At 36.7% G+C, this 58,469-nt stretch overlaps 18 protein-coding genes across 18 annotated transcripts; 5 read left to right on the forward strand and 13 right to left on the reverse strand.

Annotated features, from left to right (window-relative positions):
- Window positions 1–5,601: 5,601 nt before the first annotated feature.
- GCK72_007368 (uncharacterized protein) lies at window positions 5,602–8,877 on the reverse strand (the record flags this gene model as incomplete). The annotated part of the gene is made up of 6 exons (XM_053726140.1): window positions 5,602–5,790; window positions 5,841–6,122; window positions 7,183–7,347; window positions 8,461–8,538; window positions 8,583–8,645; window positions 8,695–8,877. 6 exons carry the CDS (start codon window positions 8,875–8,877, stop codon window positions 5,602–5,604), a joined length of 960 nt encoding a protein of 319 aa, XP_053590334.1.
- An 8,287-nt stretch (window positions 8,878–17,164) lies between these two features.
- On the reverse strand, window positions 17,165–18,786 carry GCK72_007369 (uncharacterized protein; the record flags this gene model as incomplete). Its single annotated transcript, XM_053726141.1, has 7 exons — window positions 17,165–17,290; window positions 17,336–17,487; window positions 17,535–17,673; window positions 17,730–18,001; window positions 18,169–18,286; window positions 18,334–18,636; window positions 18,685–18,786. The coding sequence occupies 7 exons, from the start codon at window positions 18,784–18,786 to the stop codon at window positions 17,165–17,167; spliced, it is 1,212 nt and encodes a 403-aa protein (XP_053590335.1).
- Window positions 18,787–19,059: 273 nt separating this feature from the next.
- On the reverse strand, window positions 19,060–20,674 carry GCK72_007370 (uncharacterized protein; the record flags this gene model as incomplete). Its single annotated transcript, XM_053726142.1, has 7 exons — window positions 19,060–19,185; window positions 19,234–19,385; window positions 19,433–19,571; window positions 19,621–19,825; window positions 20,056–20,174; window positions 20,222–20,524; window positions 20,573–20,674. The coding sequence occupies 7 exons, from the start codon at window positions 20,672–20,674 to the stop codon at window positions 19,060–19,062; spliced, it is 1,146 nt and encodes a 381-aa protein (XP_053590336.1).
- Window positions 20,675–22,349: 1,675 nt separating this feature from the next.
- Window positions 22,350–23,746, reverse strand: GCK72_007371 (uncharacterized protein; the record flags this gene model as incomplete). The annotated part of the gene is made up of 7 exons (XM_053726143.1): window positions 22,350–22,475; window positions 22,524–22,675; window positions 22,723–22,861; window positions 22,915–23,043; window positions 23,091–23,291; window positions 23,341–23,649; window positions 23,699–23,746. The coding sequence occupies 7 exons, from the start codon at window positions 23,744–23,746 to the stop codon at window positions 22,350–22,352; spliced, it is 1,104 nt and encodes a 367-aa protein (XP_053590337.1).
- A 436-nt stretch (window positions 23,747–24,182) lies between these two features.
- GCK72_007372 (uncharacterized protein) lies at window positions 24,183–25,176 on the reverse strand (the record flags this gene model as incomplete). Its single annotated transcript, XM_053726144.1, has 6 exons — window positions 24,183–24,296; window positions 24,344–24,484; window positions 24,532–24,587; window positions 24,633–24,876; window positions 24,929–25,122; window positions 25,167–25,176. 6 exons carry the CDS (start codon window positions 25,174–25,176, stop codon window positions 24,183–24,185), a joined length of 759 nt encoding a protein of 252 aa, XP_053590338.1.
- Window positions 25,177–25,523: 347 nt separating this feature from the next.
- GCK72_007373 (uncharacterized protein) lies at window positions 25,524–26,189 on the reverse strand (the record flags this gene model as incomplete). Its single annotated transcript, XM_053726145.1, has 2 exons — window positions 25,524–25,720; window positions 25,775–26,189. 2 exons carry the CDS (start codon window positions 26,187–26,189, stop codon window positions 25,524–25,526), a joined length of 612 nt encoding a protein of 203 aa, XP_053590339.1.
- A 611-nt stretch (window positions 26,190–26,800) lies between these two features.
- Window positions 26,801–27,905, reverse strand: GCK72_007374 (uncharacterized protein; the record flags this gene model as incomplete). The annotated part of the gene is made up of 5 exons (XM_053726146.1): window positions 26,801–26,923; window positions 26,972–27,123; window positions 27,171–27,318; window positions 27,367–27,742; window positions 27,796–27,905. 5 exons carry the CDS (start codon window positions 27,903–27,905, stop codon window positions 26,801–26,803), a joined length of 909 nt encoding a protein of 302 aa, XP_053590340.1.
- Window positions 27,906–28,156: 251 nt separating this feature from the next.
- On the reverse strand, window positions 28,157–29,818 carry GCK72_007375 (uncharacterized protein; the record flags this gene model as incomplete). The annotated part of the gene is made up of 5 exons (XM_053726147.1): window positions 28,157–28,261; window positions 28,552–29,008; window positions 29,185–29,415; window positions 29,460–29,729; window positions 29,784–29,818. 5 exons carry the CDS (start codon window positions 29,816–29,818, stop codon window positions 28,157–28,159), a joined length of 1,098 nt encoding a protein of 365 aa, XP_053590341.1.
- Window positions 29,819–30,279: 461 nt separating this feature from the next.
- GCK72_007376 (uncharacterized protein) lies at window positions 30,280–31,278 on the forward strand (the record flags this gene model as incomplete). Its single annotated transcript, XM_053726148.1, has 3 exons — window positions 30,280–30,395; window positions 30,445–31,108; window positions 31,153–31,278. The coding sequence occupies 3 exons, from the start codon at window positions 30,280–30,282 to the stop codon at window positions 31,276–31,278; spliced, it is 906 nt and encodes a 301-aa protein (XP_053590342.1).
- Window positions 31,279–31,601: 323 nt separating this feature from the next.
- On the forward strand, window positions 31,602–32,662 carry GCK72_007377 (uncharacterized protein; the record flags this gene model as incomplete). Its single annotated transcript, XM_053726149.1, has 4 exons — window positions 31,602–32,093; window positions 32,148–32,295; window positions 32,339–32,490; window positions 32,537–32,662. The coding sequence occupies 4 exons, from the start codon at window positions 31,602–31,604 to the stop codon at window positions 32,660–32,662; spliced, it is 918 nt and encodes a 305-aa protein (XP_053590343.1).
- A 141-nt stretch (window positions 32,663–32,803) lies between these two features.
- On the reverse strand, window positions 32,804–33,914 carry GCK72_007378 (uncharacterized protein; the record flags this gene model as incomplete). Its single annotated transcript, XM_003100044.2, has 5 exons — window positions 32,804–32,929; window positions 32,976–33,127; window positions 33,177–33,324; window positions 33,370–33,751; window positions 33,802–33,914. 5 exons carry the CDS (start codon window positions 33,912–33,914, stop codon window positions 32,804–32,806), a joined length of 921 nt encoding a protein of 306 aa, XP_003100092.2.
- Window positions 33,915–34,090: 176 nt separating this feature from the next.
- On the reverse strand, window positions 34,091–35,235 carry GCK72_007379 (uncharacterized protein; the record flags this gene model as incomplete). The annotated part of the gene is made up of 5 exons (XM_053726150.1): window positions 34,091–34,216; window positions 34,261–34,412; window positions 34,456–34,603; window positions 34,657–35,038; window positions 35,123–35,235. 5 exons carry the CDS (start codon window positions 35,233–35,235, stop codon window positions 34,091–34,093), a joined length of 921 nt encoding a protein of 306 aa, XP_053590344.1.
- Window positions 35,236–35,503: 268 nt separating this feature from the next.
- Window positions 35,504–37,758, reverse strand: GCK72_007380 (uncharacterized protein; the record flags this gene model as incomplete). Its single annotated transcript, XM_053726151.1, has 9 exons — window positions 35,504–35,673; window positions 35,723–35,837; window positions 35,884–35,986; window positions 36,035–36,344; window positions 36,763–36,933; window positions 37,087–37,125; window positions 37,175–37,289; window positions 37,336–37,414; window positions 37,463–37,758. 9 exons carry the CDS (start codon window positions 37,756–37,758, stop codon window positions 35,504–35,506), a joined length of 1,398 nt encoding a protein of 465 aa, XP_053590345.1.
- A 475-nt stretch (window positions 37,759–38,233) lies between these two features.
- GCK72_007381 (uncharacterized protein) lies at window positions 38,234–39,410 on the reverse strand (the record flags this gene model as incomplete). Its single annotated transcript, XM_053726152.1, has 5 exons — window positions 38,234–38,359; window positions 38,406–38,557; window positions 38,609–38,756; window positions 38,802–39,183; window positions 39,298–39,410. The coding sequence occupies 5 exons, from the start codon at window positions 39,408–39,410 to the stop codon at window positions 38,234–38,236; spliced, it is 921 nt and encodes a 306-aa protein (XP_053590346.1).
- Window positions 39,411–39,731: 321 nt separating this feature from the next.
- GCK72_007382 (uncharacterized protein) lies at window positions 39,732–40,914 on the reverse strand (the record flags this gene model as incomplete). Its single annotated transcript, XM_053726153.1, has 4 exons — window positions 39,732–39,854; window positions 39,901–40,200; window positions 40,391–40,757; window positions 40,805–40,914. The coding sequence occupies 4 exons, from the start codon at window positions 40,912–40,914 to the stop codon at window positions 39,732–39,734; spliced, it is 900 nt and encodes a 299-aa protein (XP_053590347.1).
- An 8,962-nt stretch (window positions 40,915–49,876) lies between these two features.
- Window positions 49,877–51,222, forward strand: GCK72_007383 (uncharacterized protein; the record flags this gene model as incomplete). The annotated part of the gene is made up of 2 exons (XM_053726154.1): window positions 49,877–50,044; window positions 51,169–51,222. The coding sequence occupies 2 exons, from the start codon at window positions 49,877–49,879 to the stop codon at window positions 51,220–51,222; spliced, it is 222 nt and encodes a 73-aa protein (XP_053590348.1).
- Window positions 51,223–52,414: 1,192 nt separating this feature from the next.
- GCK72_007384 (uncharacterized protein) lies at window positions 52,415–52,692 on the forward strand (the record flags this gene model as incomplete). The annotated part of the gene is made up of 2 exons (XM_053726155.1): window positions 52,415–52,484; window positions 52,535–52,692. 2 exons carry the CDS (start codon window positions 52,415–52,417, stop codon window positions 52,690–52,692), a joined length of 228 nt encoding a protein of 75 aa, XP_053590349.1.
- Window positions 52,693–52,996: 304 nt separating this feature from the next.
- Window positions 52,997–56,427, forward strand: GCK72_007385 (uncharacterized protein; the record flags this gene model as incomplete). The annotated part of the gene is made up of 6 exons (XM_053726156.1): window positions 52,997–53,135; window positions 53,185–53,327; window positions 53,373–53,575; window positions 53,620–53,687; window positions 54,205–54,347; window positions 56,221–56,427. 6 exons carry the CDS (start codon window positions 52,997–52,999, stop codon window positions 56,425–56,427), a joined length of 903 nt encoding a protein of 300 aa, XP_053590350.1.
- Between the last annotated feature and the right edge of the window lie 2,042 nt (window positions 56,428–58,469).

Consider the following 58,469-nt stretch of genomic DNA (forward strand, 5'->3'; position numbering starts at 1 on the left):
ACAATGGGTCTTTCTCCCGATCTAGAATACAACAGAAATTCAACAAAAAAAAATTTAAAAAACAGAAATCTTTCTTTTCTTTATGACTTCCAACACCATTTTTTCTTGTGTCGGATCCTGTAAGACTCGGTCAGTTACGCTGCGAGTAGTCTTACCTATGGGCTGTGTTTACTCACGGTAGACGCGGGATTGAATCCACCCGGGATAGAATATTTTAGAAATTTCATAAAAAGTATCAAAAAACAGAAATCTTTCTTTTCTTTATGACTTCCAACACCACTCTTTCTTGTGTCGGATCCTGTAAGACTCGGTCAGTTACGCTGCGAGTAGTCTTACCTATGGGCTGTGTTTACTCACGGTAGACGCGGGATTGAATCCACCCGGGATAGAATATTTTAGAAATTACATAAAAAGTATCAAAAAACAGTATAATTTCGTTTCTTTATGACTTCCAACACCATTCTTTCTTGTGTCGGATCCTGTAAGACTCGGTCAGTTACGCTGCGAGTAGTCTTACCTATGGGCTGTGTTTACTCACGGTAGACGCGAGATTGAATCCTCCCGGGATAGAATATTTTAGAAATTTCATAAAAAGTATCAAAAAACAGTATAATTTCGTTTCTTTATGACTTCCAACACCATTCTTTCTTGTGTCGGATCCTGTAAGACTCGGTCAGTTACGCTGCGAGTAGTCTTACCTATGGGCTGTGTTTACTCACGGTAGACGCGGGATTGAATCCACCCGGGATATTTTAGAAATTACATAAAAAGTATCAAAAAACAGTATAATTTCGTTTCTTTATGACTTCCAACACCATTCTTTCTTGTGTCGGATCCTGTAAGACTCGGTCAGTTACGCTGCGAGTAGTCTTACCTATGGGCTGTGTTTACTCACGGTAGACGCGAGATTGAATCCTCCCGGGATAGAATATTTTAGAAATTTCATAAAAAGTATCAAAAAACAGTATAATTTCGTTTCTTTATGACTTCCAACACCATTCTTTCTTGTGTCGGATCCTGTAAGACTCGGTCAGTTACGCTGCGAGTAGTCTTACCTATGGGCTGTGTTTACTCACGGTAGACGCGGGATTGAATCCACCCGGGATAGAATATTTTAGAAATTTCATAAAAAGTATCAAAAAACAGAAATCTTTCTTTACTTTATGACTTCCAACACCACTCTTTCTTGTGTCGGATCCTGTAAGACTCGGTCAGTTACGCTGCGAGTAGTCTTACCTATGGGCTGTGTTTACTCACGGTAGACGCGGGATTGAATCCACCCGGGATAGAATATTTTAGAAATTACATAAAAAGTATCAAAAAACAGTATAATTTCGTTTCTTTATGACTTCCAACACCATTCTTTCTTGTGTCGGATCCTGTAAGACTCGGTCAGTTACGCTGCGAGTAGTCTTACCTATGGGCTGTGTTTACTCACGGTAGACGCGAGATTGAATCCTCCCGGGATAGAATATTTTAGAAATTTCATAAAAAGTATCAAAAAACAGAAATCTTTCTTTTCTTTATGACTTCCAACACCACTCTTTCTTGTGTCGGATCCTGTAAGACTCGGTCAGTTACGCTGCGAGTAGTCTTACCTATGGGCTGTGTTTACTCACGGTAGACGCGGGATTGAATCCACCCGGGATAGAATATTTTAGAAATTACATAAAAAGTATCAAAAAACAGTATAATTTCGTTTCTTTATGACTTCCAACACCATTCTTTCTTGTGTCGGATCCTGTAAGACTCGGTCAGTTACGCTGCGAGTAGTCTTACCTATGGGCTGTGTTTACTCACGGTAGACGCGAGATTGAATCCTCCCGGGATAGAATATTTTAGAAATTTCATAAAAAGTATCAAAAAACAGAAATCTTTCTTTTCTTTATGACTTCCAACACCACTCTTTCTTGTGTCGGATCCTGTAAGACTCGGTCAGTTACGCTGCGAGTAGTCTTACCTATGGGCTGTGTTTACTCACGGTAGACGCGGGATTGAATCCACCCGGGATAGAATATTTTAGAAATTACATAAAAAGTATCAAAAAACAATATAATTTCGTTTCTTTATGACTTCCAACACCATTCTTTCTTGTGTCGGATCCTGTAAGACTCGGTCAGTTACGCTGCGAGTAGTCTTACCTATGGGCTGTGTTTACTCACGGTAGACGCGAGATTGAATCCTCCCGGGATAGAATATTTTAGAAATTTCATAAAAAGTATCAAAAAACAGAAATCTTTCTTTTCTTTATGACTTCCAACACCACTCTTTCTTGTGTCGGATCCTGTAAGACTCGGTCAGTTACGCTGCGAGTAGTCTTACCTATGGGCTGTGTTTACTCACGGTAGACGCGGGATTGAATCCACCCGGGATAGAATATGTTAGAAATTTCATAAAAAGTATCAAAAAACAGAAATCTTTCTTTACTTTATGACTTCCAACACCACTCTTTCTTGTGTCGGATCCTGTAAGACTCGGTCAGTTACGCTGCGAGTAGTCTTACCTATGGGCTGTGTTTACTCACGGTAGACGCGGGATTGAATCCACCCGGGATAGAATATGTTAGAAATTTCATAAAAAGTATCAAAAAACAGAAATCTTTCTTTACTTTATGACTTCCAACACCACTCTTTCTTGTGTCGGATCCTGTAAGACTCGGTCAGTTACGCTGCGAGTAGTCTTACCTATGGGCTGTGTTTACTCACGGTAGACGCGGGATTGAATCCACCCGGGATAGAATATGTTAGAAATTTCATAAAAAGTATCAAAAAACAGAAATCTTTCTTTTCTTTATGACTTCCAACACCACTCTTTCTTGTGTCGGATCCTGTAAGACTCGGTCAGTTACGCTGCGAGTAGTCTTACCTATGGGCTGTGTTTACTCACGGTAGACGCGGGATTGAATCCTCCCGGGATAGAATATTTTAGAAATTTCATAAAAAGTATCAAAAAACAGAAATCTTTCTTTTCTTTATGACTTCCAACACCACTCTTTCTTGTGTCGGATCCTGTAAGACTCGGTCAGTTACGCTGCGAGTAGTCTTACCTATGGGCTGTGTTTACTCACGGTAGACGCGGGATTGAATCCACCCGGGATAGAATATTTTAGAAATTACATAAAAAGTATCAAAAAACAGTATAATTTCGTTTCTTTATGACTTCCAACACCATTCTTTCTTGTGTCGGATCCTGTAAGACTCGGTCAGTTACGCTGCGAGTAGTCTTACCTATGGGCTGTGTTTACTCACGGTAGACGCGAGATTGAATCCTCCCGGGATAGAATATTTTAGAAATTTCATAAAAAGTATCAAAAAACAGAAATCTTTCTTTTCTTTATGACTTCCAACACCACTCTTTCTTGTGTCGGATCCTGTAAGACTCGGTCAGTTACGCTGCGAGTAGTCTTACCTATGGGCTGTGTTTACTCACGGTAGACGCGGGATTGAATCCACCCGGGATAGAATATTTTAGAAATTACATAAAAAGTATCAAAAAACAGTATAATTTCGTTTCTTTATGACTTCCAACACCATTCTTTCTTGTGTCGGATCCTGTAAGACTCGGTCAGTTACGCTGCGAGTAGTCTTACCTATGGGCTGTGTTTACTCACGGTAGACGCGAGATTGAATCCTCCCGGGATAGAATATTTTAGAAATTTCATAAAAAGTATCAAAAAACAGAAATCTTTCTTTTCTTTATGACTTCCAACACCACTCTTTCTTGTGTCGGATCCTGTAAGACTCGGTCAGTTACGCTGCGAGTAGTCTTACCTATGGGCTGTGTTTACTCACGGTAGACGCGGGATTGAATCCACCCGGGATAGAATATGTTAGAAATTTCATAAAAAGTATCAAAAAACAGAAATCTTTCTTTACTTTATGACTTCCAACACCACTCTTTCTTGTGTCGGATCCTGTAAGACTCGGTCAGTTACGCTGCGAGTAGTCTTACCTATGGGCTGTGTTTACTCACGGTAGACGCGGGATTGAATCCACCCGGGATAGAATATTTTAGAAATTACATAAAAAGTATCAAAAAACAGTATAATTTCGTTTCTTTATGACTTCCCCCACCACTCTTTCTTGTGTCGGATCCTGTAAGACTCGGTCAGTTACGCTGCGAGTAGTCTTACCTATGGGCTGTGTTTACTCACGGTAGACGCGGGATTGAATCCACCCGGGATAGAATATTTTAGAAATTTCATAAAAAGTATCAAAAAACAGAAATCTTTCGTTTCTTTATGACTTCCAACACCACTCTTTCTTGTGTCGGATCCTGTAAGACTCGGTCAGTTACGCTGCGAGTAGTCTTACCTATGGGCTGTGTTTACTCACGGTAGACGCGAGATTGAATCCTCCCGGGATAGAATATTTTAGAAATTTCATAAAAAGTATCAAAAAACAGTATAATTTCGTTTCTTTATGACTTCCAACACCATTCTTTCTTGTGTCGGATCCTGTAAGACTCGGTCAGTTACGCTGCGAGTAGTCTTACCTATGGGCTGTGTTTACTCACGGTAGACGTGGGATTGAATCCTCCCGGGCTAAAATATATCATAAATTTCATAAAAAGTATCAAAAAACGGAATTATTTCTTTTTCAAAACTTTCCATCTCGAAACTCCTTCTTCACGGGCTATCATCAAAGTGCGGATTCGACTCTCCCAAGGGTAATTCTGGATAGACTCAATTAATTTTTTTGAAGAACATTATCGATTTTTATCAAATTCAAACCACTCTTCTCCTTCTCGCGCCAGAAGTAAGTTCCACCTTAGTTATCAGCGATGAGCGAAAGTTGAGGAAAATGGGCAGTACCGGGTAAAGGATGCAGATGAGGGGTGTTGAATAGGAATAGTTTCTGAATGAGTTGAATAAGATGAGATGACTACCCTTTCCTCCCCTTGTATACAGTCTGCCAGATGGGATTGTTCGAATAAGCGCGTTGTAAAACGCGGAGCTCTGGGAAACTTGGTATCGATCGAGCAGTGACTCATTTGGTTAGGTGAGGGAATCAAGGTTGCACGGTATTCCGACTTCTAATTTCCTTTTCGGAAAATCGGATATCTGAAATTTTTTCCGAATTTTTTTTCGGAAAAACCGGAAAATTTCGGAAAATGACAAAAACGACTTATTCGGGCCTGAAATCAAGGGATATAATTAAAATATCAATGATATTATTGAGGGTAAGCAATAAAAACAACATAATAATTGTCAGGCCCGCTATTCTGATGGTTAAACCCATCAACCGAATGTTTTGTTTTTTTTTCAGTACCTCAAAAAATCAAATTTTCCGACTTTATTCGGAAAATTTCGGAAAATCGGAAAAATCGGAAATTCCGATTTCCGGTTTTGAACAAGCCTGCTCTACATGGCTGAAAAGTACGATACTCATGATGTTACGTAGAAATATGAAGAATTCCTTCGATGAATCGGAGAAGAAGTTGAAGAAGGATTTGCAATTAAAAATCAAATGTAAACTGGATAAACTGAAAGCATCCATTTGATAATTTTCTGAAAACTTTTAATAAAGATTTCAGAGATATTACAATGAAATAGAAAACACGATTTACTAGAAAAATATTTACATAAGAAAAAAGAAAAATTCAACACGAGATGTTATTACTTAATTTCCCATCGTTGTCCTCGTCGTCTACAGTAAGAAATCTTCTCCAATTTTGTACGTTGACTTTAGTCAAATATCTTATATCTGGACAATTCACGTCTTGGAGTAGAAGCCACGTGTGAGTTCGAACCTTGGGCGATCCAATTGACACAACGTGGTAACAACGCATCTGAAATATCAATTTTATTGAAACCCCTTTTTTCTTTGAAAGAGACTCACTTTTGGCCACCCCTCTGATTCGAACTCCACGGGGTAAGGTTCTCCTGCCAGATCACGAAAGTTTCGATAAGAGAAGACAGCTGATTCTCCTGAAGTTGTGTGCAAATGCACCATGTCCGGAGTCAGTCGCTCCTTTCTATGAGATTCGCATAGTTCCATCTGCCGGCCAGCTTCTTCTTTCGAATTCCGATCGGTTTTATGAATCCATTTTTCCGGAAATGAGCATTGATTTCTGATTCCTTGGTCCGAGTCTGGAGTACTCGAGTCAGATAGATCATCCGTCTGTAAAATTTCATCTGAACCATAGTTGTCAAGGCCCGGTAGAATATTTTCAAGGCCCGGCTTCAAAAAATGATCCTTTTTTTTCCAATTTTTTTCCAATTTTTTTCAATTTTTCAAAACTGTGAACATTTTCGATAATTTTTCAGAATTTCTTTCAGTTCTGATTGATAGTCGAAAATTTGACTTTTTCGAGAAAAAATTCAAAAAATTTGAAAAAATTTGAAAACTTGACTTTCGCGCCAATTTGCCCGGGCCTTCGGGCCGGGCCTTGACAACTATGAACTGATCGACAAAGTGAATTCTTACTCAAATCGTCACTTTTTAGTGCAAAATAGAGTGATTTTTGAGCTATTCCCTTAAATGACCATAACTCTCTAGGGAGTGTCGGTACAAAAACTTTGTCAACTACAAAACTGAAGTTCTACTTTTGATCAGTATGGTTTGTACATAATTTATTTTGTGGGACAATCAGTAATACCGCAGCACCCTTTAAAAGTTGATCATTTTCAACTGAAAAAGGCCAAATTGGATATCTTACTGCGCGGTACTGTATCTAAATGACGTCTTCAACTGGAGATATTCTCGAAAGTCCACCTTTTTTGTCAAAAAATTCGTAGAAAAGTCAGATTTCGAGATCTCAAAGCTTTTGGTTTTTTGGGATAAAAGAGCAAATCATAGTAGACTAGTAGGGAAATTCAAAATTCAAATAAGAATTTCAATGTTCAAAATTTAAGCTCAATATTATTGAGAAGTGGCCGAAAACGCTGGTGCCAAAAAGACTATTCTAAAAAAGATTTGAGACTTCATCGAATTTTCTGGGTGTTGTCCAACATTCTAATAACTTTTTAGAAATGATTCAAACAAAAAAGTTGTCAACTAATAAAGTGAAGCTCTAGGTTTGATCTACACTTTTAATATCTATCGGCACTATGCTAAAAGTTGTTACATCGAGACTCATATACTTAAATGTAATCATTTCCCTAGTTCTCTGCTCATTTCATGACTTCCTACATTAAATTGAAAAGATGCTCGCTCTCTATTTTTTATAAACATTTCATACGCTATCTCTTCGATTCATGATGACACTTGTGTTCCGAGAAGATTGTTCGTCTCTGGGACGCTCTTGAGAGTGGTCGTCGGCGTACGAGAGCTCTCTTTCTTGAATCTGGTCGTCATTTGGTCCTTCGATGGCATGCTGTCCGTTGTTGTCGTCCCTTTGTGTACTCTGGAAAAATAATTGTTAAGAAAATATCAAAGAAAGGAATCTCCCTCCGAATGAAAATTACGTTTTTTTGCGAACTTTAAATATCTCTAAATTTTGGTGGATTCTTATTATTGATTAAATTTTTTTTGTGCAAGAGAAGTTCGCGCCGCACATACACGGCGGCCACGCCCATTTTTTGCGATAGTGTTCAAAAATAGAACGCAGCGTTAAAATGGGAGTGGGCGTGGTCGCCGCGAACTTCTCTTGCACAGAAAAAATTGAATTCATAATAAATTTGAGAAATTCGGGGCTTGTTAAAATCTGGGCCTTGAATAAGAAGGAAGTATTTTTATTGATAATGGGAACGTTCAAAGTCGGAATTGTTCCTCTACTCTCAAAGTTTGGGGATTACAGTACCGGTCAAAGAGTTATGGAATATGGCCATTTTCAGTTGAAGTTGTCTTCCTTTGAGAGTGTGTTACGGTATCACTGAATATCTCATCTAGTAGAATTTTGATGAATCATACAGATCAAAAGTAGAACTTCATATTTGTAGTTGATAACTTTTTTGTACAATCTCTCCCTAGAAAGTTATGTATCGACAAAGTAATTTATTCCTCAAATCGTCTAATTTTAGTGCGGAGTGGAGTGATTTTTGAGCTGTCCACTAAAAATGGCTAAAAATGTAGCTCCACGTTTGTTCTGTATGATTCGTTAAAAACCTACTGGATGTGACAATCATAATTACCATGACACACTCCCAAAGTTGGACATTTGCAACTGAAAATGGCCAAAGTCTATATATTTTTGGCTTCTGAATCCGTTTCTTTTTTCAAGATTTTTTGTTAGTTTTTCGGAAGATTTAATGGAAACAATTCAAATCCAAAAGGGAGAGAGATAAGAGAATTCGTTGTCTGAAACCTGGTTTATAGGTTTTCAAGGATGCGTTTTCGATAGCTATGGGCCAGCTTTCAAGAGAGTATAACTGCTTAGAAATGTACCCCTGTAGGAGGAAGAAAATTTTTAAATAGAGAATTTTCAATCAAGATCAAGTTAGAAGCGCCAATATTCACAAAAGTTGAAGCCGAATTCAATTCTTCTCATGACTTTCTAAGAGTGAATGAATACACTTACTGTGTAGAGTGGAGGTCCTTGAATCGAATCGTTTGCAGCTGCATCGTTTTGGCTCACGATTTCACGTTGTCTCATGTTCTGAGACTGGTACTTTTAGTGGAATACGACAATATCAATCTCACCCGTTTTCTTGTCATCTGCTGTCTCTTCCGTTCCTTTTCACGCTCCATGTTGTATGGAGATGTCTAAAATTGATGATGTAATCAGTAATAAAGAAAATTAACAAATTCTCACTCTTTTAGACTTTTCCTGCATCGAAGACACCGTTGATCCATTTGCATTTATCGACACATTCCCAGATGATGATATTTTGTATAGTACACCGGTGAAGTTATTCACACCGGCGTATTTCTCTTTTCCATCCTCTGCCAGTTTTGCTTCATGCGAATCCTCAGATTTTGAGTTTCTGGAGCCCATAGTTCTCGTTGATTCTAAAAAAATGGAGATGTCGGTTGGATGAAGTTTTTACTGCTAATTTCTAGGCTGGCTATCTTTTTAACCAAAGAAGTCAATGTCTACTTTTGACCGTATTCCGTTTTGTATTCAAAATGTTTATTTTGCTATAATTTAACCGTCGTCGCCAAAAAGTTCAGAAATGACTTTCATCGTTCTTTCGACATGTTACGTATTATCTGCATGTGAGTTTTTCTATATATTTTCAGAGTAGCGTGTCGTCTCACGAGAATCTTTTTTCTACTCAACCGAGATATAATCAGACTTGACACGAGACTTGTCACGAGCACGGGGCAAAAGTTTTGAAATTGCGAATTTTTTGAAAAAGTACAGTTCTCGACAAAAAATTTAAAATGCAATCATGAGTATGTATGATAAAATAAGCACTTTTACTCTACATTTTCGGTAAATTCTAAAAAAAAAAACCATTTTATAATGAGTACCCAATTTTGAATCGTGGCCGAACGGTCCGGCCCGGCCCGATTTTTGACAAGTCTGGATATAATTATTAGCACGACACGCGTATTACAACCGCGCTCTACCGAAATTGATGAATCAAAGGGGTAATTTCTCAAGGTAATTTCGGTGGAGCGCAGTTGTAAGAAATGTGCTAGCTGCTGTAGAAATGTGTTAGTTGAAAATGACAAACTTTGAGATGTCTCTCTGAACAACTTTTTCTCTGCGAATCATTTCAAGAGATGTCTGGGGGTGTACTCATGAACCTTCAATTTTTGGACCCCGGGTACCAGATTAGTGTAGGATTACTGTAGCTACCGTAACCCAAAAAATGAAACTGAAAATACGGGGCCCAAAAAACCGTCCATAACATTCCAGTCTTTCCCAGAGCCTTCCAGAATTCGGAAGTTTATAGATTTTTTCAGAATTTTCTAGAATCTTGCAAGAACTAGGTTTTAATTTCTCAAGTACTTCAAAATGTTGGCTCCTGTATCCCGTACTTTTTTCTTGAAACAATTTTTCCACTACCGTACCTCCTTGAGAGGTACTGTAGCTACAGTTACCAAAAAAACCGGAAAACACCTCAAACTGAAAGCATATACTCAAATTTCAAAAAAAAAATGTTTTCCATAGCTGAGGGGGATTTAAGTCTTGAATTTTGATGAAAACTTCCAGGAGCTTCCAAACCTTTCTAGAACTTTCCAGATACTTTCAGCAATCATTTTGAATTTTAACGGGAATTCAAATGTTGGATTGTGACGAGAATTCAAATATTACGAAAACTTCCAAAAACTCCTTGATACATTTTTGAATTTTGATGAGGAATACAAAACTTTGAGCATGGGAAGGAATTCGAAAAATTGAAATTCGACGGGAACTCAAAATTTTGGATTTCATCATCTCAAAACCTAATTTCGATTCAAAACAATCTTTCCAGCAGTTCCTATTTACAAAATTCAACAAAATCCAGCAAATTTCCTGCTGGTTAACAACTAGACAGAGCATCTAGATCAGTTCTACATAACTTTAAGGTTGAGTTTTATATGATAGCACTATAAACATATAACTACCGTATCCCTATTCTGAAAGTGGAGAGACTAGAAAAGGCGATGGAAAAGTACTGTAAAGATATTCTGCTAAATATGAAGAGGGTCATGGGATGAAGAGATTGAAAAAAGATTGGGAGATGGGCAAGAAAAATATTTCAAGACTCTGAGAGTGACATGGCAACATCTTATTTTTCCCACGTTTCCCACCGATTTCTCTCATTTTCTTACCTGAGTGACAGAACAGAAGAGGACGACAAGTAGACGGTGGATGACGGTAGAGGCAGGGCAGCGGGATGGCAGGGAGACGACGTTTGGTGGGAAGAATGTGGGAAGAATGAAATTGACCTGAAAAAAGCTGTAAATGTATTGAAATGAGTCAGAAACAAGTCATAACCGTAACGATGTAATATCAAGCTTGAAAAGTTGTGCTAATTATTTAGCACTTAAAAAAGTGAGAAAAAGAATCAGAAAAAAAGTTGAAAACTATTTTTTAAAACTAAAAGAAAAAAGTGATTTTCAATTGAAATTTCGAAAGGTATTTTGCCAACTCATGCCACGTGGATGACGTGGAAAAGATGCGAAAACAAAACCGCCCTTGAGTTCACGTGAACGTGGAAAATATTTTTTCTTCTCAAAAATTTTGCAAATTTCGCGTTTTTGCCACGTGTTTTTTCTTTTTTTCCGGTAACCGAAGTATTTTTTAATCCCTTTTTCGACCGATTTCAACTGGACTAGAAGATATTTAAAATTCTAGATTGAGAGGTCTGCAACCAATAAAGTTGAAGATATTATTCTGCAATCAATATTGCAAGCAATACCGCACAATTGCAAGTCATTATGATGACTGGCGGAGTCACAAAATTAAATTTTACCAAGAAAACAACAACCGAATGTGGTAATAATCAACAAAGTAACAGAAAAGAAACATGCGAAAAAAACAAGAAAAAGCAGTTATAAATTATTGAACGTAGACCAATTCTTCATCTTCTTCATCGTCTAACTCCTCATCGTCAAAGTCGTAGTCCTCGTCGTCTGAATCCTCCTCGTTAGAATCATCATCGAAATAATCCGTGTCATCGTCATCGTCATCTTCCATCGACTCATCAAAGTGGGATAAATCGTAGCTCGTGTAGTAGTCATCCTCCTTTTCGACAGTCTCCTGCTCCGACGGAATCACATGACAAGACAACGATTGAGCGTGTTTCTTACACGGTAGACGTCGGATGAGAATGTGTTTCGATGCGTTGTCAGTTCGGATACGAATGTAGTTGTCTTCTGATTCTCTGAAAAAAATATTAATATTTTGAGAAGTTTTTTTTATATTCGAACTAACACAAGACGATCGCCAAAATTCGTGCCAAAGTCGAGGAAGGTTGTGGGATACAAAGTATGGCAAAAGAGTTTTTGTCCTATTTGAACGTCGTGCTTAATCCATCTCTGTAATTATAATATATTTAGCAATCGATTAAAGAAAACGATACCATAATAAAATCGAACACGAGAACTGTATAGAACTGTCTCAGAATCAGAAGACGTTTGACATTGATGACCTGAAAAATTATTAATTTCTAAATTACCCAAACAAAGTATATTTCACCGTTGGTGACTTCAGAAATGCTTCCGTATCCGTATAACCGGTTATATCATTTCGACACAACACTTCAATCGATTCCAGCGTTTCCTTATTGACTTTATTTAGGAAAAACTCTGTCAACTGCTTACTGGTCGATTGGAAAATGAGACGCTTTACACGGATTGTATCGATTTGACTATTTTTCAAATCTTCCACCCATTTATTAACTTTTTCTTTTGGCAAGAAGACATGAAGGCGTTCGATGTTTCCAGTTTTTAGAATATAGGCGAGAAGTTTGCTTCCACACGAGCTTGTACGTTTGTTATGAGCACATTTGTCAGTTTCATGAAGATAATAATTCGTTTCACTTTCCACTTCAATTCCATCATTACACATATTGACATTATCCATTGGATAGAGGCGAGAATCAACGAGAGATCTTTCGGCACGGGCGGTACGTCGGAGGTTTAATCTGAAAGTTTTTTTTTTAATTTCGGAAGAAAAATTGATGAGTTGGATACCTGGTCTCAAAATCCATTCGACTAATACATTCCATTTTGATTTCCGGCGGAAATTCGTTCCATTTCTCCATGATTTTCAAATCAACTGCTTCAGATTTCACTGCCATTTTCTCTAATTTTCCGATTATTTTCTCCATCATTTCTACTTGAAGACTCTGTTTTTTCTTCATTTCTTCCATCTCTTCTGTCAACTTTTTGAAACTTTCTTGGTTTTCCTCTCGAATCGATCGGAGTTCTTCTAGAATCGCCGCGCTGTTTTCCGTCATCTTCTGGAAATTTAAGAAATGCATATTACATTACTGAAGCATGCGGTTAAAAGATTTAATATAAATAAAAATTAAAAGAAGAAGAAAAAAGAAATATTTTTAAAAGAGACCGTACAAATCGGGAAGACGCGAAACGGGAAAAAACGAATCGGGAAGAAGCGAAAAAGAATAGTTTTTCGCAAGTTTTCCTGTCTTTTGCTATAGTAATGACTGCGCACAATGCTCTAAATCGATTTTTTAGTTCCGTAGCTTTATTTTTGACACAAATTTTAGCGCATAACCGATTTCGTTTCTTCCCGATTTGTACGGTCTCTTTTAAAAAATGGAACGAAGAGTACGGTAGACAACTCCGCAAACACGTTGCGGACCTACAGTACACTATCTGTTTTCATATAATTTTGTTTTTCTCGATGACGTCATTACTTTTGTTAGTTTTTGGATTATTATTAGTTAAATTGAACGGAAAACTGTCAAAAATCTCACAAAATAATCAAAAATCATTTAGAAATCCGAAAATAAATCAGTCGCTGTGAAGACTAGCTCTAAAAATCAGCCGAATTTCAGACAAAATGCCGGTTCCCGAAGAGAAGGAATTCGTGATGAGACACTGTTTCAGTAGCTGCTATACTGACGAATTCGGACCGAAGGAGATTCGTTACAACATTCCTTGGTAAACAAATACAAATTTATTTTTTTCGAAAAAATTCAAATTTCAGGAGTATGCAATTATACTGCAAGAGACATTGCCTAGAGGCCTACCTGTTCTGTTGGAAAGAAGATTCTGGATGGTCGATCGACGCCGACTATGAAGTGAAATTCGTGGGAAAAAGAAAGAGTTTCGGAGTGAAAGGAACTGTTCGATTCGATGGATATGAATCATTTGCGAATCACATGCTCCCATTTGCGAAGGCGAATTCGCATTTGGTGAATGACAAGTTGAAAGTCGAATGGCGTATTAAAATTAACAAAATGACTGGATTCGATGACGAGGATTCTTCTGGAAATAAGGAGAATGATGATATCGTTCTGAAAGTGAAAGAAGAGAAGTTCGAAGTGGATAAGAAGGTAAGACAGTAAAATTCGCTCTATTCCGAATCCATCAATTTTCAGTTTCTTGGCGAAAACTCTACCTATTTCAACAATTTATTCTTCAAAAGTTCCGATGAATCTGGAAAAACTGAAATCGAACTCGAAGACGTCGATCCACAAGAATTCAAAAAGTTTCTCAAGGTTCTCCGTGAAGAGGAGCCTATCGATGGTACGGGAAACAAGGAAACACAATTTTAATAGAATTAAAGTCTTTTTATTTTCAGATGAAACGGTCGGAGAAATTCTGAAGTTGGCAGACAAATACGACTCTAAAAATGCATTGAAAAGATGCGAGGAATTTCTCATCGATAAATCCAAGAAGCCGCTGAAAATGAAATTCAATGCAGCGATCCAATACAAGCTGAATAAACTCAAGGTAGCCCTGTACAAAATACCAGGAAATAATCTCAGTTTTTGCAGAAAAAATGCATGTCAAACATGGAATCGTAAGAAGATATTCAAGAGATCGCTGAAGAAGGCGCTCGTCATTTCAATGCTTCGGTTTGGAAGGAGCTGCTTCAGAAGGCTCTTTCTTTGGATTAATTTTGTTTTTGTTAATCAAAATACCCGTTTTATCAATGAAAATAAATATAACCGAGTTTGTTTTGAAATGATATCGTGCTGTTAAAACTTCGGTGTTTGTTTATATATTTTTGAAATTTTTTACAGTGAAAATTTTGAAGTATTTTTGCTATAAAATTTTTTTTTCTCCCAATTTCGCAACAAAAAAAACTGCGCTCTCCTGAAATCTCCTCGAGAAATGCCTCTTTTTCTCTGAGTCTCTCAATTTCGCACACTACTTTCTTCGGTTTCGTTAGAGCGCGGTTGTAAGAAGCGTGTCGCGCTAATAAATACATGCAACACAAGAAGAATTTTCTCGTGAGATGGCACGCTGCTCTAAAAACATAAAAACTCGCGTGTGGATACGTAATACGTTGAGAAAATTACTTTCATCATTTCTGAATAAAACAGCTGACGTGTGCAGTTGCAATCGATAAAAAGTGATAAAGGTAAGGTAACAACTTTAAATACAAAACGGAAAACCGTCAAACGTAGACATTGACTTCTTTGGTTAAAAAGATTGCCAGTCTAGAAATTAGCAGTAAAAACTTCATCCAACCGACATCTCCATTTTTTTAGAAACAAGGAACAACATGGGATCAAAAAGTTCAAAAAGTTCGAATGAGACGAAATCGATTGAGGAAAAGAAAGAGAAAGAAGCTGACAATATAAAACACTTTATTGGCGTGCTTTATCAGGTATCAGCAGGAGGAAACGTATGTATTCATGCAAATGGATCATCGGTGTCTTCGGTTCAAGAACCATGGAGTCCTAAAAGAGTGAGTGTTAGTTATCAAAGAATCATCTTGTTTAGAACTTTTTTGTAATAAAAAAACATTAGAAATTAGTGGGCTCAAAGACGTAGAGCACAAAATCAGGGGCCTAGGAGTATTTTTGTCTTGATTTTACTTCGAAAATTACTTTCATCATTTCTGAATAAAACAGCTGACGTGTGCAGTTGCAATCGATAAAAAGTGATAAAGGTAAGGTAACAACTTTAAATACAAAACGGAAAACCGTCAAACGTAGACATTGACTTCTTTGGTTATAAAGATAGCTGACCTATTTAGAAGTTAACAATAAAAACTTTATCCCACCGATGTCCGATTTTTTAAACAATGGGAAAGTCGTTCGCTAAAAAAATGTTTTCATTATTCTTTTCAATTCTTTTTCGCGAAGGTTTCTGTACCAATATGCCCTTATTTAAAAAAAATGCTTTGTTCTGACAAACGACATTAATTTCAGATGACTTCCACTGGTTACAACGAGTTTATACTAACACACTTCTTCAAAAATGTGTCAAGTCTCAAAGAAGGTGAAAATGATTTCAGTGATGTAGAAGAACATTTCGATGTTCCCTGGTATGTTTCAAAAAAGTCCATAATTTTTCTATTATTTTTATTCAGGAAGTTGTATGCTTCTCGAAGAGGTTCATGCCTTGGTCTCTTTTTGTATTGCGATAAAATGTGTAAGGATGGAAACTGGTCAATCGACACAGATTTCGAAATAAAATTGATGTCTGTAAATGGAAAAATGATGTCGAAAAGCTCATCTCATTGTTTCCAAAGTTCTAAAGATAAACCGAAAGTTGATGGTGTTGGATGGCCCAATTTTATCGAATGGAATTTAATGGAAACTGATTACGCAGTGAATGACAAAATATTTGTGGTGGTTCATGTTAAAATCAAGAAGTTGACTGAAATCAACAAAAATCGATTGCGAAATTTCGACGAGACAGTATCAGAGTTTTCGGATGTTGTGCTGATCGTTGAAGACAAAAAGTTCTTTGTTTCGAAATTGGTAAGCAGTTATATCATAGGCATAGCTCGACTGTAACCGTAGAAAGTCTCAATTCTCGGATTATTTCAGTTCCTCGCTTCACAATCCACCTACTTCAAATCACTACTTTTGGGAAGTTTCGAAGAATCGAAGAAATCGGAAATTTCTCTCACTGACGTCAACTCGAATGATTTTCACAACTTCCTGGAAGTTCTTCACGGCGAACCAGCTATCGATGGTATTTTGAACTAAATTTCGACACAAAACGCTATCAGATTTCCAGACGACAATATCGATGGAATTCTAAAATTGGTTGACATGTATGATGCTCCGACAGCCTTCAAAAGATGTGAAGAATATCTGATCGAGAAGTCTCAAAAGCCATTAAAGACGAAATTGCTGATGTCGATTCGCAATAAGATGAACAAGTTGCAGGTTTTATTCATATTCTTTTGAAAAATAATTTCAAACATTTTCAGAATCACTGCCTCGTTCAAATCAAAACAAAAGAAGATATTCGATCAGTCTTGCCAGGAAGTCTCAACGAATTGGGTGAACCCGTCTCGTCTTATCTTCTCCATTTGTTCGCTTCATTTGAATCACACCCACCCCGTCCACTAAAGCGCAAGAGCAGCTAGAGATTCGATCGTTCTGTCTGTCTTTGTTTCTAATGAATCGTGTCCTTTATTTTATTGTTTCCCTTTTTGAAAGTGTCGGTTGCAAAACTTGAACTTTTTATAGCTAACATAAAAGTGCAATTATCAGAATAAAAAACTTGTCGTTATAAAACATATGCAGTTCTATTTCAGAAGCCGTTTTAAAATTTGTAAAAATAAGAAACTAAAATGAGAAATCTTGAAAAACGTCGGTGACCTACTTAAAACTGAACAATTATCTAGAAGAAAACGTAGCTACTGATATATTTGAACACATTAATATCCGTTACACATCAAATAATCATTCGAGTAGATCCAAGGATTTTTGAAGAAGAGTTTTCATTGTCGATGGATCCAGATCACTGATATCGGATGGGAGAACCGATCGAATCTCGCCAGCAGACACGATATTGTCGAAGCAGTGTTTCTGAAATATTTATTAAAAGAATTCAGAAAACTTTCAAATGAAAACCTTCAATTTTTCCAACTTATATTTGATTGCTAATTCCAACTTCTTCTTCATTTTCTTCCCAGATCCATCGATAAGAAATTCCTCACATTTCTTCGTAACAGCATGTGTATCGTACTTCTCCGCCAAGTAGAGGATGACTTCCACTGTCTTTTCTAGAAGAAATTATGATACTTTAAAGATGATGAAGTGCATTGGCTACCATTAATAGCTGGTTCTCCGTACAAAACTTCCAAAAAGACCTGGAAATCTTCTGGTTCAATTCCACTGAGTTCTACTTCTTCGTTTGGAGATATCCCGGATAGAAGCGACTTGAAGTAGGCAGATTGGGCAACGAGATGCTGAAAAGGGAAAAGGATGTTCAGAAAATTAGTGAAACTCCGGAGAGGTCACTCACCAACTTGAATACATGAAACTTTTTCTCTTTTACTTTTATCACAACATCCGAAAATGCTTTATTTCTTTCATCGAAATTTCTCAATGGTTTTCCGTATAATCCAGTTGTATTGGTGATTTTGACACTAATTTCCACTCGCAATTTTCCATCAACAATGTAATCCTTTTCCAAGTCCTTCCAATCAATGAATTTCGGATATCCATGAGCACGGAACTTTGTGTTACCATTTTTATTACCAAAATCGTGGGAAGATTTTCGAGTCATTCTCGTTCCTTGATTTGAAATGAAACTGCGTTCGATATTTGTCAGCGCCGACCACTCATCCCCTTCTAACGATTTCGGACATTCCAAGTGGAAAGCCATAAAATTTAAATTGCTTGCGATAGACAAACATATTCCTGAAATCGTCATTGGTTTTTTTACTTTTCCAAAGTAATACCATGGAATATTGAAATGTTCTTCTTCTTCGCTGTAAACTCGACCCGATCCGATTTCTGAAGCATTTTCGAAATATGTTTGAGTACGAATTCCTTTCCAGTGACACTTGTAGAGGTATCCTGAATTATAAATGTTTATAATTCAAACTAGAAAAAAATACACTAACATTTTTCACTAAGGTATCTGGAAGTAACGAGGAATCATCTGAATCCGGAACACTCATCAATTTCTTCATTGACTGTATCTCTGATGGATATTGATTTTTCAATTCTTCCAAATCTGATTTTATCGATCGAATCTCTTTCAACACTTGCTCAGATTGAAGTTTCAGTTCTTTATTCTGATCCTTCATCGTCTTCATTAGTTCTTCATTGAACTTATTTTGTTCATTCTCACGATTTATCATTGATTCATATAAATCTTTAAGCATTTTGTTTCCAGAGAGACTTGTCACGTCGAATGAAGATTGCTGAATTTATAAAATATCAGGTGAAAAAACTATCTCGAGCTGGCTTACCTTGGAAAATATCGATTGAATTTCATTGGTTTCAGATTGAAGCTTTAGAAATTTCGACACCAAATTGTTGGGATTGTTAGCGTCATCAGTGGTGTCAGACATATAAAATTATTTAATTAAGAGAAGCGAAATTAATTAACTTTTGATTCAATGAAAACGTTCAAATATATGTTTGCATTTAGATCAAAACAATCAATGAGATATACAAGAGCTTCCGTACTTTATATAAATATGAGGTTTATTTGGCACTCAGCCCTCTTAAAGTAACGGAAAAAGTGTATAAGTTATTACAAAAATGCAGATAAAAGAATGATAAAATGACAAGTGAAGCTTATTAGAATGAATTTAATAGAACTGGTTACAGAATTAACGTAACTATTCAAGAAGAGCCAGGGATTTCTGGAATAGTGATGTCATTGTCGACGGTTCCATATAACTAATTTCTGATGTTATTACCGATCGAATATCTGCGGCAGTATTGATATTGTCCAAGCAGTGTTCCTGGAATTTCTTATTTTAGATATTCTGGAGAGAAACATTTATAAATACCTTCAATTTCTCCAACTTGTACTTGGTCGCTAACTGCAATTTCTTCTTCATTTTCTTCCCAGATCCATCGATAAGAAATTCTTCACATTTCTTAGTAACAGCGTGTGTATCGTACTTCTCAGCCATGTAGAGAACAACTTCCACTGTCTTTTCTAAAAGAAATTATGATACTTTAAAGATAATGAAGTGTATTTGTTACCATTAATCGCAGGTTCTCCGTACAAAACTTCCAAAAAGACTTGAAAATCTTCTGGTTCAATATCGCTGAGTTCTACTTTTCCGTTCGGTGATATCTCTGATAGAAACGACTTGAAGTAGACGGATTGAGCAGCGAGATGCTAAAAAGGATGTTTAGAAAAACAGTGAAACTCCGGAGAAGTAACTCACCAACTTGAATACATAGAATTTCGTCTCTTTGACTACAATCACAACATCCGAAAATGCTTTATTTCTTTCATCGAAATTTCTCAATGATTTCCCATATAATCCAGTTGTTTTAGTAATTTTGACACGAATTTCTGCTCTTAATTTTCCATCCCGTACATAGTCCTTTTCCAAGATTTCCCAGTCAACAAATTTATTCCATCCTGTACTATTGAACTTTGTATTTCCATTTTTAGTACCAAACTTGTGGGAAAATTCTCGAATCATTTTCGTTCCTTCATTTGAAACAAAGCTGTATGCCTTACTTGTCTGAGCCGACCACTCCTCCACTTCTAACGATTTTGAACAATGCAGGCAAAAATTCATAAAATTTCCATTACGATAGATATACATTTTCCTGAAATCGTAAATGACTTTCGTTATTTTCCAAAATCATACCACGGAATATTGAAATGTTCCTCTTCTTCGCTGTAAACTGGGCTCGTGCTGATTTCTGAAACATTTTCGAAAACATGTTTGAACACAAATTCCTTTCCAATGACATTTGCTGATGTATCCTGAATTTTCAATGTTTATAATTCAAATTAGAACAAAATACACTCACATTATTCACTGAAGTATCTGGAAGTAACGATGAATCAACTGAATCCGGAACACTCATCAATTTCTTCATTGACTGTATCTCTGATGGATATTGATTTTTCAATTCTTCCAAATCTGATTTTATCGATCGAATCTCTTTCAACACTTGCTCAGATTGAAGTTTCAGTTCTTTATTCTGATCCTTCATCGTCTTCATTAGTTCTTCATTGAACTTATTTTGTTCATTCTCACGATTTATCATTGATTCATATAAATCTTTAAGCATTTTGTTTCCAGAGAGACTTGTCACGTCGAATGAAGATTGCTGAATTTATAAAATATCAGGTGAAAAAACTATCTCGAGCTGGCTTACCTTGGAAAAAATGGATTGAATTTCATTGGTTTCAGATTGAAGCTTTTGGAATTTCGACATCAAATTGTTGGGATTGTTAGCGTTGTCAGTGGTGTCAGACATCTAACATTATTTAATTAAGGAGAAATCATGATTAATTAACTTTCGATTCATTGAAAACTTTCAAAGTATATGGCTGCATTTAGATAAAAACAATCAATGAGATATACAAGAGGTTCAGTAATTAATCTAAATAAGCGGTTTATTTGGCATTCAACCTTCTTAAAGTAACGGAAAAAGGTGAGAACTCAAAAAAAAAGGTTGGCTCAAAAAAAAGGTTGGCTCAAGTGATTGCTCTGTGGGACCTGAACACATGACCGAACGCGCACACAGGTGAATCGCGACTCATGAATAATCATACGCTTACAAGTAATTGGGATATCACTCACATGTCGCGAAAATGGAAGACTTGTAATACGCGTGATCGCGAAACTATACGCGTCGATGAATAATTGACGAAATATTGGACTATCGCGATAAGTCTGATAAGTTATTGGTTAATCGCGAAAATGTGGGCGTGACATATTTCCAAGACTTCTGTTTCTTATTTTACTTTATTTTCATCTTTTTTTCTTATTTTTTTACAGCTTTCTGTAAAAGAACTTCTCAATGTGACAAACAAAAAAGAATATAAGCTGCTTGGACAATAAACAAGAAGAGGTTTGTCTGCAATCACATTGAGAGTCTAATTGTAAATGGCGACATATTTTCAGATTTGGGTAGGACAGTATAGGACGATAATTCAAACGATTTCGGATGAAAAATCTACGGAAATGGATTCACAATGCGTTCAGAGGATCAAGAAGAGCGACCAATTTTATGGCTTCTTCGGCTTGTTAGCTGAGAATATATGGGAACACCTTTAGGTAATTTTTTTTTTAAGTTGTGTTTTTGTACTAATTTTTATTTTATAGCATCGAAATACCCCTCAACCCCATGAACAACACCATCGACGGCCACGATTCAATGAAGCTGTTTTGAGAGGAGTTCGAAAAGGAGGCGAAGCTCATGACGAAAAATAATTTATTACTGACTTTACCATGTATAATTTGATTCACCCTTCTTATGTTATCCATTTTTTGTCTCATTTTGTTCATTATTTCCAATAAATTATTTTCTAAAACCCAGCGAATTCAAATAATTTTCGCGATACGTGAACAATTACCGATCGCGATTACACAAATATCATACGATTTTAGTCGCGATTTGCGAGCAATATGCGAATAATTCATCAATATTCGCGATTTGTCAATTACAGACCGATAATAGGTATCATCGCTTGTACGTATCGGGACAAGTTCGCGAACAATATTTGACAAATTACACGCTTTCCGCGATTCACCTGTGCATGGGTACAAAACCGCAACCGGCTGAGCTACACGGCCGATAACACAGCCACCCACTCGGGGCTGTGATAAACGTGGGTGCTTCTCAATCACAATTTCGATCACAATTTTTTTGCGTTCTCACCTCCTTTAAGGGAAGCGAAATTAATTAACTTTTGATTCAATGAAAACTTTCAAAGTATATGTTTACATGTAGATAAAAACAATCAATGAGAAATACAAGAGGTTCAGTAATTAATCTAAAAAAACGATTTATTTGGCATTTAGAATATATATTTAAAGTAGCGGGAAATTTTGTACAAGTTATTACAAAAATGCAGATAAAGGAATGTAAAAATGACAAGTGAAGATTACTAGAATGGATTCAATAGAACTGGTTAGATGTAAAATAATTATCCCAGAAGAGCTAGAGATTTCTGGAATAGTGATGCCATTGTCGACGGTTCCATATCACTAATTTCTGATGACACAACCGATCGAATCTCTGCGGCAGTATTGATATTGTCGAAGCAATGTTTCTGAAATTTCTTGTTTTAGATATTATGGATGAAAGCAATGATAGTTACCTTCAATTTCTCCAACCTGTATTTGGTCGCTAGCTGCAACTTCTTCTTCATTTTCTTCTCTGATTTATCAATTAGAAATTTCTCACACTTCTTCGTAACTCCATCTGTACCATAAATTTGTGCTACATAAAGAATAACCTCTACTGTATTTTCTGAAAGAATTTCTCATAATTACAAGGTGACAAAAATTACTGGCTACCATCAATTGCTGGTTCTCCATACAACACTTCCAGGTAGACTTGAAAATCTTCTGGTTCGATATCAGCTAGTTCGAGTTTTGTATTTTCCGAATGCTCCTTAAGAAGAGATTTGAAGAATGAGGATTGCGCAGCGAGAAGCTGAAAAAAAAAACAGCTAGAAAACAGTGAAACCATCTCAGGAATTCACTTACCAACTGGAATACATAGAACTTCGTCTCTTTGACCACAATCACAACTGTGATTGAATCTATAGCATCTGGCTCTTCCGCCTCAACTTCTTCAACCATCTCTTCCATATTGTAATCATCAATATGATTGATCTTCGCGTTTTTCGGCTTCTGTTTCTTTTTGATCCCCATTCGCTCACTCTCCAAGTCCATTCTTCATCTTTTTCCGGTCTAATCAAAGGAAATTCTCTTTTTTTGAACGGAAAATCGAATGGCGGTTTTCTGTTTCGATTCAAAAACGTGTTCTTTTCTTCTCTCGCCACGCGGAGATTTTCAACACGCTTTGCTTTTTTAGCGCGTTTCTTCGCCAACGCTTCGTGCATTCGTTTTGCAAGCGATTTCTGAAAATGTCCCAATTAGAAAATTTTCAATTCAATGACGTAGTAATACCATTTTCTCTGGTTTTTCTACATTTTCAGCTGCTTTTGGTTCATTGAAATTTGATTTTTGCTCGACGTCTTCACTATTGAATCTTGATCGGGTTTGTCTTTTCACTTCTTCTTCCTCTTCTTCTTTTCCATCAGTTTCCACTTCTTCTTTTACTACTTTTTTATCAGCTTTCTCTCTTTTCTTCTGCTGAAGAAGACGTGCTCTTTCAGCTCGAGCTCTCTTTCTATCGCTTTTCAATTGTCTTGCTTTCATTGAAGCTTCAAAAGCATTCTTAACTGATGCATTTTTCTTGGTTTCATCGGCAGACACCTGAAAATGAATTTTCTTTCCCATTTATTGCAAAATTATCGCCACTTACATCTGTTTCGACACCTGGTTGTTGAGAGATATCTTCGTCGTTGTTCATTGTTATTTTTTCTGAAATTAAACGTGATTTTTAGTTTTGAAAACGTGTCAAAAAGGTGTGAACAAACGCAATTGCTGTCCGATTTAATTTTAAAAAACCGGTGCTCTGCGTCTCCCACTCTCTCGTGCATGCAGAAAGAGCGCGTTTGAAACACGGATTTTTTGTCACAGTATTGAATGTTAGGCCGAGTAAAGTTAATTGCAAAACGAACTGTTAAGAAGTTGGATTCATAGAATGAAAATTGATGTTAAAAACTATCCACTACGTTTTTAAGGAAAATTATAGAAAGATTTCAGGAAATAATAGTGAGATTTTGAGAAAATTTAAGCCAAAGTTGAGGACCTAGGAATTTCAACGGCGGATATGCTTCTGGCAATAACCTAGACGAAATATAAGAAACATATAAAACATGAAAAAAGTTATTTTTATTACACATTCATCCCCCTATTCTTTGGTAAAATGCCAAATAAACATGATCCTTCTGCTCGTAAAGTACATGTGGGCACTCCAATTCCACTTTATGAATGTAGTAGAACTGATCCATTGTGTCCTGAAAATAAGCGAGATCTATGAGGGATACTGTAGAGTCTTCCATACCCATTGAAGATGAAACACCCATTCATGTTCATAGACAAAATAATGAGTTTCATTTTTAGTGGAACTTGAAATTGTGTACAATCGGAAATAGGACTGTTCGAGTGCAGGCAGTGGAATGTCATCGTAGTCGATTCTGTACAGCTGGAAACGAGAGAGAAGTTTTCAGACAAATTGAGATTGAAACTTACTTTCAGCTCAACCGATTTCACGTTGCCACGATGAAACAGGAGAATTTCTATTTGTGCTGAAAACCACATTGTTGCCTTAATTGTTTCAGAAATACACTTACGGAGATTAGTCTTCTCCCCCACATCACAAATACTCACTTCAATCGATTTGTTATTAGAGAACTTGCTGATGAATTCAACTGATGAATACCGTGGAATGGGCGGAGTTATAGTGCGAATTGACTCGAGAAAGTTCTCGGTGACGACTTCTCGAATAGCTTTCAGTGATTCATCCATATAATCAATCATTGGATTACACAGCACTTCCAGACGAGTTATATACACTTTCAGGTCTCCGTGTTGGTTCTGAAAATGGATATTTTGTAGTGGAAAGATAAACTGAAACAAGAGAACTCACGACATCTATAGTCACTTTGAAATCGAAATCGAAAGTAGTCGCATTGTCTCTCTTTCCGGGTTGAAGTCTCATTGTTATTCTGAAAGTCGATTGCGACTTCTGAACATTCAACGGCTGAATTCTGATATAATCTGTGTCATTCTCTTTTGGATGCCACATTTGACCGAATCGTTTGTACCACGACAGAAATTGATCTAAAAATTGTAATGATTGAACAAAAAACAATACCCTACTATACTTTTAGTCATTATACTCGGATCCACATTATCGTATTCACAAAATGTAATATTCAAGAATCCCGGGTTATCATCGAGTCCTTCTAGCCATAACTCGGTATCTTATCTGTCGCTTCCTCTCGAATTCTCGACGGATCTTGCAACAAAAGGTCCGTCAGATTCCGGAAAGCCACGTGCCCATTATTTCGTTGGAAATTTTCTAAAGTTTCTCTTCGCACTTCTGATTGAGTGTACTTATGATTCACTCTGCCATGATCCATACAACCACCACCCACCACTATTTTCTTGATTTTGTACAGATTTTGGGATTCTTTTGTCTGAATTCTTTTGTCTGTATTGATTTATTATCAGAATTTTCTTCAGATTCTCACTGAATATTTAGCCGTTATATTCCAAATGACAGGTGCAGGAAATCCCCATTTCGAGGTCAAATCCACAGTAATAATTGTATTTAGAACATCTTTTTCTGTGGGTAAAACTTCATAAGAATACTTTGTGTCGTCAGTAATACGCTCTATGGAGATACGAGCACGTCTTAAGTAATGAAGAAATTGATCTGAAATGGTTTCAGATTGAAACGAGAAGTGTAATGATACTTCAAATAACTAACATTTGTTCAGAATGATATCAGTTCCACACAATTCCGCAGTCATATCCTCATCCATCAACGACGCCAATGCAAATGCACTTCGAATCCATCTGAATTTCATGGAACTCTGTCCCAGAACATGAAGAGCAAATGATTCGGCAACATTATCCTTCAGATCATTTATCTCTTTGTCTGACCTATTTTTGAACGCTTTCAGTTGTTTCAAATCAACTGAAAAAGTTTTCATTGAAAACGCTACAGTAACCCAGGATACTGTAGTCGAATGCTCATCCAACATCTCTTCCAAAGCCGGATTGCCATTATACCGTTTTCCAATCTTTTTCAAAATTTCACTCAATTTGTGGTTTTCGGAGCAGACGATTAGTTGGAGTAAGACAAATAGAACAATTATCAGACGACTAGTTCGAAAATTCATTTCTAAAAAACTGGAACTGATTTGATCACGGAGAATAAGAGAAAATCAGGGCACGCCTGATTACTTTCATCTTTACCACGGACTATCAAATGCTCTACTCTCACACAGAAGACTTTCTGAGCAATCTGGATCCCCTACAGTAACCCGACTATGTAAGACACCATCGTATGAAAATAAACTATATTTCATTGTGGTTTTCATTATTGAATTATCAAAAATTGCAAAAGAATGAGAATACCGTAAAAACTGTATTAGAGCGACACCTTTAATAGAACGACACCTCTAATAGAACGACACCCATCTATACTCAGAATTCATGAATATGATTATCCCAGTGTATTTTCTTGGTTCTGATTAGAAGCAGCGGGAATAGTAACCTGTAGATCAACAAATAGAACCTTCAAAAAAGTTTTTTTCCGTTTAACTTTAATGAGTTTCTGAAACCACAAAATTTTTCTGAGAGACGGTTGAAAAATAGAGCGACATGTCGCTCTAATACAGTTTTTACGGTATGTACGAAACCAAAAAAAGATCTAGGACAGTATCAGGCAGAAATCTAAAAACGAACAAGAAATAAAAGTGGAAAGCATGGAAAACAAGGAAAATTAGAATTATTGGAAGCCCAATGATTTCTGAAGAAGAGCTCTCGAGACTGCAGGATCCATTTCCTCGATATCATCTGGCATCACTGAGCGAATATCGTCGAGAGTTTTGATCTCCGAGAGACATTTTTCCTGGAAAAATCCAACTGATTATCAGAATAACACTTTCAATCTAGCTACCTTCAAAATCTGCAAATTGTATCGAGTCGAAATTTGCAGTTTATTTTTCAGTGTCTTTTTGCTGTCCTTCAGAAGAAACTCTTCGCATCTTTTGATAGCAGTTGGTGCGTCATACATGTCCGCCAAGTGAAGAATTCCATCGACAGTGGCATCTGTAAACACTAGTTCATTGAAATGACAAACGCTTCACAACGCCTACCATCAACAGAAGGTTCACCATGAATAAGTTCAAGGAAATTCTGAAAATCTTCTGGATCGATTCCAGTGAGTGTCACCTCCGATTTCTGAGATTCTTCAAAATTTCCGAGAAAAAGTGATTTGAAATACAAGGATTGGATGGAGAGGAACTGAAATGAAAGTTTGTTGTCCACAATGACATTATTCACATTTCTCACCATTCTCAATGTATAAAACTTAATATCCTTCACAACCAACACAACATCCGATAATTCTTTCATTGATTCATCGAATCGTTTCAACTTCTCCTTCTCGAATCCGACCATTTTCATAATTCGCACGTTCATTTCGAATGTGACTGGTTTCTCGTCTGTTTCAACGTGTTCCAGCAGTTTGTTAAAATCCATAAAGTTTACCCAACCCCAGTATTTATCATTCCTGTTATAAGACCGGAAATGAGTCGATTGGAGGGAATCCTTCGCCGATTGTAACTTGAAAGTCAATTCAGTATCGATGGACCACTCGCGGTCTTCGGCTTTCAGACATTTAAGAAAGAAGGTTACGCGGTCATCGAGAATGAAAAACTGCATATTCCTGTGAAAATGATGTATATTATTCCCTCATGTGTTGTTTCTGAATTTTTTCACCATGAAATTCCGTAGTGTTCTTCTGTCACACTGTATGGTTCACCCTCTTCTAATGCTTCAAAATCTTCAACGACATATCTCATTACGAATTTCTTCTCATTAGTTTCCATATTTTCGGGCTGAAAAATCTGCAAACCAGATGAAATATGATTTGAAAACTATTGTAAAAGATATTTTAAAGAGTCTAAATCTTTTCTTCCAGCAAAATTTAATCGAACGCTTACCGATGTTTATAAATGAAAAAAAAAACAAATAAAAAGTGAAACAAAAACATGCATATAAAACATTTTCAGACAAAGTTCACATTGGTTACATAAAAATTTCCATAAAACGATAAAACATTTCTTTATTCCATCACAGGTTATCTTCTCGCTGCTTCCCCCACACGACCTCTCTCCATCGCTTCCCTCCACTGCTTCATCGAACCATCCGAGTCGACGACATGCACTCTCTTCGCCGTTTTTACCTTAAATATTATTGAATTATTTTGTTCGTATCTATCAGCAGCCCACTCCCTCTTGCAACTGCGCCCCACCGCAAACGAGAGAATATCGACGAGAGACGCAGAGTTTTTTCTGGCGCCGACACAGATTTTCACTTGACCTTTTTTCGCTGTTTTTCATAATAACTTACAGAAAAAACTTTTGAAAATAGCGAAAATAGAGAAAAACTGTGAAAATCTGTGTCGGAGCGAGAAAAACCTCTGCATCTCTCGCCGATACTCTCTCGTTTGCGGGTGGGTTGCTATTAGCTTACCGATGGAATTTTCTTAAGTTCCTTGACATGAAAATTGCGGAAATTCTCAAAAATGATGCTTTCCGTTCGATTCCAGCAGCAGTGGAGGAAGAAAGAGGAAGTGCTGTGAAGCAGATTCGAATAGAAATACTTGACATGAATCGATTGAGGTGGCACTAATTGATGAAGTCTCTTCAGAACATGAGTATGCATTCCTGATACCTCGAACACTTCCAGTTTCGTAATATTACAATGATTCAGAATATACGCAAGTGAATGAGTGAACTTTTCCAGGTAAATCAGATTTCGATCACTTCCAAATGCATTGATTTTTGGAATTTTGAGTTCTGAATACTTAAAATTTCTCATAACACTCATGAACACGTCTTCTTCTGGGAATAATTGAACTACATCGAGCTTCATGCGATACGAATCGATTGATTTCATTTCGGTACGAGATGTGGCACGGAGACAGAGTCTGAAATTAAGAAATTGATAAACTTATTAGCACGGCACGCTTCTTCCTACCGCGCTCTACCGAAACCGAAGAAAATTGCGTGCGAAATTGAGAGACTCAGAGAAAAAGAGACAATCTTCAAATCGGTGGAGCGTAGTTGTAACAAAAGCTAATACAAAGACTTTTATAAGAATTACCTGTCTTCAAAATCCAAATACTCCATACATTTCATCTTCAACGTCGGCGACAAATCATTCCAATTCGTATCAAATTTGACGTCATTTTCAGATTTCTCGATTTCTTCTCTCCCAGAATCGATTAAATCCAACAAATCTTCTTCAATCACAAAATCGCTTTGATTGATTTCTATTTGAATCTTTTGAATTGTAGATAGGGCGATTTCGTGGTCGGTTTCATTTATCGATGGTCTGAAAATGCGGAAAATTAAGAAAAAAAACCATTTTTTTGTTACCTTTCCTCCAAATAATTCAAACATTTTCTCTTCAATTCTTCCGACAAATCACTAAAATTGAAATCCGACTCCAAGTAATCACTGAAGTCCAAAATATACTCATATTCAATTAATTCATCTCTCCCAGACTCGATTTCATCTAACATATCCTCGTCGAGAATGAAATTGTTTTTATTAATTTCTTTTCGAACTTCTAGAAGCTTCGATAGAAGATTTTCGTAGCTTGAGCCTCTATTGATAGGTTTTTTGTCGATTTCAGCTATTAATAATCTGAAAAAATAAATATTTGGTTCGAAAAATGTTTTAAAATTCTATCAGAAATACCTTAATTCCCAGTCATCAACTTCTCCTTGATTCATGATCCAATTTTCAGATTTTCAGAGCGGGCGATAGAGATTTTCTGGAAAAAACGAGAAATGAAAGGAAAAATTAACAAAAACTGCAAAAAGTCCAAGCGAACACGTCATTGACGCTGTAACGCGTCAAGGTGCGCCAGACTTTGGTACGAGACTCCGAAATTACGCAACTGCGCTGTGTTTATAAAGGCGCGTGGTTTGAATTTCAATCATGTTTACAATTAATTTTCGAAACTTTTCAAGTGATTTTCAGCCGAATTTTCTCACCAATTCTCTAAAAATCGAACAATTACCAAATTCTTATTAGTTTGAACAAGAAATATACCCCTAAAATTGGTTATTTTTTCTTTCTTTTAATGAAAATCTTGAGTTTCCGTTTTCTCATCTTTTTCCGTCTTTCATTCTAATTTTTCAGTTAAAAGCGCTCAATTCTACCAATATCTCGTCAAACGAATCGATCAAACATGTCCGAAGCCAACGAGAAGCGATTTGTGATCAAGCACGTTTTCAAGAACATTTCACGCATTGAAAGTGGACAAATAGTTTATGGAAGTACAAAAGAACATTTCGGTTACAATTGGTGAGTTTTCAGCTTGATAAACAGTCTTTGAAATATTGAATTTTCTCAGGACGCTCAGCATGTCATGGGAACGGCCATCAACAATGAATTATATTAAGTTGATGTGTGAGAAAGTGCCAAATGACAGTACATGGTCGATTGAAACTACTATCAATTCGGAAATGCTCAGTAAAATGGGAAAGGAATCAGAAATTCATAAGTTCTCCGCAAAGTCGACACCGGAAGTCATAATGGTTGGAATGTACTATGAACACTTGAGGCATTTAACTGTGAATGGTGATTTGGAGGTCGAAATCAATGTGAAGATTAATGAAGTCCAGAAAGAAAAGTTGAGAAATTTCGACGAGGCGATGAAAGAGTTCTCGGATGTGGTGTTGATTGTGGAGGATGAGAAATTCTATGTCTCTAAACTATTTCTGGCTTCTCACTGCACGTATTTCAACTCTCTTTTTTTCGGAAATTTCGGAGAAGCAGATAAATCGGAAGTAGAAATCAAGGAGATTCAAGCGGAGGACTTCCAAAATTTTCTCGAATTGATAAATGGAGAATCGTTTGTCGATGACTATACTGTCAACGGACTTCTTCAGTTGGCTGATTTCTTCGATTCCAAAACTGCATTTAGAAGATGCGAGGAGTTTCTGATGAATAGCTCGAAGAAGTCGGTCAGAGAAAAAGTTGGATTAGCCATCAAGTACAATATCGATAAATTGAAGGTAGAAAATACAAAAAGTAATCTTAAAATCCCAATTATTTACAGGAAAAGTGCATTTCGAGCATGAAAACTGTTGATGAAGTCCATTCAGTTCTTCCAGAAGTTTCGAGTCATGTTGCCGATTCCGTCTGGAAAGAATTGTTGATGAAAACACTTTCTTTCTCCAAATAATTCTCATTTTTTATCTACTTTTCTCCCATTTTGTCACTGAAATCACACGAAAGTTTTACCTATCAATTGTATGTTAAAAGTTTTACCCCGTCGAATAAACTCTATAGTTATTCAACCATGTTTATCAAATCGTTTGCTTTTTTGCAGTAGTTTATACTGTGTATTCCATATTTTTGAGTTTTTCACAAAAAAACACTTTCCGATTATTCAAATTTCGTGAAATCAAGCAGTTTCATACAGCACGTTTAGGAAAAAACTGCGCGGCGTCGTTGCAAAACAGACTCCGCCCATTTTTCACGGAATTTGCAATTCTTTTTTTCAGAATGACTGCATGTAACCCGTTTATCATAAAGCACGTAGTCAAGAACATTTCGAATTTTAATAAAGAAGAATGGGATTACAGTCAAAACGAGGAACATTCTGGAATCGATTGGAAAATCGGAATCACTGAAAAGAATGGATTCGTTGCGATTAATTTAATCTGCAATCACTCCACAAACGATGACAAATGGACCATTCAAACAGTCGACGACGAATTCAAAATCATTTCGATCAGTGGAAAAAGTTGCACGAAAAAAGTGAATCAATGCTTCAATGAGAAGTCGAAATCGAATGGATTCGATGATTTCATTGCATGGGAAGAAATGATTAAGAACTACGTTATTGAAGACAATTTGGTTGTAGAGATTCATGTGAATCAGATGATAATTTCTGGAATCGAAAAGAGAAATTTGAAAGTATTCGACGAATCGATGAAGGAGTTCTCGGATGTCGTCTTGATTGTGGAGGATCAGAAGTTTTATGTCTCGAAGCTGGTAGGAAAACCGAAAAAAAAAAGAAAAATTCAAAATTGAAATATATTATTTCAGTATCTCGCCAGTCAATCCACGTATTTCGAAGCGTTTTTTTTGAGAAATTTCGAGGAATCAAAGAAATCTGAAGTGACTTTGAATGATATCAACGCGAAGGATTTTCAGAATTTTCTCGAGTTGCTTCATGGAGAATCGCCGATTGATGGTAGAGCGCATTTTAAAATTGTAGATGAAAACTAGAATTTCAGACAGCACAATCGAAGGAATCGTCCGCTTGGCGGATATGTATGATGCTAAAATGGCTGTGAGAAAATGTGAACAATTTCTGATGGATAACTCTGGAAAAACGCTGAAAGAGAAGTTGCGAATGGCTCATCAATACCATTTGGAGAACTTGAAGGTAGCAACAGCGCTCTACTGATAATAACCAATAAAGTTTATTTCAGATGAAATGCCTTTCCAACATCCAAAGTGCTGCAGAAATCCGTTCGGTATTGACCTATGATCTGTCGAAAATGGATCCAACTGTCGTCGGAGCACTTCTTCAAAAAACCCTCGCACTTTTTAAATAAGAATTGTTGTTTTTTTCTAATAAAAAGGAGCAGGTTTTATTTATTCAAAACAACAACGAATCAACAAAAACAATAATTTTGAAACAAGAACAAAAAGATAAAATATTCAAAAATCCCTATCGATGAACTCGTTATTGCACATCATGGTAAATATGACAACGCTTTCTGGAGAAGAGCCGCGACAACCGATGGATCCATTTCGCTGACGTCGTATGAGAGAACAGAGCGAATGTCTGCGACATTCTTGATTCTGGAGAGAACTCCATCCTTAAAAAAACAACTTTTTATATCATCGCAAAAGTCAGAAATCTACCATCAAGTTATCCATATCGTACTGTTTTGCGATTTTTAACTTTTCTTTCAGTGTTTTCTCCGAGTACCTAATGAGAAATTCTTCGCACTTTTTGAGTGCAATTCCAGCATTATACATGTCAGCCAATTGAAGAATTCCATCGATTGTTTCATCTGTAAAAATGATATTTTGAAAAATTCAAGTATTCTGGAAGGTTCGAACCGTCAATCGGCGATTCTCCGTATATCAATTCCAAAAAGTTCTGAAAATCTTCCGACTTGCAACCATCGAGTTTGATTTCTGGTTTTTTAGACCCCCTTTGCTTTTTCGATAGAATCGATTCAAAGAACGAGGATTGTGTAGCGAGGAACTGAAAGATTTTATTGACTGAAATTGAACTCATACCCAAACATACCAATTTGGAGACATAGAATTTCTCATTTTCCACAGTCAAAATGACATCTGAGAATATATCCATATTGGAGTCGAAATTTCTCAACTTCTTCTTCGCGATTCCAGTCATTTTGCTGATTTTAATATATTCTTCAATAGTGATATTTCCATCGGTCATATAATCCTTTTCCATATCTTCCCATTTGATAAACTCATGCCATCCCACACCAGGAGAGTTGTTGCTACTACTCTTATACGGTACCATGTTTCTTTTCTCTACTTTTCCTCCTACCGAGATTAGTCTCGCTTCCCGCTCAATGGTAATCGACCATTCGGTGGTTTTAGGATAAAGACAATAGAGATAATAAGCAAGGTATCCCTTTCTTCTAGTGACGCCTATTGTCCTGAATAAAATATATTTTCCCGTAGCAATCGAACAACGCGTCTACGTTACCATGAAACATTGAAATGTTCTTCTGTAGGACCGCGTTGATACTCATTTTCTTTGAGATTCCGAACATCTTGGAAAACGTGTTTTAGCACAAATTTCTTTTTCGGAGCAGACATATCTGAAAGACAAAGCAAGACAGTGCGCTCAAATGAGAACATTAGAATTGTGAAAAAATATAAAATATACAGAATCAGATACTGTAGTCGAGAAGTAAATTCAAACACATAGAATTGTTGATGTTTATTAATTATTCGAGTATATAAAATGAGAAAAATACAAATTTCAACAAATTTTATGAGAGAAGTAAGAGAGATTTCTGCAGGAGAGCTCCAACGACCGATGGATCCATTTCACTAGTTGTGTATGACAAGACAGAACGAATGTCTTCAACAGTATTGATTTTGGAGAGACATGACATCTGAAAAATAAAAAAAAATATCATTTATTTTAGCGAAACACAACCTTCAAGTTTTCCAGCTTGTATTTTTTAGCCATTTGCAACTTCACTTTCAATGTTTTTCCAGAATTATTAATCAGAAAGTTTTCGCATTTCCTGATCGCAGTTGGAGCCTGATACTTGTCAGCCAATTGAACGATTTTATCGATTGTTTCACCTGAAAATGATTGATCACTTGATTAATTTGATTTGTCACCTACCATCGATTGGTGATTCTCCGTAGATCAATTCCAGAAAGTACTGAAAATCCTCCGATTTGCAACCATCCAGTGTGATTTCTGGTTTTTCGAATTCTTCTTGTTTTCTAGTTAGAAGAGATTTGAAGTACGATGACTGGTCGGCGAGAAACTGGAAAACAGAAAATTACTATTAGTGAACTGGGAGAAATGATTGAAGCTTACCAATTTTGAGACATAAAACTTCTCATTTTCCACAATAATTACCAAATCTGAAAACTCTTCCATTGTCGCATCGAAATTTTTCAATTTCTTCTTTTTAATTCCAGACATTCCGAAGATTTCAACATGACATTCAATAGTAATATGATCATCAATCATATAATCCATTTCCATATTCTCCCAATTGATAAACGTGTTCCATCCCCAACCAGAAAATTCGTCTTCATTAGCATATTTATATTCAAATGTCCTCGAAGTCGATTTTCCAGTAACTGAGATCAACATTATTTGGGCTTTTGTAGAGATTGACCAAGTAGTAGTTTTAGGTTGATTGCAGGAAAAATGGATACCAAGATGCCCATTATTTTTAATAACACGAATATACCTGGAAATTGGAACATTAGGAAAGAAATCAGTTTTTTTAACAAAAAGGTGAAAAACAAGGCAAGTCTTCTAGCTTTCAACCCACCATGGAACATTGAAATGCTCTTCAGTCGGACTGTACTGAACTCCATCTTCTTTGAGACTCGAAATATTCGTGAAATCATGTCTCATTACGAACTTCTTAGCGGGAGCTGTCATTTCTGTAACTTTTGGTATTAGAAAGGATGAAAAAAAATGGTTAATTTTCAACAACGGAAAGCTAAAATAAAAATGTTTTTTAATCATCAAAATAAAAGTTTCAATTCGCAAAAGTCGTAAATAGAAATTTGATTCAAACAAATGAAGTTTTTTGGGCATGAAAAAGTTTACATGTTTAAAAATGATTAACGAAAATGATTTATTTCAACACAAATTAACAATTAAAAAATCAACACAGCAGGAGGCATACAACCTTTCCTAATTATTATTAATAACCATTGTTTTGGATATGGTTGGCGATTCCGCGTTCAAGCTGTACCATGAACTGGGAAAATTTATTCTGGTAAAATGATGAATTTGGACCGAGACGAATGGAGTTAACCTCATAAATATTGAAATACGGGTCGCTGGGAAGGTCTTGATGTGCTTTATACGGTTCTGGAAAGATGATTGATGTCACTGGTGGTTGTAAACTAGTTTTACTCACTGTAATAAATGTCAAAAATCGATCCATACTTCATCGAAACAGTGTTGGCATTAAATCCATCTGGGTAAATAATAATCCCACCGTTAGTAACTGGAAGGTGGAAAATAAGAACTGCCTGAAAAATATAAAACGATTACAAGAAAATGTTTAGATTAATGTACTTTTTTCGGATGAGTAATGATTTCGAGCATCTCCTTGTCAGTTTCAATGATTCGAAGGTTATGGTTGGGTGGAATTTTCTTTTCGGCAGAGTGCTTCAATTGTCTGAAATTAATTATAGTGATTTCAAATATGCAGACATTGAATAAATACCTTTTGCACAACTCCATCAGACCATCCAATAGATAAAACTGAGCTTCTTGTTCAATTTCTAGAATCTCTTTTTCGGAATCCGGAAGCGCCACATGACCATCTCTCAGAAAATTCAGAATTAATCTGAAGTGAGTTGGATCACGATCGATGAAAATGCATCCGGATTCGTCTTTTTCGACAGGGATTTCAGTTTCAATCATCACTTTGAGCATTCCATCGAATCTTGTCAACGTGGATTTCGTGGTTTGAAAGACGGTTCCGCCGATGTTCAGTTTCACGATATTTCCAGATGACATCTTTAGAGTGGAATCTTAGAAAATATTTATTTTTGATAATTGATGTAGAAAAGCAGCCCGGGTTTTGAAACAAGAAGCACGCCCCAATATATTATGAATTCATTTTTTTCTGAGCAAGAGAAGTTCGCGCCGTACTCACGCGGCGGCCACGCCCACTCCGATTTCAACGCTGCGTTCAATTTTTGAACACTGTCGCAAGAAATGGGCGTGGCCGCCGCGAACTACTCTTGCACAGAAAAAAAATGAATTCATAATAATTATTCGCAAATGTCGTAAATAGAAATTTGATTCAAACAAATGAAGTTTTTCGGCACGAAAAAGTTTAAATATTAAAAAATGATTAACAAAATGATTTATTTCAACGCAAGTTAACAATTTTGAAAAATTAACATAACAGGGAGAATATAACCTTTTGGAATTAATACTTATTACCATTTAATTTATAACGTAGAGCGATTTCGTTTTCAACCGCTTGCATGAACGTCACTGTTCCACGCATATGTCGTCGTGGACGGGCATGAATGCAGCCAGCCTGATAAATAACGAAAAAGGGCTCCTTCAAGGCCTCCTTGCAGGGATGTGCGTGTGGAGGCGCTTTGGGTGCTGAAAGATTTCAAAGTGTGCGAAATGCGACGAGAGAGAGTGTGTAAAATCGAGAGAATGTGTCTGCGTCTCTCCATTTCGCACACTCTTTCTCGTCGCATTTTCAAATTTCGGCTGAAAATGCGAGGCGCTCAACGCCACCCGGGCACACACCTGCCTCCTTGGGAAGATCGTTATTTATTTTGTACGGTTCTGGAATAATTATTGATGTCGCTGTTTGTTATAAACTAGTTTTACTCACTGTAATAAATGTCAAAGTTCGATCCATATTTTGTCGATAAAATGTTTGCATCAAATCCAAGCGGGTATGTAATAGTACCATCGTGATAAGCTGGAAGGTGGATAACAAGAACTGACTGAAAAACATGAAATGATGAAAATAAAATGTTTATATTAATCTACTTTTTTTGGATGAGTGATGATTTCGAGCATCTCCTTGTCGGTTTCAATGATTCGGAAGTTATTGGTAGGCTCCAATTGTCTGAAATTAATTCTTTCGATTTCAAAGATGCAGACGTTGAGTGTATACATTTTGCACAATTCCATCAAACCATCCAATTGATAAAACTGAGCTTCTTGTTGAATTTCTAGAATCTCTTTTTCGGAATCCGGAAGCGTCACTTGACCATCTCTCAGAAAATTCAGAATTCCATCGAAATGTTTTGGCGAGCGATCGATGAAAATGCATCCTGATTCGTCTTTTTCGACAGGAATTTCAGTTTCCATCATCACTTTGAGCATTCCATCGAATCTTGTCAACGTGGATTTCGTGGTTTTGAAGACGGTGCCACCAATGTCCAGTTTCACGATATTTCCAGATGCCATTTTTAGAATGGAATCTGAAAAAGAATTGATTTTTTATATTTTTGATAATTGGCGTAGAAAAGGAAAAGCTTTCTTCTTCAGTGCGAGAGACGAGAATTGCTCATTCGTGTGCTGATTGGGTGATTGGTAGGGGGCGGAGTAATTCTTTGAGCGCTGATTGGTCGCGTGAAATTAAGAATGAGCAATTTTCACATTTTTGACTTGGCCGAAGCGGAAAATAGTCCCCCTCGCCAGACACCGTCTCTCGATTGCACACACTCTCTCTCATTTCGCGTTTTCGCACAGTTTGAATTTTAAGAAAATGTTTTCTCAGCGCCCCCACATAAAAAGTGTTTGTAGAAAAGTAGAAAAGTGTTTCAAATATGACTGTTGAATCCAACAACATTAAGAAAATAAAATAAAATGAAAATTTCAATGAAACGTTTATCAAAAATAACAGAAGAATCTAAATTAATCTCAAATTCGAAAGTGAAAATTATGGAAGAAGAGCGATAGATTTTTGAAGAAGTGCTCCGACGACAGATGGATCCATTTCACTGAAATCATATGAGAAGACAGATCGGAGGTCGGCGGCGGTGGTGATTTTGGAGATACAGTTTTCCTGGAAAATCAATCGATATTTTCTCGTTCTCTTTGCAAATGTGTACCTTCAATTTATTCAAATCGTATCGTTTCGCCAATCGCAATTTCTCCTTCAACGTTTTCTCTGAATCTCTGATAAGAAACTCTTCGCATTTTCTCATTGCAATCGGGACGTCGTATATACCAGCCAATCCAAGAATTCCATCGATTGTTTCATCTGTAATTAATAATTTGATCTCATCTGAATGTGAGAAACGCAATTAACTACCATCAATTGGCGATTCTCCGTAGATCAATTCCAGAAAGTACTGAAAATCTTTCGATTTACAATTTTCCAGTGTGACCTCTCTTTTTTGAATTTCCTCTTGTTTTCCCATCAGAATCGATTTGAAATATGAAGATTGACTGGCGAGAAACTGAAATATATTAATACTTTCAAATCAAAAAATCAAGGATTCTACCAATTTCGAAATGTAGAACTTCTCATCTTCCACAATCAATACGACATCGGAGAATTCACTCATAGATTCGTCGAAATTTCTCAATTTCTTTCTCTCGATTCCAGTCATTTTCTTGATTTTCACATGCGTTTCGATCATAATATCACCATCAACCATATAACTCTTCTCCATATCTTCCCATTTGATGAAATTGAAGCCCCAACCAGTGTAGTTGCTATTACTCTTATACGTCGATTCGGTATCTTTCCTCTCATATAATTTTCCTCCTATCGAGAATAGTCTGACTTCCCAATCAACGGTAATCGACCACTCTGTAGTTTTTGGTTGCTCGCAATAGAAAAAATGAGTGAGATGTCCATCTTTCCGTCCCACTTTCGTTTTCCTGTAACAAATACTTGGGAATACTCGGGACGAAATTTTTTAAATAAAGTTTTCAGATTTGCACCAAAATTGTTTAAATTTAAATATGATGACAAATGTTCAGTCTGATATTTACCATGGAACATTGAAATGTTCTTCCACGGGGCTTGATTGTTCCTCTCCTTCTTTGAGACTCGAAATATTCTTGAAAATTTGTCTCAACACGAATTCTTTGGCAGGTGCTGTCATCTGAAAACCCCTTTCTGGAATGATGATATTAGCACGACACGCTTTTTACAACCGTGCTCTACCGAATCCGAAGAAAACTGTGTGCGAAATTGAGAGACTCAGAGAAAAAGAGACATTTTTCAAGGACGTTTCGGTGGAGCGAAGTTGTAAGAGCTGTTCCGAGCTAGTACATAGTTATTCAGTTTCAGGTATTGGAAGTGATTAATCAACATGAAAAAGAATCATTGAAAATCAATACAAATTTAAATGTTACAAATTTTACACACTATTAAGATGATAAAACGCTACAATGTACTTCAAAATGATACCACAAAATTTAAATTAATGAGACGAATAGGCTTTCAGGAACAATTCCTTCCAGACAGTTGGACTGAATTGATCGGCATCTTCTGGCACGACGTCCACGATTTCAGCCACAGTATTCATCTCGGACAGACATTTTTCCTGAAAATTAAAAAAGGAAATTTTCAAATCACAATAAATCGAATACCTTCAATCGATCCATATTATACCTAACTGCTGAAACGAACTTCATTTTCAATGGATGCTTTGATTTCTCGAGCAAAAACTCTTCACATCTTCTGATTGCAGTTCTCGCATCATACATGTCACCTAATTTCAGAATTCCAGTAACTGTATCATTATCAATTGAAGATTCTCCGTAAAGAACTTCTAGAAAATGTTGCAGTTCGTATGGGTCCACATCTTTCAGTTCGATTTCCGGATTTCCAGATTCTTTGAAATTTTCATGAAATAAAGTATTGAAATATGTCGAGTGAGCAGCGAGATACTGTAAAATACATATTTTATTGGTTTGTATTATATTAGCTCGACACAGTTCTTACAACTGCGCTCCACCGAAATGCTCTTGAAAAATGTCTTTTTTTCTCTGAGTCTCTCAATTTCGCACACAATTTTCATCGGATTTAGTAGAGCGCGGTTGTAAGAAGCGTGTTTTGCTAATATATCATTCTGCTCACCATTTTAATAACGTGAAATTTCTGATCTCCAGCGATCAAAACGACATCTGAAAATTCGGATTCGTTGAACGTCCTGAATGACTCTTTGATTCCTTTCATTCCATTAATAGTCACATTGAATTCGATTGTCACATTTCCATTAATCAAATAACTATCCATTTCTCCCAATGAAAAAAATTTGATACGGCTGTTCGATCCGATATCTTGAGAGAAAATACGATCGATTGAAATTGAATCATTTTCTCCGAAAATTTTTCTGATATTCATCACGATATTGGTATCGATTGACCACTCCTCAATTTCATGAAATTTTTCGCAATGTAGAAAGAACTGTGCATAGCTTCCATCTACATATACACCAAGTTTCCTAAAATATTTTAGTATTTTCCGATATTTAAGATTTAGAAAAACTACCATGGGATTTTGAAATGAATCTCTGTCGGTAAATAATGAAATTTGTCTTTCTCCATGTTCAAAAGATCGGTGAAAACGTGTTTCATCTGGAATACTTTGTCGGTTGACATTGTCGAGCAGCTTTTCTGAAAAAACGATTTAAATATAACAAAAATAAATCATAAAAGAATATGAGAGTAGGAAAATAGAGAGAAAAACAGAGCACATCGAGGAAATTTGCATAAAATTACAAACATTTTTAAAAAGTAAGCAAAAATTGGGTTTTGCCGTTTTAAACTTGAAATTGGGCGATATGTAGACAATAAATTGTAATTTTTAAGATAAAACATTCTGGAACAAACTGATGAATGAATTTCTCTTGAAAAATCACGAAAAATTGAAAAATTATAAGCCCAAACACCGGCCGACAAAAAGTAGCAAATCGAGTAAACAGTACGACACTCCGCTCTTACGCCAATGCGTGTTGTTTAGCCACCGCTCGTTTCAAGTTTTAGAATGAGTTTTTTCGGACTGTTTTCATTGTTTTTCAGATTTATTTCAGAGTGTTTTATTGATTTTTTGAAATGAATTCGTCAAAATATATTTTAGAAAAACATAGTGCTTCGTTTGCAATTTTTAAACTGGTAAAAGTCGTAAAAATCAGTTCATACTATTTTTGGGCCTATTCTCGGGATGTAAAAACATTTTTCACTGGTTCAGGGAAGCAGAAAATCTGCGAAAATAGTTTTTCGTTGCTTTTTTCCAATTCACGATAAATAGAAATCGGCGAAAAAGCTTCCCGGGAATAGGCCCATTACTTTTCGAGAGCCGAACTCATCAATGCGAATTGCAAAAATGAAAAATTGTTTTTTTCTTCTGAAAAACTATTTTAAATCTTCCTTTTATAGCTTGTTACACTTAATGATTATGCATACACCAACTTCAAATCTGTTTCGTTTTCAGCAGAAATAATCAAAAATGGTGGAAGTTTTCGAGTACAAGAGTGCGGCAAAAACAGTAACTTGTGCGGGTAACGGTATCATGAAAATTAGCGTTCGAAATGGAATCAAATGGTATGAAAATACAGAAACAAAACATTCAAATTTGTGTTTGCAGTACTTGGTTGGCGCACGCTTCTGTAAATACCCAGTTCGCTACAAACCGTACAAACTACTCGTGGATTTTTGATTGGTCACAGTTAGAAGCCCAAGGATGTGACGGACTAACTGGAAGCATTACTGTCAGATCAACTACCAACAGTTTCATTGCATTCAACGTTAATGTTGACTTGAAAAATACTTATCAAATCATCGCGGATGAAAAGCCGGCTAACCATGGTGGTTACTCGGTCACCTATGAATATTCACTCACTCCACAATACACTCCAATCCAAAAAATTTCGTACGATGAAATGTTCCTTCCATCCGAACTCACCGATGCAATTCTGGTTGTCGATGGAAAGAAATTGAACGTCAATAAAATGGTAATTTTCTGTGAAAATTTTCTACCAAATTCATTATTCTTTTCAGTTTCTCTCCTATCACTCTGAATTCTTCCGTGCACTTTTTTCATCGAATTACAAAGAAGGAAGTATGTCGGAAATACCAATTGAAGATGTTTCATACGAAGATTTTGCACTTCTTCTCGGCACAATCCAACCAAAAGCAGTGTTCCCACACGGTACATTTTCCAGAATTCTTCTCTAATCGATTTAATTCGTTCAGATAAAACTGTCGAGAAGCTTCTGGAAATGGCTGATCGATTCATTATGCCATCAGTCATTGGCCAGGTCGAATATCATCTTCTTCACAACACTACAATTGGCAATGAAAAATTGATGTGGATGGCTGATACATATGGAATGGATAAGCTACTAGAGAAGACTGCCCGCCATACAAGGTCACCCGAAAAAGCGAAACTTCTAAGGAATTCTCCAGAATACAAAAAGCTGTCAAAGAATGCGAAGTCGATTGTTCTCGATTGGATAATTCAATTAATTTGATCGGTTTTTATGTTTCATTTTTATTGACGTTTTTTGTTATTGTTGTTGATTCTTTTTTATGTTTATTTCAGAGTGTTTTATTGATTTTTTGAAATGAATTCGTCGAAATATAATTTAGAAAAACATAGTGCTTCGTTTGCAATTTTTTAACCGGTAAAAATCCGTCAGTTTTTACTTTTTTTCGAGATTCGTATTCATCAATGCCAACTGTAAAAAAAAAGCTTTTGCCTGTCGAAAAAACTATTCTAAATCTTCCTTTTTACTGCTTGTTACTTTTAATAATTATGCATTCACCAATTTCAAATCTAATTCGTTTTCAGCTGAAAAAATCAAAAAATGGTGGAAGTTATCCAGTACAAGAGTGCGGAACAAATAGTCCACAATTTTGGAAAAGTTATAATGGAAATTAGCGATCAAAATGGAATCAAATGGTATAAAAAATAAAGAAACAAAGCATTCACATTTATGTTTACAGTACTTGGTTGGCGCACGTTTCTGTAATCAACCAGCAGTACGCTTCATACCGTGCAAACTACTCGTGGATTTTTGATTGGGCACAGTTAAAAGCCCAAAGATGTGTCGGACTAACTGGAAAAATCATTGTCAGATCAGCTGAAAACGTTTTTACTGCATTCAACGTTAATGTTGACTTGAAAAATCCTGTGCAAAGCATCACGGAGGAAAGGGCAATTAATTTTACGTCTTTTTCTGCCACCTATGAATATTCACTCACTCCACAATACACTCCTATTCCAATTCAAAAAGTTTTGTACGATGAAATGTTCCTACCATCCGAGCTCAATGATGCAATTCTGGTCGTCGATGGAAAGAAGTTGCACGTCAATAAAATGGTAATTTTTCTGTTAAAATTTTCAACCAAATTCATTATTTTCAATTTCTCTCCTATCACTCTGACTTCTTCCGTGCACTCTTCTCATCTAATTACAAAGAAGGAAGTATGTCGGAAATTCCAATTGAAGATGTTTCTTACGAAGATTTTGGACTTCTTCTCAGCACTATTTACCCAAAAACAGCAGACTTGCAAAATATCGGCCCGGCCCGGCTCGGCCCGTCGGCCCGGAGTCAAAAAATGAGCACAATTTTTTCACAAAATTTTTCGAAATTTTTTGAAATTTTCATCAAAAATAGTCAAAAATCCTATGTACACTCGAGTTTTATCGATATGTAAAAACATAGTCGAAAATTCGACTTTTTTGCGAAAAAATCAAAAAATTTTCAAAAAAATTCAAATTTTCAAATTTTTGTACTGTGACCCGAGCCGACCGGGCCGGGCCGGGCCAGGCCGGGCCGGGCCGGGCCGGGCCGGTGAAAATTCTCAAATCGGCCCGGCCCGGCCCGGCCCGGCCCGGCCCGGCCCGGCCCGGCCCGTTGCAAGTATGAAAAACAGTGTTTCCAGATGGTACATTGTTCGTAGAATTCTTCTCGAATCCATCTAATTTTTTAGATAAAACTGCCGAAAAGCTTCTGGAAATGGCGGATCGATTCATTATGCCATCAGTGATTGGCCATGTCGAATATCATCTTCTCCACAATACTAAAATTGAAAATGAGAAATTGATGTGGATGGCTGATGCATATGGAATGGATAAGCTATTAGAGAAAACTGTCCGTCAAACAAATACTATCGAAAAAGCGAAACTTTTGAAGAATTCTCCAGAATACCAGAAGTTGTCGAATGATGCGAAGGCGACTGTTCTCGATCGGATTATGCAATTAATTTGATCCGTTTTTATCTGTTTCATTTTTATTGACGTTTTTTGTTATTGTAGCTGATTCTTTTTTATGTTTATTTCAGAGTGTTTTATTGATTTTTTGAAAAGAATTTGATTTTTTGAAAAGAAGATGCTTCGTTTGCAATTTTTCAACCGGTAAAAATCCGTCAGTTTTTACTTTTTTCGAGGTCCGTATTCATCAATGCCAACTGTAAAAAACTGAAAAAGCTTTTACATGTCGAAAAAACTATTCTAAATCTTCCTTTTTACTGCTTGTTACTTTTAATAATTATGCATTCACCAATTTCAAATCTAATCCGTTTTCAGCTGAAACAATCAAAAATGGCGGAAGTTATCCAGTACAAGAGTGTGGCAAAAAAAATCAAGAGTGTGGGAATTGCTGCCCAGGAAGTTAGCGATCAAAATGGAATTAAATGGTATGAAAATACAGAAGCAAAACATTCCAATTTATGTTTACAGTACATGGTCGGCGCACGTTTCTTTAAATGCCCAGCAAACTGCATATCATACATACTACTCGTGGAATTTCGATTGGACACAGTTAGAAGCCCAAGGATGTGACGGACTAACTGGAAGCATTACTGTCAGATCAACTACCAACAGTTTCATTGCATTCAACGTTAATGTTGACTTGAAAAATCCTGTGCAAACCATCTCGAAGGAAAGCGCAATGGATTCAACGTCTCCTACCACCTATGAATATTCGCTCACTCCCCAATACACTCCAATTCCAATCCAAAAAGTTCCGTACGATGAAATGTTCCTACCATCCGAACTCACTGATGCAATTCTTGTCGTCGATGGGAAGAAGTTGCATGTCAATAAAATGGTAATTTTCTATTAAAATTTTCTACCAAAATCAATTTTTTCAGTTCCTCTCGTTCCATTCTGATTTCTTCCGTGCACTTTTCTCATCTAATTACAAAGAAGGAAGTATGGCGGAAATTCCAATTGAAGGTGTTTCATACGAAGATTTTGGTCTACTTCTCAGCACTATTTACCCAAAAACAGTGTTTCCTCATGGTACATTGTTTGTAGAATTCTTCTCGAATCCATCTAATTTTTCAGATAAAACTGTCGAGAAGCTTCTGGAAATGGCTGATCGCTTTATGATGCCATCAGTGATTGGCCATGTCGAATATCATCTTCTCCACAATACAAGAATTGGAAATGAGAAATTGTTGTGGATGGCTGATGCATATGGAATGAAACAACTACTAGAGAAGACTGTTCGTCAAACAAGTACTGTCGAAAAAGCGAAACTTCTGAAGAATTCTCCAGAATACAAGAAGTTGTCGAAGGATGCGAAGTCGATTGTTCTCGATCGGATTATGCAATTGATTTGATCCGTTTTTATCTGTTTCATTTTTGTTTATTTTATTTGTTTTTGTTGTTGATTTGTTTTCTGAATTTTTTTCAAAGTGTTTTGTTGATTTTTGAAAAGAATTCGTCGAAATATATTTTAGAAAACATAGTGCTTCGTTTGCAATTTTTAAACCGGTAAAAATCCGTCAGTTTTTACAATTTACTTTTCGAGGTCCGAACTCAACAATGCCAACTGCAAAAATGAAAACAGTGTCCAAAAAACTATTCTAAATCTTCCTTTTTGCAGCTTGTTACTCTTCATAGTTATGCATACACCAATTTCTAATTCGTTTTCAGCTGAAAAAATCAAAAAATGGTGAGGTAAACGTAAATATCAGACACTAACTGGGGGTAATGCAAACGCGCCCGGTTGCACCACCCGCGCGCCCACACCACACATATAGGGACCTGCCGCACCATCCTCCTTCACACAGGTAAAACGGGGATGCCGAGAAAAGGGGTGATCGGCAGCTTGAGAACCGCTAACAGGCGAAGAATGGTCGGTCGGCAGCCGAAAAACCGCGAATTGCTGAAGGGTGGCCGACTGGTGGCTGGCAAGCCGCAAACAGCCCAAAAGAGGTCCAAAGTAAAAATTGTTAGAATTCTATAGAAACTCACAACTTTTGTGGAAAAATTTTTGTGTACGATACCTCAGAATCCTTTCTAGTCTAATGACAGTCTTTATTTTTAAAAATTTAATAATTTTGATAAAGTGGCTGACTGGTGGCTGAGCGGCGGCTGAAGGACCGCGGGTTGGTCAGCGGTGGTTCGTCGGCAGGCCAGTGGCGGCCGAATGGTGGTTCAAGGTGTATGCCTATAGTGATTTTAACAAGTTCTTGCAATCTGGTTTCTGATAGAGTGATGAAAAGAGTTAAGATAAAATGTTTTTCATAGAATGTAGATTAGGATAACAAGATTGAATACAGTAATACCTCTAATAGAGGTGCTCCCAGTAGGAAGAGTTTTGAGCTCTATATCTCAACTACCTCATGAGCTATCAAATTTTTTCCAACTGAACAAATATTTTATAAGTATTCAGCTATGTTTTGTCTGTTGACAACTTTTTGATATCTCTTTTAAGGAAAAATATATACCGCGTTGAACATAGTTCTTTGTCGACACCTCACTAGAGGTGTTACGGTAAATCATACACTGTCACTTATAATTCTATTTAGTTTTGCCAAATTCCCAATGTTCGAAAGTCTTGTTCAGAGTACTAAATGACTCATGAATCAACATAATGTTTCCAGTTACACTTCTGGAATCTTGATAAGTGTTAGAACAATGGAACTACTCTATGTTTTGTTTTAAAGTGTTTCTTTTTTCAAAACGATCTGTTCTTTCTCTGATTTTTTGTGTTTTCTGTTAAAAGTTCGCTTTAAAATCTGTTCTTTAATTGCTAATTGACTCACAGCCAGGGATGCAGTGAAGCCTCCACTGTAAAGCGCAACGACACTCCGGTATCCCGGCCGAGCGTGTTGTTTACCGTAAATCCACATCACATTTCTTTTATTCGTCGGCAGTCATTTTTTCCCCATTTTCAAAGCGTATTTCGCTTAAACTCAGTTTTTTTCTCTGAAAACAAGTTACAAAACGTAGAGAAAAGTTAAATTTATCTATTGAAAACTGTCGGAAACTATTTTCGAAACAAAGTTTGGACTTTGGCAACGAAAATCGGCTTTTCGAAAATCAAAATAGAGTTTCCTTTCGATTTTCATTTCGGAACATTCTAATATATGATTTCAGGTGGATAAAAGGGTAAGTAAGTAAGTTTGAATTGCTCCGAAATGAAAATCGGTTGAAAATTCTTTTTTTTGGGCCTTGTGGCGGAAGTCGGTTTTCAAACACCTTTAAATGAAAATGGGGGTTGTTTCGCTAAATTTCTTATTGAAACGAAGTTAATATTTTTCAGTTGGAAATGAGGTAGGCCAGTAAGTTATCGTTTCGAAAAGAAAATTAGTCAAAAATAACAGTCGTAACTTGTTTTTATGAAAAAGATTGAGTGAAAATCGGAAAAAATCACAAGTCCGGAGAATATGGGAAAATGAACGAAGAAGGAATTACAATACTACATTAAAACACATTGTTAACTAAGTATAGGACTAATAAAGTAGAAATCGTATTCAGAACGAAGTATAATACCAATAATAGGGGGTAGGTGCTGCCCAAAGTTTGAATCGCCAGCAGCTCAAAGGCAGGCTGCCGGCGGCCCGGGGTTTGAACTGCGGGTTGTTCCCGTTTGAACCTCCTCCGGGCTGCCGATCACCCATTTCTCGGCATCCCCGTTTTACCTGTGCAGTGCCTCGGTGGCTCAGTAGGGTGACGGCGCTGCCGGTAGTCAGTAGGTGTTGAGTTCGAACCCATGCTGGCGAAATTATTTTGTTGATATTTATTAAACATTAATTCTCAATTTTTCAATAAGTTAAGAAGTTTTTTTCTGCTTTTTAGGCCTTAGGACAGATTTTAGCACACATTTTTACTATTTTAGGACAGATTTCTACTTTGTGTCTTTATTCGAGTTTCTACTAAACGTTTTGGTAATTTCTAGGTGTGTTATTCTGAAAATTCAGAAATTCTGACCCAGTATCAACTGGTTACAAAACTTGGGGGACTTTAGCTTTATATTTCTATAATTATAGTCAAAAAATTCAAATCTGGCGCCTATTTTTAGAGTTCAATAGAGCGCATTTGCATTACCCCCAGTTAGTGTCTGATATTTACGTTTGAGTAAAATGGTGGAAGTTATCCAGTACTGTGAAAAAAATAAAGTTTCGACAAGGATTTTCAAAAAAAATTTTGGCGGGAAAAACACTTTAGTTCACAAATGCACTAAAGTGTTTTTCCCGCCAAAATTTTTTTTGAAAATCCTTGTCGAAACTTTATTTTTTTCACAGTACAAGAGTGCGGAACAAATAGTCCACAATTTTAGAAAGGTTATAATGGAAATTAGCGATCAAAATGGAATCAAATGGTATAAAAAATAAAGAAACAAAGCATTCACATTTATGTTTACCAGAGTTGCAACGGGCCGGGCCGGGCCGGGCCGAAATCAGAAATTCTCCGGCCCGCGGCCCGGCCCGGCCCGGCCCGTTTCGGCCCGGATTTTCAGTACTAAAAAATTTCAAAATTTTTTTTCGAATTTTTTCCGATTTTTTCGGAAAATTGGAATTTTGGGGTCTCATATCTCAATTTAAACGCATTTTTTTAGATATACTTGGGAAAAAAATTTGGAAAATTATTGAAAAAAAATTATTGAAAAAAAAAATTCTAGTGAAAAAAATTCAAAAATTCAAATCCGGGCCGACCGGGCCGGGCCGGGCCGGGCCGGAATGTTGCAAGTATGATGTTTACAGTACTTGGTTGGCGCACGTTTCTGTAATCAACCAGCAGTACGCTTCATACCGTGCAAACTACTCGTGGATTTTTGATTGGGCACAGTTAAAAGCCCAAAGATGTGTCGGACTAACTGGAAAAATCATTGTCAGATCAGCTGAAAACGTTTTTACTGCATTCAACGTTAATGTTGACTTGAAAAATCCTGTGCAAAGCATCACGGACAGGGTGCTCCACCGGCGGTAAAATCGAAGAAAAACCGGTTTTTTTCAACCGGTGAAAATCGTTTCTTCAATCGGTTAATTTCAACCGGTTTTACAAAAATAAAAACCGATTTAAAACCGAACAAAAATCGGAAGAAATCGATTTTCTTCGATTTTGTTTCGAAAAAAAACCGTTCGGTTTCGGTTTTCATCGGTTTAGAAACCGGTTAAAAATCTGTTTCAGCTGAAATAATCAAAAATGGCGGAAGTTATCCAGTACAAAAGTGCGGAAAAAACAGTCAACAGCAGTCCGGTGGACGTAGTCCTCGAAGTTAGCGATCGAATTGGACCAGAAAAAGCACTGAAATCAAAGTCATGTTTACAGTAGTTGGATGACTTGTGTTCTTCACAATAATAAGAACGGTGCCGATTTGAAATGCCATCAGTGATTGGCCATGTCGAATATCATCTTCTCCACAATACTAAAATTGGAAATGAGAAATTGATGTGGATTGCTGATGCATATGGAATGAATGAGCTACTAGAGAAGACTGTTCGTCAAACAACTACTGTCGAAACGGCGAAGTTGTCGGAGGATCCGAAGGTGATTGTACTCGATCACATTCTATTGTACTCTATCATTTCATTTTTGTTGATTTCATTTGTTATTGTTGTTGATTGTTTTGTTGAATTGAAATTCTCATACTTGTCAAATCACGGGCCGGCCCGGGCCGGGCCCTCTGAAAATTTCAGGGCCCGGGCCGGCCCGCAGCAAGCTTTTTTTTCAATATTTTGACGGGCCGGCCCGGGCCGGGCCGGGCCGGGCCGGAAGATTTTTTTAGCGGGCCCGGCCCGGCCCGTGACAAGTATGGAAATTCTAAACTCTCTGAAATTCTGAGAGATACCGTGACTGCTTTTGTGAGAATAGGCTTATCAGAATGAATTTATTGAATAAGAATAGGTTTTTAAAAAGAAGAAGAAAGATAAGTATTATTATATTATTATAATAGACCTTTTCCCGTTGATGTTATAGAACGGACACATTTACTTAACCCAACACTCTTACTTGTTAGAACATGGTCGTCTTATTATGTATAGGTTTATTAATTAAGATAGGGTTTCTATGATGTAGCCTAAAATGAGAGATGAGTTACTAATGTTAGCTACTAATGAAGAAGGGAATAAACATGATAGCTATAAATAGGGGGAAGTTAAACATAAAAATAATTACTGTTCATTAAGCGTTTCCTAGCACACGACTGGCAATAAGAAGAATCACATTCTCTGCGAGGGAAAGAGAAGTCACATACTATAACAAAACGGTACTCGTGTTTTACTTTGACCCTCTATAAGCTTAGCTTAGACTAACACTCTATTCTATCTTACCATCATTTATTAGTACTTGTGATTAGATATCAGAATATGAGATTAAGGGTTTTAAATATCATATTTGGGAATAGATATAAATATAGGAATAAGGGATAAGCATAAAATGTAAAAGGAGTAAAATATAAGTGAGAGAGAGGTTTTACTCACATCCCCTCATCTCCAACACACCACCAACTGCCGAATACTCGTTCCTTTCTTCCTCCTTTCCGGTGGGCTTGGCTTCGCTTAGGGTAACTGTTGAGGAAGACTTGACACGGTGACTCGCACAGTTACGTATTTTTGTACTTCTCCGAAAAGATACATATCGCCTGCAGTAAAACTGAACAGGGAGGTTTCCAGGAAGCGGTACTGTTATCGATGTGTATCTCAATTTCGCTGAACGCATTGAAGTAGCACAATCGCAATGACTGATCCACAACTATCGAGTTGACATCCATGATCGGAAGATAAGCGGGATTTATCCGATGTATCTGCCTAACGATAAGCCGGTGTCTGAACGCATTGTCCAGGAGAATAAAAAGAATTTAGAAAGAATAGAAATACGAATTGACCACTAACACATGTAGTCTAGAGTGAGGAATCTCACAAGCCTTTCTCTCTTTATATACCCTCTACTATTTACTCAGAGGCGGAGTCTCCAGGATTGACTAATAGCGTGTCAAAGTCTGTGTGCCTAACACTCGAGGTATTTACCACCATATGTCAATAGGCTTTTAAGGGGCAGTGATTTATATCGCACCTAATCTCATGGGAAATCGGACCATTATTTGCAAGATCTGGTCGGGATTATCGTGTTGCATTCTCATGGAAGACGTTAATCTCTACAGAGGGGTACTGTACACAAATCTCGGTGAAAATTATTTGCATGGCCTCTTAGCTATAGTATCCCACAATTCTGTTAGTCAGTATCACAATCAATTCCCATTCTGACACATTCAGTGACGGGTGTTCTCAAAGTTTTCCTTCCAACCTGAAGTTCCATGTTTAACGTAAGTCACACAAGATCTTTTCTGGGTACGTAGAATTTTCAGCGGTAAAAATTGCTGCTTTTGACTATAACAGCAAAAAAAGTGTTTCCTTGAAGGCAAAAGAAGAACAGATGTAAGTTTTACAAGATCATAAGTTTCCTAGGCTGCTCCAAAGGTTCAAATTGCTCACTAGTCAGTTCGAAGGTGTCAAGCAAACATCACTACCAAGATCATCGCTCTGATGAAACAAAATTCGAGATTGGCAATTCCACCCATTTCAAATACAGCAACAAGTAGTAATTGCTCCTTCTACTCGTCCTTTGAGATTGGTCATAAATACGAAATCATGTTTATTTTTTCAGTTTGTTTAGCTTTCAAAAAATATTTAAAGGACTTCATAAGATAACAAATACACATTGAAGGTTAGGTGACCACAGTACACTCAGAAGATGACGTCACGACACGTCTCTGTGATAGACCGGGGGCTACGAGTCGATTGTCATCTGGAGAAAGGGCAGATGATGGATTATGAGCAGAAAACTGTCTCTATCTAATCGTCCAATACACATCCATTCCCCTTTCCCTTATTCTTTTCATTGATTTTTTCTGTTTTTACAATGGCTACTCAATCAACATCATCCAATCCTCTAGAAGCAAACTCCCCGGGAAAAAAACCATACCGACAACGTAAGTATTTAAAAAATTATACTGGAGAAGCCCGTAATCTGAATTTTCAGAAAATAATGCCGGAATTGTGCTGCTTGACGAATTGGATCCAGATCAGAATAAAGCAGATGTAGAACATATCAACGACGAGGAGCTGGACTTTGGTGACGTTGAATACGAGAACATGGAGTTTAGAAATGCACCAACTGATATGGATCCGGGAAACTGATAACATGATATTAATAAAATTCTTTTAAACATCTTTTCGATGTAAATTAATGATTTTGGAATATTTTAAAAACAAGAAGATTCATAACAAAAACAACAGAAAAAACTCCGCTTCAAGAAGATTTTTGAACTTTTGATTTCATTATTTTCGAGGAGATTTTTGAACTTTTGATGTTATGTATAATTTTATGCAAACAAATTGTTCAGCTATGTAAATTATTCCTGTCAGTTAATTATCATAAAGATACCAAACGATCATTCCAAAATGCATATAAAGGGAGAGAAGTCAACACTTCTCATCAAAAATGAACTGGTTCATAATCATTTCTTTATTCTTCATTTGGAATTTCCAAGAATGTCACTGCTGTTTGAAATCGAAAAGGAGTGCAGATTATTGCGAGTGCTCCGATATTACTGATATTCTTTACTCATCATTTGACTCAGGTTTGTATGAGCCCAATAAATCTTATTTTATAAATTGATTTAATTTCAGATAAAAATGACATACTAATTAGTGAGAAAGTTGGTTGCGTTAGAAATATTACTTGCCGTGATAGTTATTTGACGTATGTCACAACTACTTTTAGTACATCGGAAATAGTTCGCCCTGATGATAGTCATAAAGATAGTAAAGCAGTGAGTTCAATCCTAAATATGTTTTAATTCAAATTTCACTTATAGTATGTGGACAGTGCTGATCTTCAAACTGGGGTACTAACAGGATCTGTTGATGTATTTTCTTTGTTTGGAATGACATGTGAGAACAAGAAATGGTATGTAACCAAATACCCTTTCGGAGTACATTATATTACGGAAGACTCCGAAACCAAATTCATTACTGGAGGTTTGGATGGAAAAAGGTCGGAAATCGAAAGTGTTATGTGGTAAGTTGAATGTTTTTTTTCTTGAATTGATTTTGCTTTTGCAGTCTTCCTATTGAGCCCCCATGCAGGTGCTCCGATATTACTGATATTCTTTACTCATCATTTGACTCAGGTTTGTATGAGCCCAACAGAGCTGTGCGGAATTCCTTCCTTCGACTTCCTTCTTCCTTCTTCCGGGCCTTTTTTCACTTCCTTCTTCATTCTTCCCTCTTCCTTTTTAAAATTTCACTTTCTTCTTCCTTCTTCCTTCTTCCTATTCAAAAATTTTACTTCCTTCTTCCATGTTCCTTCTTCCGTTGAAAAGTTTACTAAAATTTTGTAATTTTCGACGAAACTTTGGCGGAATTTTGTATGAAACAACATCAAAATTCGTTTTCAGAGATGACTAGAAAAAAGTTTCCTCAAATTTGTCATTTTCAAAATTAACTTCCGATTTCCCGGTTCGGAACCCAACTTCCTTCTTCCTTCCTTCTTCCTTCTTCCGGGCCTTTTTTCACTTCCTTCTTCCTTCTTCCCTTTTCAAAAATTTACTTCTTTCTTCCTTCTTCCTTCTTCCCTTTTCAAAAACTTTACTTCCGCACAGCTTTGGAACCCAATAAATCTTATTTTATAAATTGATTTAATTTCAGATAGAAATGACATACTAATTAGTGAGAAAGTTGGTTGCGCTAGAAATATTACTTGCCGTGATAGTTATTTGACGTATGTCACAACTTCTTTTAGTTCATCGGAAATCGTTCGCCCTGATGATAGTCATAAAGATAGTAAAGCAGTGAGTTCAATCCTAAATATGTTTGGCAAACACTCTTTGACTACACTTGCTCTTTGACTCCACATTCTCTTTCGCTCTAAAGTATCTTTGACTACAGTTTTCTCTTTGACTTCATTATACTCTTTGACTACTAGCTCTCTTTGACTTCACTTCCCCAATAATGACTATTTGAATGCATACATTCTTCTAAATAGTTTGAGAAGCTCTAAATATTCCTGACTCCACTAATCATAAATTAGTTTTTGTCGCGTTCCAGGATCATTCGGGATCGTTAACTGAATATCTTGAGCGGGAGCAACAAAATTAATTTCTATTAAATTACAGCTTCCATCACAGTTCCCCTGTTTTAAGAATATTTGTGTGAGTAACTGTTATGTTCTTAGGTGGCGGAGAGTGGAGTATAAATAACCATTTATTTACATATGGAATAACCCAAAACTATTAGTTCTATAGGCTTATACAGGCAGATCTTCTTGCCACGTGTGAGCTCAGGGTTAAGCAATCAATTGGCTAGGCCATGCTAGTTCACGCCACAACAGTAATCTATACTCTGATTCATAGTTAAGAATAATGAGATGCAAAAACCGAGAAGCTTGGTATTTACTCAAGTTTTGATTAACAACTCATGGCAATTGACTATACTCAAAAAATCTAAGTTGTTTGAGATATTGGAAAATAAGATATCCTTTTCAAAGTTTGAACTGTAGAATCTTCCATTTTCTAATTAAAACACTGTTTCGACTATCTAGACCAGAGTTACATGGAAACGAACATTTCATATTCGGCAGACTTGCAAAATATCGGCCCGGCCCGGCTCGGCCCGTCGGCCCGGGCCGGGCCGGGCCGGGCCGGGCCGGGCCGGTAGAGAAAGTTGCCGGCCCGGCCCGGCCCGGTCGGCCCGGAGTCAAAAAATGAGCACAATTTTTTCACAAAATTTTTTGAAATTTTTTGAAATTTTCATCAAAAATAGTCAAAAATCCTATGTACACTTGAATTTTATCGATATGTAAAAACATAGTCGAAAATTCGACTTTTTTGCGAAAAAATCAAAAAAATTTCAAAAAAATTCAAATTTTCAAATTTTTGTACTGTGACCCGGGCCGACCGGGCCGGGCCGGGCCGGGCCGGGCCGGGCCGGTGAAAATTCTCAAATCGGCCCGGCCCGGCCCGGCCCGGCCCGGCCCGTTGCAAGTATGATATTCGGGAGTCGGTAGTCGGAATTCCATGAAACATCTAGACCATAAAGGAAAATGGTAAAATTGGTTATGGTTATAACACATTGTTATTCATTAGCAAAATTGACTATCTAGTTACATGCAAGTTTTTTAACTAACTTTCAGTGGCTCTAATCAGTATTGAATGTTCAGAGCTTCTCAAACTATTTAGAAGAATGTATTGTTACATGTACCTCGGTTGGGTATATGTCTTCCAGTCTTTATCTACTGTGGCATAACCTCTGGTGGGGTCTATGCCTACAGTCTTTTCATATACATTACATAACAGAACACAACTATAATAAAGGGGTTTATTAAATAAAGCTAAATGAAGATTAAGTATAACAGAGTAAAATATAAAAGCAAGGATATATGAATAAGCATGATGCCTCGACTGACAAGTCGGCGTGCTTCCTTTCCTCTGCGCCCTGCCGTTTCTCTGCGCCCTCTCTTCTCTGACAAAGAGCTAGTAGTCAAAGAGTATAATGAAGTCAAAGAGAAAACTGTAGTCAAAGATACTTTGGAGTCAAAGAGACAAATGTAGTCAAAGAGAAAAGTGAAGTCAAAGAGACTTTAGAGTCAAAGAGAATGTGGAGTCAAAGAGCAAGTGTAGTCAAAGAGTGTTTGCCAATATGTTTTAATTCAAATTTCTCTTATAGTATGTGGACAGTGCTGATCTTCAAACTGGGGTACTAACAGGATCTGTTGATGTATTTTCTTTGTTTGGAATGACATGTGAGAACAAGAAATGGTATGTAACCAAATACCCTTTCGGAGTACATTATATTACGGAAGACTCCGAAACCAAATTCATTACTGGAGGTTTGGATGGAAAAAGGTCGGAAATCGAAAGTGTTATGTGGTAAGTTGAATGTTTTTTTTTTCTTGAATTGATTTGGCTTTTGCAGCCTCCCTATTGAGCGCCCATGAATTTGTTGTATGACTACAATTTTTTGTCTGAAATTGTTTATCGGGAAATAAAATAAAGATTCACTATATTTGTCCCGTAATTGCTCTTTTCTTACAAGGAAATCATCTAGGGTTCTCTTTGAAAATACATATCTCATTCATTTGATGAAAAACTGGAAATAAATGGGCGTGAGATAGGAAAAAGTTGCTCATTTTGTGTTACTGACTATGAGAAGCAGAGTTGAAGGAAGTGATCAAAGAAGAACATGACCGAATCGAGATGGAGAATGTGTGAGTGGGAAGCAGGAATCAGAATCAGGGAGCATGACCCATGAGCAATTGGCTCCGCGACAATTCACAACTGTGACATTTCGCAACTGCGACACTTCGCAACTGCGACACTTCGCAACTCACGTATGTTTCGCAACTACGACACTTCGCAACTGCGACGTTTCGCGACCATGAAAATAGCAATGGTTCAACCTAGTTTGGTCAAAACAAATTTCTGATATCTAATTGATTTCGCATGTTCCCGGACCCCTTTTTATAATTTTATAATTACTATAATTACTGTTCATTAATTGCCTCCGAATATCCTCGAGTTTTGTGGAATTGTTCCTGCAAATTAGCCATCACTTCACTGAGATCCAAATTCGTGGAATAAGCTATCGTAAACTCCGTCCCAACTTCTTTTCCATTTTGCACAAAATATTTTATAATTTTTGCGACTGTATTTATGTGCAGACCATCAAGTCGGAACCGCACACTTTTGTTCGAAAGCTTCTCAAGACCGATTACTTTATCGCTTGTGCCAAAAATGACATTTTTGGCGGAACGAACTATTTCAAGGTCGGCGTTAGTGGGCTTATCGATGATCGTGGAAAACTCTGTAAGTGGAAGGCTATCAGTTTTTACGTTTGATAAAATGTTTTTGTAAGTCTGAGAGAGCGGAGCCAATTGATAATGATAATGATAGTGATAATGATAATAAAAATGATAATAATCAATGTCAGAATGTCAGCCAAAATAAACGAGTCCGGCTTGACCCAGATTTAAACTTCGACTACGCTCAGAATTTGAATGTATATATCGTATGGACCGTCCATAACCCGTCCATACACCTGTATTTTGAATGATGTTCCATTGATTGGAACAAGAAATCGCGGCGCGTCGGAGTCTAAAAATATCAATGATTGTCTTTAAAAATAATTTTATAACTCACTGATCATTAACCTCCTCCAGGAAAAAAATATAATGGGAAATAAAGATTGCAATCTAAACTAAATGTACCTAAAACATACTGAAATAATAGAAGACCAGGAATGGCGCATCCTGCCTTTTACATGGAAGTCCCACCTCGAGTAGGGTGATAAAATTGGCGCCCTATTATTCTCCCTTGTAATCCTTAATAAATAATTGAAACTTCAAACCAAACTGATGTACAGTACCGCTCAAATGGCTATCAACTTTGGCTGTTTTTTGTGAAAAATGACCAAATTTGACAGTGTATTTCAGTGTCACCTGATTGTCCGGCAAACTTTATTTTGTATGGGTTGGAAAAAACAAAAATAGTACATAATTTTTGTAGTTGACCATTTTTTTGTAGGGGCAACATCTTGAAAGTTACACGCCTTCCCAAAACCGACGAAATTTCGGAGCTTTTCAACTTGACAACCTGTAACTTTCCTGGTAGTGTCCCTACAAAAAAATGATCAATCACAAAAATGATGCACTATTTTTGCTCTGTCCAACAAAAACAAAATTATGTTTATTGGACAAACAGGTGACACCGAAATACACTGTCAAACTTAGTCATTTTCCACCGAAAACAGCCAATGTTGATAACCTTTTAAAAGATCACAGGCGGGTGGCAACAGTATAACAAACACCGACGTTGTACCAATTCTTAACGTCATCTGGCAGGTTGACGGTTCAATGACAACCTGTCATTTTCTGGCTGGAGAATGTCAATAGTCACATAACGGGAAGGACACAGGTA

The sequence above is a fragment of the Caenorhabditis remanei genome, chromosome II (assembly GCF_010183535.1).
Source record: "Caenorhabditis remanei strain PX506 chromosome II, whole genome shotgun sequence".
In the NCBI taxonomy this organism is placed as follows: domain Eukaryota; kingdom Metazoa; phylum Nematoda; class Chromadorea; order Rhabditida; family Rhabditidae; genus Caenorhabditis; species Caenorhabditis remanei.